Genomic DNA, 70,171 nt, shown 5'->3' with positions numbered 1-70,171 from the left:
GCCTAAGTTGGCTGAGGGCTGGCTGGGGCTGGCATTGTGTTTGGGAAGAGCTGAGAGAAGAATCACTCATTCATTCAACCAACATCCTCCAAGCACCAGCCCCAGTGGGAGCTGGCCTGCAAAAATGGGAAAACCCAACCCCTCTGTGTCTGGACTTTCACCATATCTGACCAGCCTCCTACTCATCTCCCCCAAGGACCCACACAATTATAGCCACCAGTTATTAGGGGTTCAGCAGGTACCAATTGCATTCCAAGCACTTTAGAGAAGTTAATTATTTGTTACTTATTTTATTTATCTATTTGGCTACGCCAGGTCTTTTAGTTGAGGCATGCAAGATCTTTAGTTGCGACGTGTGAACTCTTAGCTAAGGCATGTGGGATCTAGTTCCCCAACCAAGAATCGCACCAGGGCTGCCTGCATTGAGACCACAGAGTCTTAGCAACTGGATCACCAGGTAAGTCTCCAGAAGTTAATACTTAATCCTTACAACAAACCCCATGTCACAGGTGAGAAGGTAGCTGAAGCTCAGAAAAGCTGAGTAGCTTCCTCAGGATTACACAGCTGGGAAATAGAATAATCCACACTCCTCCCCACAGACTGTCTCTCTTGATGCCAGAGTCTTCTCTGAAGACACCGAAGGTGACACCAGCAAAGGGACCGATGTCACACACTCCACAGGATCCTGTATATTCCAAATCCCTCTTGGCGCCTAGGACATCAGCAAGGATTCCTCCCTCTAGCCCTCCTCGGGTATCCCTGGGTCCTCCTTCCTTCTGACAGATTCCTGCGGTGCCCAGCCCCCACCCCACCCCAGCCCTCTGCCATGATGCTCTTCTCCTGGAAAGCAGGGCCTGACCCGCCCCATCCACTATGGCATCCTCCACAGAAAGCCAGGCCCTCCAGAGAGCAGCCCCACCTCCCCGAGCGCAGGCAGAGCTGCTGAGAGCAAATATCGTTTCCCCATTGTCACATAGAGTAATAGACTCTTGAAAAATCACAACTCCGAGGATCAGAGCTGAATCTTATAATCTGAGGCTTTCCATCGAAGAACCTTAGAACCATCCACTAATAGCATCTCGGAGTCAGTGACTGGAGAATCCAGAACACTACGAGCTCTCCATCACTGACCGAGCGGCGGCTGACGTCATGGAGGGGCCCAGGCCAGCATACTGACACAGAGCAGGCCAGGAGGGTGAGGGAGTCTGGAAGGAGAGGGAGCCAGGAGGATGCAGAGGACAGGGGCGGGGGGAGGAGAGAGGCCTGGCCTGTCATGCTAGAGGAAACAGTTGGCGGGTGAGGCCCCACTCTGTTACTGATGGTTTTTAATTATGTAAATCAGCCCAGGGCCTGCGTCTGGCACAGGCTTGGCATCTATCAGCTGGCAGCAGAATTAATCAATAAATAACCAGCTGGATGGGGCCCATGAATAAGCACCCAGCCACAACCCCACCACCTCTCCAGAGCAGTCCTCCCAAGCTGGTGGGGGTAGAGAGATTACATGAGAGCTGGAGTTCACAGGTGTCGGTGCAGCTGCACACACGTACACATGCATGTCTGCACACGCACATGCATCCTCGCGCATGCTCCATACACTCGGCTGTGGCTTTGGACACATTATGTTTATGTACAGGTGGACGCACCTGCACAGACAGAACCTCAGCTGCAGCAGCCCTGTGTGCCTGGCACACACCTCCACATGAAGAACCCAGGACCACAGCAGTAGGAGGCAAGGTCCTCACTCCCACCTCACATTTGTCATCTCTTGGGTGGGACAGGGCTTTACAACTCATGGCCATTGCCTTTTTCCTCCACAACCTCCCTGTGAGGCTGACCAGCTAGGCTGAGGCTCTGGTTTTACAAATGGGGAAACTGAAGCTCAGAGAAGGGACTTGCCTGGGGCTGTATTCTTTGTTCCTCCCCATCCCACCCCCAACTCAAATGTTCAAAGAGGCTACAGACCCAGGAGAACTGGGGAAGAGAAGTGAGAGGGTACTGGGAGCCCCAAAGATAAGTTCTGTCCTCCTGAGAGCAGAGCAGGCCAGGGAGCCCAGTGGGGGTAGACCTGTGAAGGCCCTCCGCTCTCCCCAGGAGCTGTGATGAATTGCTTTCTCCCGCAGCTGGTGCCCTCACTCTCGCTCCCCAGCGCTGGCCCCATAAATCAGCCTCCTCATCTCGGCCTTGACTGTTCCTTGATCACTTTCCAGCTTCTGGGGTTGGGCTTTTTCAGCATCCCTAGTGACAGGAGGGGACTAGCAGGGAGAATCGTAAAATTAACGGACAAGTTTCCTCTTCCCTCTTCCTTCTCTCTGCCCTGGCTTTCTGCTGGCCTCTACTTTGCTCTGATCACTAAACACTGAAATGAGGGAATGAACTGAGACATAAATGAATTTCTGAGACGTGGAGCGGTGGGTCTCTGTCTGTGGTTCTGGATTACTGTGTAGCTGAGGTCAGCTCTCAGCATCTGCTTCCCTCAGCCTTGGCCAAGGGGGCTCCCATCCGCCCCAGGAGGCAGGGAAAGAAGCAGGAAAACGTGTGGTCAGCAAGCCCTGAGGAAGCTGGGAAAGGACCTTGCAAGCCAGGGGCCCCTGAAGCAGTCAGCCTCTTGGAGTCACCACTCCCTGGAGCCACTGACAAAAGCTGTGGGCTTCTGAGAAGGCGAGGATGCACAGCACTGGGAATTCAAAACGGTTTCGAGCAGTGGTTAGTGATTCAGCCTCTGGAGCCAGCCCCCTGGAGTCCAAGTCTGGGCTCAGTCATCTAGTAGCTGTGTGACCCTGAGCAAACGCTTCACCTCTCTGCATCTCAGTTCCTCATGTGTAAAGTAAGGTGAGTAATAGTGCCATAAGTGAGTGGGTGCATACTCTTTAGAAGAGTCACTGGTGAGCACAGTTAAATGCTTTAAAAATTAGCAGTTGTTACCATAATTAAAGGCACTGGTGCTCAGATATTCATATCAGAATCCCCTGGAAGGCTTTTAAAACATAGATTGCTCTCCCCACTCCACCCCCAAGTTTCTGCCTCAGTAGGTCTGGGAAGTGGCCTGAAGGTTGTATTTCTAATACGGGGACCCCTGGTCTGGGGGTCATACTTTGAGGACCCACTAAAGCCTATGTTGGTGCTCAGTATCCAGCTCAGCCCCCCATGCCCTTTATACCTTGGGATCAGAGGTTCAGAGAGATGAGCTGGTGGCCCAGGCTTCAGCCTTCCAGGAGGCAGAGTTCTCAGCAGGAAGGGGAGGGCCCGGGTAGTGGAGATGGCTCCATCAGTACCACCCTGCTGCCTGCACCCCAGTAACACTCTCACCCCTCCCCCTCATGGCTCTAGGAGCAAAGAGGCAGAATTTGCCTTCCCTGTCAGAGGTAATCTTTTAATCTCTTTGGCTTTAATCTTGCAGCCCAGCATAAACCCAAATCCGCACAGGGAAGGAAGGGGGTGGGGGACACAGATCTCGTATTCTAGGGAGGTTTTAACCCTGCTCTTCCCCACAGACCTGCCATCCCATCTCTGCCTTCCTCACCTCTTGTTCCTGGGAGGCACTTCTAATAGAGGATGGGGAGGCAGAGAGAGCAGCCAGGAGGGGTGAGGCCAGATGGAGTCATGTGTTAAAAGACTCCTTGGGGAGGAAAAGCTGAATAGCCAAAGCATTCTAGAGAAAGGAGAATGGAGCTGGAGGAATCAACCCTCCTGACTTCAGATTATACTACAAAGCTATAGTCATCAAGACAGTATGGTTCTGGCACAAAAACAGAAATATAGACCAATGGAACAAGATAGAAAGTCCAGAAATAAACCCTTGCACCTATGAGTACCTTATTTTTGACAAAGGAGGCAAGAATATACAATGGGGCAAAGATGCTTCTTCCATAATGGTGTGGAAAAACTGGACAGCTACATGTAAAAGAATGAAATTAGAACACTTCCTAACACCATACACAAAGATAAACTCAAAATGGATTAAAGACCTAAATGTAAGACCAGAAACTATAAAACTTAGAAGTAAACATAGGCAGAACACTCGATGACGTAAATCAAAGCAAGATCCTCCATGACCCACCTCCTAGAGCAATGGAAATAAAAATAAAAGTAAAAAAGTGGGACCTGATTAAACTCAAAAGCTTTTGCACAGCAAAGGAAACTATAAGCAAGGTGAAAAAACAACCCTCAGAATGGGAGAAAATAATAGCAAATAAAACTACTGACAAAGGATTAATTTCCAAAATATACAAGCAGCTCATACAACTCAATGCCAGGAAAACAAACAACCCAATCAAAGAATGGGAAAAAGACCTAAACAGACATTTCTCCAAAGAAGACATACAGATGGCTAACAAACACATGAAAAAAATGCTCAACATCACTCATTATTAGAGAAACGCAAATCAAAACTACAATGAGCTATCACCTCACACCATTCAGAATGGCCATCATCAAAAAGTCTATAAACAATAAATGCTGGAGAGGGTGTGGAGAAAAGGGAACACTCTTGCACTGTTGGTGAGATTGTAAATTGATACAGCCACTATGGAAGACAGTATGGAGATTCCTTAAAAAAGTAGGAATAAAACCACCATATGACCCAGCAAGCCTACTCCTAGGCATATACCCTGAGGAAACCAAAGTTGAAAAAGACACATGTATCCCACTGTTTATTGCAGCACTATTTACAATAGCTAGAACATGGAAGCAACCTAGATATTCATCAACAGACTAATGGATAAAGAAGTTGTGGTACATATACACAATGGAATATTACTCAACCATAAAAAAGAACACATTCTGATGAGGCGGTTGAGCCTAGAACCTATTACACAGAGTGAAATGTGTCAGAAAGAGAAAGAGAAATATCGTATTCTAACACATATATATGGAATCTAGAAGAATGATACTGAAGAACTTATTTACAGGGCATCACTGGAGAAGCAGACATAGAGAATAGACTTATGGACATGGGGAGAGGGGAGGAGAGGGTGAGATGTATGGAAAGAGTAATATGGAAAGTTACATTACCATATGTAAAAGAGATAACCAATGAGAATTTGCTGTATGGCTCAGGAAACTCAAACAGGGGCTCTGTATCAACCTAGAGGGGTGGGATGGGGAGGGAGATGGGAGGGAGGTTCCAAAGGGAGGGGATATATGTATACCTATGGCTGATTCATGTTTAGGTTCGACAGAAAACAATAAAAATTTTTAAAGCAATTATCCTTCAATTAAAAAAAATAAATTAAGAAGAAAGACTCCTTGGGGAGGAAAAGTGTTTTTAAACATAACACAAAAACATTAACCATAAAGGAAAAATTTGTAAATTGGGCTTTGTAATAATTAAGAACTTATATTCAGCCAAAGACACCATTAAGAGAAAGAAAAGCCAATACGCAGATGCAGAGAAGATAATTCAATGCCTATATCTGACAAAGGACTAGTATCCAGCACATATAAAGAACTTCTACAAATCAATAAGAAAAAAAATCACAATTTTTTAGTAGGCAAAGATGTGAAGAGGCAGTTCACAAAAAGACCAACATGCACAAAAAGATACTCTACATTAGCAGCTATCAGAGATATATGCAAAAGGAAACCACAGTAAACTTCCACTCACACCCAAAGGAATGGCCAAAATGTGAAAGACTGATAGTATCAAGTATTGCACAGAAGGATGAGGATCAACTCTCTCACATAGCCATTGGGACTGTCAGTGGTTCACCCTGTTTGAAAAACTGTTCGGCAACTTCTCACAAGGCTACACTCATTCTGCCATTCCATTCCAAAGGATTTACCCAAGAGAAGTGAAAGCACATATCCACACAGAAACTTGACATAAATTCTCATTGCAGCTTTATTCATTATACTATGAACAGAAAACAGCACAAATGTCCATCAACAAGTGAAAGAATAGGCAAATGGTGGTGTGTTTCCCCACCATAGAACATTACTTAGCAATAAAAAAGAATCGGCTGCTGATATATGTGCCACAACTTGGATGAATCTCACAGGCATTACACTAAGTCCAAGAGGCCAAAAGCAAGAAAACATGCTCTATGACCTTGTTCAAATGAAGGGTAAAAACAGGCAAAACCAGTCTCTAGTGACAGAAGGATAGTGATTGCCTTGGGGGAGAAAGGGTTGGTGACTGGGAGAGAACACACGAGGGAGCCTTCTGGGATGCTGGGCATGTTTGATACACATATCCGTCAAACTATACATTTAGAATCCATGCATTTAATTTCCTTTCCTGTATGTAAATCATACCTCAATTTTCTCTTAAGTTAAAAGAAATGAGGAAATTAGTACTTGGTGCTTTCAAGACACAGTTGAGCCTCCCTTCCCACAATCCTGGATGCCTATCTCCTGATATCCTTTATATAAGAGAGAGATAAGCCTCAATCTGGTATAAGCCACCGTCATTTCCAGTCTCTGTGATTGGCAATACGAAGCAATCCCTAACTAAAACACAAAAGCCTTATGAGGTAGACTTTACGGTGCAACCTCCACCTCTTGCACCCCCATTTTGCAGGGGCACCCCCAGCCTCCTGTCAGATTTTCTAAGACACCAGCACTCAGACCCCAGCTCCCAGACACTGTGAATCAGCCTTGGCTTGAACTGGAGGGGCCTCACCAACCAGTGTCAGTGGCGCTCCATGCTGATCACGGCGGCTGGAGCTGTTGACCCAGGCACAGGTGAGACAGCAAGGTGCTGGGCTGAGCATCATCCCTGTTGCAGAAGTAAAGGAAAAGCTTTGGTATTTGGTATGCAAATATGCAAAAGAATATTTGCATACCACAAAGAGCAAATACACGAAACGAATACTAGCCACATGGGGTAAGTCTCTTTCAGACTTGTCTTCCCCTGTCTTTGCCATGTGAAAACTGAGGTTTGTGGGTCTCCCACAAGAGGAAAGAAAGTGTTAGTAGCTCAGTCTTGTCTGACTCCTTGCGACCCCATGGACTGTAGCCCATCGGGTTCTTCTGTCCACAGAATTCTCCAGGCAAGAATATTGGAGTGGGTTGCCATTTCCTACTCCAGTGGATCTTCCTGACCCAGGGATCAAACCCGGGTCTCCCGCATTGCGTTCAGATTCTTTACCATCTGAGCCACCATGCAAGAAGGAACAGCATTAAACCCACACTGAGCCCACCCTATAGGGCTGTCCTACAACTCATGACCTAGTGGCTGGGTAGTAGGCAAGGGTACCAGCCAGCCTGGGTTCAAATTCCCACTCCATGAACTGTGTGATCTCAAGGCAAATTTTTTACCCTCTTTGTACCTTAGTTTCTTCATCTCTTAAGTGGGCACCCTGGAAGTCCAGTGGTTAAGACTCCATGCTTCCAATGCAGGGAGTGAGGGTTCAATCCCTAGTCGGGGAACTAAGATTCCACATGCCATGCAGCACAACCAAAAAATAAAATAAAATGGGCATCATACGGTGGCTTTGAGGGTTTCAAGAGCTGACCTGGGAAGAGCTTGGTGCCTGATATATAGGAGGAGATATTAAGTATTAGCCACTGCTGACATGTTTCTGCTGAGAACTCTCTTTCTTTATCACGTGTTTGTTATAGGAAACTGAATTTACTCACCAGTTTTGGAACATTTCATCTGTGGACTTCACACTTGCTGCTTCTGATTGTAATTAATCTTGTGTAGAGTCTCTTGGCACCAGGAGGAGCAACCCAAAGCTTTTCCTCTTGCTTAGGCTTACACAGGTAAAACTAACTGGTGATTATACGCAATTCATTTGTCAAACACAAGGTCAAGAATCTCAATTTGTCCCATGTCACCAAGGCAGCACCAGGAAGCGCCCTACATCCCAAGCCATCTCCCCTCTGACACTGACTGAAATGCCACCATTAGCACCAGAGAACCCCTAGGAGGAGAAGCAATTTAGGAGCAGAGCATTTTGTCTTTGTGTAAATGCACATATCCAGGTCAGCCAGGGGGAGCGAATCCTGGCAAGGGAAGGGAGGGAAGGAAACAACATGGGCAAATTTTTGGACCTTTTTGGTGGGTAGTTGAGGATTCTGCAACCCCTAAAGGCTGTGAGCTCAGTCTCACCCACCTATACAAGTACACACAAACACACAGATAATCGCTTTACCCCAGCAGGAGGGGCTTAAGCGGCTATCTGGGCTAGCACCATCCTGCCCCCAGCTGCACCAGCACCTCTGCCCAAGGTGGGGTTCCCAGAGGCTCAGCAAGAAAGCCCTGCGACTGGAAGCCAAGTCCCACAGAGCCAGCTGCTAGCGGGGGTAACATGCAACCCGCTCTCTCTGTCACACACACTCACATGCAGACACACAGTCGGAGACAAAACACCAGACACAGATGCATACTGAGCTGTCCTCCCAAAGGCAAGACAAATCAGGTGAGACCACACGGAGTCGTCCTGTCTCAGAGAAAGCCACAGCTGCACACTCCCAGAAACAAGGGGGACTCGCACACGGAGAAAACACTCACCCACAGACTGCTCCCTGGGGTCTCTCTGCCCTGTGCCCAGCGGGCGTTCCGCCCTCAGTCTTCCTCTCCTTGGGAGACAGACTTAATCGGGGTTCCCTGTCCTCCCGCCTCCCCTTTCCCAGGTACGCGGGCTCCCCAGGAATTGTCACCCTCGCACACACCTCTGCTGCCAGGGGCTGCAGACAGGAGGTGCTCGGCTTCATGCCTCCTCCTCCCCCTTGTCTGGGGTTCACGCCTCAGCTCCCCTCCTCCGTGGAGCTGGCGGCTCTTCTTTTTCCAGTGAGTGCGTGAAAAAACAGATTAAAGCAATTAGAGAAAACTCATTGCAGGGCAAGGAAGAAGCCACCACCGCACCTGATTGCCAGCTCCAGCAAGGCGTGGTGAAGCACTGACTTACTCACACAGATTACAAATCGGAGCAAATTCCAAAGCATGAAGGAGCAGAGAGGAGGGGCTCCAAGTTCCATTTTTGATCTTCCTGTTTCTCTTCAAATCTATTATTTGCTGTTTGCAGCAGTTTTCACAGCCACACTCCCAAGAGAGGCAGGTAGGGCAGAAATTATTTCAGCTCCATTTGATAGAAGGGAAAACTGAGGCCCAGGGGAAGAACAGTTGTAGAAGGCCCCATCCACTTGGACTGGTCTTCCTGGCTGTAGGTGGGGATCAGGGTGGCCCCAGTCCCCAGGAGTGGCCCCCTTGGCCCCCATCAGCCCTCTCCTCGCCCTGGAAAGAATCACAGAGGGTTGAGGTAGAGCACAGGTTCCCGATCAGCTGTAGGTACATGGTCTGGTGCTTATGGTGGCTCAGTATCTGCGCACGGGGTGGCCTTGGCTTTCACCAAATGACAGGATGGTTTCATCGAGGGCTGCTGTCGCCAGCTGCTCCTGTGTAAATAGATGTACTGTGTGCTCTTTTCCCCTGTCAGGGAAGAGGGAAAGTTTCCTAGAATCTGAGTGCCGGGGCCCCATTTCCATGCCTCCTTATCCCATGCTGCTGCTGCTGCTAAGTCACTTCAGTCGTGTCCGACTCTGTGCGACCCCATAGACAGCAGGCCACCAGGCTCCCTCGTCCCTGGGATTCTCTAGGCAAGAACACTGGAGTGGGTTGCCATTTCCTTCTCCAATGCATGAAAGTGAAAGGTGAAAGTGAAGTCGCTCAGCCCCCTGAGGCTCTTCAAAAGCCTAGCCTGGTGCCCCTCAGCAGCATGCCAGCCATCCTCCCCTTCCAGCTAGGCCCACGTTGCCCTGGCCCTGGCCTGGGTGAGAAGCCAGCAGTGAGGCAGGAGTGCCCCCTGGTGGTGACAGTCTACACTAAGGTCAGCAGTCAGGGCCTGACTGATTTGGGTGAGGACGGCTCCATTCTGGTTCCAGCAGCAGGGAGCGTGGGAGGCTCCTGGGTGACTGATGGACACTAGGCATAGTCAAGCAAGAAGGCAGAGGAGGATGCCCAGTATCAAGCATGGCCCATCAGAGGAGCTCAGGAAATATGGGATGGATGGATGAAAGAATGAGTGAACAGATACAGAAGTGAATTGTTTCCTAAAAGGTGGTATGAATATCACAAGTAATATACAACGGACCTTTTAGTCCGTAGTTTACTTCTTAGATAGTAGTGTACCTTTTAGGTAATTCTTATTTATTTTAAGAATTATGTGCCTATGTTGAAGTATGATAGATTTACTAGATCTGGCCAGTCAAATCCATTATATAAACATTCTGTTTAAAACAAATGTCTTGGGACTTCCCTGGCAGGCCAGTGGTCTGGGATTTCCCCTTCCAATGCAGGGGTGAGGGTTCAATCCCTGGTCTGCGAGCTGAGATCTCACATCCCTTGTGACCAAAAAACCAAAACATAAAACGGAAGCAATATTGTAACACATTCAAGAAAGACTTTTAAAATGGTCCACATTAAAAAAATTTTTTTTAATTCACCCCAAAAGGTGCAAAAAAAATTAGGCAAGTAACATATGGGTATCCTCAGGACCTAGCATACAAGGTTCAATAAAAGTTCAAAAAAGATTCAATAAAAATTCGTGTGACAAATGAATGAGGAGATGACCAGCAGGTGACGATGGTCTTTGTAAAGTAGAAACAGATGATCCCAAACTTTGCTGTAAACTGAAATTTCCTGGGAAGGTTTTTTTTTTTTTTTTTAAATCTCTGGGCAGTTATGTGTCTGAATCTCAGGTGGCTGAGGAAGAAGCCAGTGTGTTCTAGACAGCTCCCAGAGGAGGGAAAGGCCCAAAGCACCCAATTTAGGTGACTTCTAAGATGCATCATGGCTTTGCTGCCATTTGAGATAATGCAACTGTCATCATTGGAGGAATCAGCAGTGCTTGGGTGATCCGGGGTTCCTTTGTTGGGTAAGAGGTTGGACTGGATGAACTTGAAGGCATCATGCAAGGAAAGAGAAGTGAGTTATTGTTTATGTAACCTAGTTTCTACATTAACACACAGTACAAAGTGAATTGTGTATTTACTATGGTTTTAACATACTATTTCTCATTTACTCACCCTGCACATCAAGTCTTATTTGACATATATCTTTATTATCAGTTAATATAAATATTACACTAGTTGCCATGAAGAGCATATAGAATTTGTGTCCTGAGTTGATTTATTAATACATGTTAGTTCTTCATTTACAGGCGTTTTCACCTCTGAAAAAAGTCCCCTTCTTCTTGAAAACTGTGTCTAGTTAATTACGAATATATATTAATATATTATTAATATATTAATATATATAATTAATATATGTTAATGTGGCCACAGTCTGTTTATCTGTTTTAATTGGATCCTGGCTTGATCACAACAACTTTCAGTTACTTTCTTAATTAGAAGCCAGAGGAGTGAGGGGTTTGGCATTGGCTATGGAAAGTGTGCTGTTTGCTTCTAAATCCACATGTCACCTAAAAAGTGCAGGTTGAGTTAATATTTGATGTGCGAGTTGTTCCATGATCTTGTTAGATACCACTGATAACAGAAAAGAGTTTCCAGGAATGAATTTTCATGGCTGTACCTCTGGGGGGAAAATGGATAAAAATAAATTGTATCCTATTTGGAAAGATTGGCATACATATTGAGATTGAGTCTGATTTTTTAAATATTATTTTAATAGTATTAAGAAGCAGTTTTTTAACTTTGAATAGATTTTAAAAACATAAAACATGAATAGATTTGTCATAGCACAGGGTCAAAAATCACTGTTGATGGCAAGTTATTTGATATTAATTCCATTTTATGAACAAATGCAATTAAGTTGCAAATCCCTTAACAGAGGGCAGTGTTAGGCAAACATTTTAATCGGTATTAGGAAATGTCAGATTAGCATCCCCAAGGAAGAAGAAATCTTTGGCATAATGCTGAAAACTTAGTGTTAGTTTTAAAGCGGCACCTTGCTCTCTTACATAGCTACAGGGAGTATAAACTGGTGCATACTCTCTCAAGAGCAATTGGACAGCATCCACCAAACTGACACATGCAACTTTTCTTTAATTCACCAATCCTACTGCAAGGATTTCTCTTCCAATATACTCACACCTGAGCATGATAACATGTGTAGGAGAAAATTCTGTATTGCATTGCTTGAACAACATATGACTGGAAACAACCTGAATAGCCATCAATAGAGGACTGGTTAGTAAAAGAACTGTATAACTCTTCTTTGAAATACTACATGACTGCAAAAAAGAATGAGATCTCATCAACAAGAACAACAACAAAAAACAACCCAATTAAAAAGTGGGCAAAGGACTTGAAAAGACATTTCCCCAAAGAAGATATACAAATGGCAATAGGCATATTAAAAGATGCTTAAAATCACTAGCCATTCAGTTCAGTTCAGTTCATTTCAGTCGCTCAGTTGTGTCCGACTCTTTGCAACCCCATGAATCGCAGCACGCCACGCCTCCCTGTCCATCACCATCTCCCGGAGTTCACTCAGACTCACGTCCATTGAGTCCGTGATGCCATCCAGTCATCTCATCCTCGGTCATCCCCTTCTTCTCCTGCCCACAATCCCTCCCAGCATCAGAGTCTTTTCCAATGAGTCAACTCTTCGCATGAGGTGGCCAAAGTACTGGAGCTTCAGCTTTAGCATCATTCCTTCCAAAGAAATCCCAGGGTTGATCTCCTGCAGAATGGACTGGTTGGATCTCCTTGCAGTCCAAGGGACTCTCAAGAGTCTTCTCCAACACCACAGTTCAAAAGCATCAATTCTTCGGCGCTCAGCCTTCTTCACAGTCCAACTCTCACAACCATACATGACCACAGGAAAAACCATAGCCTTGACTAGACAGACCTTAACCACAGGGAGATGGTTCATACCCATTGACGAGACTTCATACTCATTAGGGTGACTGTTACTTAAACACACATACACACACACACACACACACACACAGAGAAAACATGCTGGTGAGGATATGGAGAAATTTGAACCCTGTACTTTGCTGGTGGGAATGTAAAATGGGGTGGCTGCTGTGGAAAACAGTATGTCAGTTCTTCAGAAAAAAAGGTACACAGAATGACCATATGATTCAGGAATTGCCCTCCTGGCTACATTCCCAAAAGAATTCAAAGCAGACATGCAAACAGATATTTGTACACCATCATTCACAGCTGCATTGTTCACAATAGTCAAAAGATGGAAGCAACCCAAGTGTCCATGGATGGATGAAGGGATAAACAAAATGTGACATATATAGGCAATGGAATATTATGCAGCTGTGAAAAGGAATGGAGTTCTGGTACATGCTACAACATGGACGACCGTTACAAAAAAGCTTTGGTGATGTTTGTACAACATTGTAAATGTAATTAATATCACTGAAGTACACTTACATGGTTACAATGGAAATTTCATGTTATATATTTTACACATTTTTTAAAATTAATAATGTAATTTCTTAAAGGCAAGGGTAGGGTCAGCCCTCTCGTTGAATATGAGCTGGCCATGGTTGATGTTGCTAGACTTCCTAAGCCAGATCATAAGAGGCAACCCAGCTTACTCTCTTGGCTGGAAGCCCTGAGCCAGCATGTAAGAAGTCCAGCTACCCTGCAACATCATAACAGAGAGACCTCATAGAGAAAATAACAATAGCAGTTGGAGTCTTTCCCACCCAGGCATCAGATGTCAGAGCCTTCAGATGATCCAGCCCCAGCCGGAGCCATCCCAGTGGACACCAAGCAGAGCAGAGATGAACTTTCCTACCAAACCCGCCCAAATCACAGATGCATGAGCAAAATAAGTGGTGTCACTGATTTAAGCCACTACATTTTGGGGTAGTTTGTTATGCAGCAATTGGTAAATAGCACAGTAAACCTACTAATGCATTAGAATTTATTTTGATTTAATTTAAAAATAATCAGATATAAATAAAACAGATTTGAACTACATAAATATCTCTTGCAAACCAACTGGTAAATTGGATGTTTTCAGTCTCACGGTCTGTATCCTGCTTCTATAAAATCATTAAAGATGCAGATCTACTCACACTCAAATACTGAACAAAGCTGAGGTGGGGGAGGGTCAATGGGCTGGAGAGAGGGGAACACAGATCCATCTGGAGACTTTTCCAAGAAGACCAGGATATGGGTGGGAGAGAGAAAGGTCACTGGAGCTATGTAGCATGAAGGGACAGGTTTCTGACCCAGCAGGGCCAAATTAAAGATAAAAATTAAAGACAAACAAACAGCAGGTCCTTGAAATAAAATCCAGAAGGCAGAGTTAAGAGTGACATAGATTATGCAAGACGGGGTTTCAGAAGGCTTGAGAAGGAGGTTATCCAGACAAAGCTAGAGAATTTTAGACCAGGACCATTGAGAGGCTAAAAGTTTACTTGTTAAGCTTAGAAGAATTTAAAAATAAATCCATAATGTGTCCTCCAAAGATGCCCCACTGACTCCTTCCTGCATGTGGCCCTCATCACTCCATCAGTTTCTAGAACTCCTGTTTATTCATTTACCTGCTTGCTGTATCTCCCTGTATTAGTATTAGTCAGGGTAGGCTGGGGCTTCCTGGATGGCTTCACCTGTAATGCAGGAGATGTGAGAGACGTGGTTTCGATCCCTGGGTCGGGAAGATCCTCTGGAGGAGGATCCAGTATTCTTGCCTGAAAAAAATCCCATGGACAAAGGAGCCTGGCAGGCCATAAAGAGTCAGACATTACCGAGCACAGACAGAGAGTACAGACAGGCTAAGTGTGGTGACAAACACCCCAAGACCCCAACTCAACACCAGTTTGTTTCTGGTTCTTCTAACAATTCAGTGCAGCTGTTTGGTGGACGGACTTCCACAAAGAGATTCTGGGACCTGGGCTCCTCCCATCTCCAGGCTCCTATAACCCAAAGTCCTCTCCATCCAGCCAGCGATGAGGACAGAGAGAGATCATCTCGTAGGGGAGAATTTTATGGGCCAGGCCTGCAAGTGGGACACATCCATCAGCCAGAACTCAGTCATATGGCCAGCCTCTCACTATAAGGGAGGCTGGAAATGTCATCTCACTGGAGGCCAGGAGTATTACCCTCCACCTCAGTTTACACCCCTTGCATGCCATCTCTCAAGCACCTTGACTCTCAATAACCTTCACAGTGATTGTCAGCTCACCTGGCATAAATGTAATGTGAATGAATGGTGCTGGGGCTGTGCCCCTGGAACCGGGCTGATAGAAGGATATAATCACTCCCACTTCTCAGATTAGGAAACTAAGGCTCTGAAAGCTAAACAGCAGGCACAAGGCCACACATCTAGTTAGTGCTAGAACAAGGTCCCAAATCTCAAAAGCCTTTTCTGCCACATGTCTGTTCTCTCCACTCCCCAGGCTGCCTCTCCAGTAAGCACACTCGCTGACTCTGGGTCTGGTTATCTTCAAGGCTGCTATCCTTTCTAACAGTCAATGAACCATATTTGACAAGCTGTGGGTTCCTTGGGGAGGCAGCTGTATCTTGCTCATCCTTAGGTGCCCCCTGGCTACCAGCACAGCCCTTGAACACAGTAGGTGCTCAAACCACCTTTGGGGGATTAATTTGTTCACACTGGCTCAGGCTTCATGCTTTGCTGCTTGCACAGTATGAGGGTCGCTTATAACTTGTAAGAGAAATAGAGGGGATATTCATTATCCTGTCTCTCCCTGTGCAGTCAGAGCTGTCTCCCACAGCAGGACCAGTGCCCACCCCGAAACTCGCTCCTGAAGCACAGAAGAGGGCCGTGTCACATGAGGGCCAAGGCCACAGATGTCTCATGGCCCCCATCAGGGTTACATCATTAACTCCTGTCACATAACATAGAATGTCCTTGCCCCAGCTGGTCCCAGGAAAGAGAGGAGATAGGGGCAGCTGTGTGAGGTTCTGTCCATGGTGCTGAACTCACCTCAACTCCCACCTTGTTTGCTAAGCCAGGAACTACTTGGGAACCAGGTAAAAACACAGATTCCTTGGCCCCTTCTTTGGAGATGTGAGTTCTGAGGATCTAAGATGTGTCCTTGGAATCTGTTTTTACCAAGAACCTGTGATTCTAATTCAACCAGTTTGTTACTAGCCTGAGGTTGACTCACTCAACTAGTCTTTGGTCTGCGTGAAGTGCCTGCTATGTGCCCAGCACTGTGCCAGATAATATGAGGCACAGAGATGCATTGTGCCAGGTCTCTGCCCTGGGAGAATTTACACAGTCACTCAGGAGGAGATATAGGGAGGGAACGAGGGTGAGAACTCCCTGTGTTTCATGTGGACACAGTGCTAGGTACATACATACTTCATTCACCTTTACCCTGCAAGGTGAGATAAGTAGGCACATGAAGACAGTAGTACTCACAACCACAACTAACATTTCCACTTTCCTTCAGGTCTCCCTAGACTTAAATGCAAGGCAGGATGTGACACATTTCATTCAGTCTGACGTCTTCCTGGCTCCAGACGGAGACCTTCCTGATTCCTGCTGCCCCTAGAATTGAGTCCTTCTTCTGCCCTATGGTCACATTTCATCATCAATTACATGATAAGCCATGTTTTTAATACTGCTCCAACTGGGATTTGAGCTCCCTTTTGAGAGTAGGGCTTACACCTGACTCTCCTGTGTAATCTCTAACACAGGCATCCTAGACACCCCCACCAGAGGAGCTGAGCAGTAAACTCTTATTGGATGGATGACTAGGGGGAGTGGTAAGTGATAGCTGTGACTGTCACTGTGACTGCCCAAGGAAAGTGCTGCTGGGTTATGAAGCAGCTGGGACCAGTGCTCAGAACCAAAAGAAATCAGGATGGGCCTCAGAGAAACCAGGAAACATGCAAAATGCAAATCAGGAAGGGACCAGCTTCCAGTCAAGGTCTGCCTCTCCTTTCTCTGGTGTTTGGGGAGAACAGGAAGTAGAGTCAGGACAGCAGTGTCTGATGAGAACAGATGTTCTCTGGGCCTGAATGTGGGGCATGGAAGAAGGGGGAGGGGAGGGAGAAAGTTAAAAAAGGGAACGGGGAGGGCCATAGCCAGCAAAATAGAATATCCACGGCACTCTTATTTATTTAATTTTACTTTTTATGATGGAAAATTTCAAACATACACCCAAGTAAAGGAAATAGCAAGAGTGAACCCCCACGTGCCCACCATCCTACTTCAACAACTATCCCCACTTTAACATCCTTATTTCATTCCTTGCCCCCAAGCATCTCTTTAAAAAAAATTATGGACAATATATCATTTCACCCAAATATATTTCAGAATACATCTCTCACATATTAGAATATGTCTGAAAAAGTGACCTCATTATCACAGCTAATAAAACTAACAATTTCTTAAGACAATCTAATACGAAGTCCATTTTCAAATTTCCTTATTTTTCTCAAAAAATGTCTTTTTAGGATCCATTTATTTGAACCAGGATCTTAACAAGATCCAGGCACTGTATTTTGCTGCTATGACTCCTAAATCTCTTTTAATGTCTAACATTCCTTCCTCCTTCCTTTTTTATGGTATTTTAGTTGTTGAAGAAACCAGGTCTTTGTCTGTAGAATTGTCCCCATTGTTGATTTGCTTGGTTGAACCCTCATGGTGTCATTTAACATGTTCTACTGTGGCCTCCAGCCATTTCCTGGAGACTGATATTTAGATTGAGAGGGTTGATATGCGGGGTCAGTTACTTTGGCAAGCACACTTCCTGGGTGAACTGTGTCCTTCCTAGTGCACCATATCAGGAGCACTTAAGGTCAAATTTTTTCCTTTGTGCATGATACTAAAAAAAATGGTCAATGTTACCAATTTGATCTTTCCATTATAAAGCTTCCCCATCATCTTGTCCCCAAGGGATTTTAGCACCTTTCATAGAATCTTAAAACTGACAAGCTGGAAGAGCTCTGAGAAGCTCACTCACCCATTTTTCAACTCATCCCACAAATATTCGTTGAGTGTGTGCCAGGTAGCAAGTAGCAGTGAGCAAAACCAACACGATCCCTGGGATCGCAGAGATAACAGTCAGACAGGGGTGAGCAACAAATACACGAGCAAGCAGATGCACCAACAAGAGACGTGCCTGCAAGGTTCAGAGCCACCTGGGGAGCTACCCCAGGGCGAAGTGATGGCAGTCAGGCAGCCACTTTGTGGTGGGTGATCAAGGAAAGCCTCCTTAGGAGAGGATGTTGGGGCTTGGCAAGAGCTATCCAGCAATGCAGAGTTGGGGGACCATTCCAGGGAGAGCTGGGGCAGACAGAGAAACTGTGGACCCACGAGGAGTAATGAGGAGCAAGGCGGAGGGGGGCTCTCAGGTGAGGCCAGCGAGGAGGCTGCTCTGGTAACACTCTTCTCACTCCCTTTTACAGCTGAGAACACTGAGTTGGGGAGAGCTGGGAGACAGTGGTTACTGAGGAACCACCTGCCCTAGGAGCTTTTTGTGCAGCATCTCAAAACCACACCTGCAGGCTACGTAGTCACTCTATTTCACAGGTGAGGCCAGTGAATGGCGAAGTCAGGTGCCCAAGGGCTAAGGCAGAAGAAGAAAGGAGGGTCGAGCCCAGCCTGAGGCTCTCCCACCCTCCACAGTTGTCCCGCACTGATGACCACTGTGGAGTCTCAAACCTTGGCCCTGGCTCCTAAAAGCCCCATGACCTGGACCAAGGGCCTTCTCCCTCTCAGTGCCTCAGTTTCCTAACCTGTAAAATGGGAGTAATACTTGCCTGAGGGGTACAGCAAGGCTAAGACAAGGTGGTTCAACCTTGCCTCCCCACCGTACTCCCAGCCCCTGCCTGTGGGGCCCGTGCAGGTCACCCTAGCACAGCCTACAGGCAGCTTCCCCCTTCCCACACAGACTCACAAGGGGTTAATCCCAGGCTCCCTCCTTCCTCCATCCCAGTTCTGATCCTTGCTGACTCTGCTCCCCGCCCTACGTAGCTATTCTGAGACAATGGGGGCAGCAGATGGCCCGAGTCCTGTTCCCTCCACCCGACCCTCAGGATCTGGGAACAACCCGCAAATCTGCTGTTGCTTCTAAAAGCGGGCCAGCCGGCAGCCCTCCATGCACGGGGTGGAGAGGATGGCGGCTGTAGAGTACACCATCCCATCCCTACAGGCTGTGAGCCCAGAGGCCGCCCCACTCGGCTCGCAGCCCACACACCCAGCATTAGGTCAACTCAGAAAGAAAGGAAGCCCCACACCTGACAAGCACAGGGCGGCTCCTCTTGGGGTCAGACTCCTCCTTGGAAAAGAAGGAGTCAAGGCTTCAGTGTTCAGCGGTTCCGTCTGCCCAGAGTTGCGGCAGGGACAAGGTCGTTTGAGGGCTGGAGGACATGCCTCAAAGAAGCCCCCAGCCCTGGCTGCCTGGATCAAAGCCCCTCTGTCCCTCTGGACCTCTGCTCCCTCCTCCCCTCTGCCCTGAGCTCCTCTGTGACCCCCAACCCCCAGCATCTCTGAGCATGATGTGGGCTGCAAGCAGACACATCCTCTTCCTAGCCCTCCCCACAGACACCACCAGGCCTGAAATTTCACCATGATCACTTTCATTCAGTCATGCAAATTCTTTGGGATGTAAAATTTTAAGGGCACTTACCTTTACCTAGCTCCTACCTGGGCTGTCAAAGTGCCCCTTTATCTGATAGCAGAGGCTGAATCCCTCAGCTCCATTCTGCCTTCCCTGATTCTCTAGCCACCTCAACCCAGGCCCTGAAGGCAGACAAAAGGAAGTATTGTCCTCAGTAAACCAGCACCTCATGACACACACATATTCACCCACATGCGTATCACTCACACAGAGGCGTGACAGAGGTACACACACATCTATACATCCCACACACATCGTTAGGCACAGACAAGCATAGAAGGGTACACGGGCACATCCTTACACATCCTAGCGCGCCATGACACAGCACACACTACTAGCCATCACTGCTCACAGGCAGTTCCTTTCTCCATACCAGACTCTGTGCTATGCCCTACAAACCCTGCATCATTTCACCTACAACCCGTGAAGTACTGCTTTTCTCATCTATAAAATGAGCAAACAAGCCAGAGAGGCCAAGCAGATTCCCCCAGGTCACACAGCCAGCAAGAGCAGGGCAGGGCTGTCTAGGTCGGGGACCCAAAATCAACATCTCTGAGACAGACAGATGAAAGATCCTCTCATCCTGCTCAGGAATGACTTTGACTGCATGTAACAGAAAACTGAACCAAGCAAGGCTTAAACAAATAAAGGTTTAATCTTCTTACAGAATCAGATGTTGGAAGAAGCAGCTGTGGAAATGATTGTCTTGGCATTCCCTTCATGGCAGCAAGGTGGCTGCCCTAGACCCAGACATCACACCCACATTTGCAGTAGGAAGATGGGGTATAGGGCTACAAAACTTTACCCAGAAGCCTCTCTATTGGCTTTGCTTAAGTTGCACTAACAGAGATCTGGCTCTGGCCATAGCTGGGCCATGTAGTAGCTCCTAATAGCAAGGGAAGCTGGGAAAGTGAGCAACAGGAACATCATGATGGGCTGGGACCCATTCTGATTCATCATCTGGGTCTGGACATGCTGATGCTCCAAACAACATCAGGTGGGGAGCAGGGGCTGGAGACTGGTCAGCAACAACATTATCTGTCACAGACTCTGTGGATTCTGCCCTTCTTCCACTTGGGTCCCTTCAGTGCTTGAGGATCCAGCTAAGGAAGCCAGGAGTAAGTGGCCCAGTGCTTGATCCCAGGAGAGGAATTGAGAGACCAGAGCTGCTGGCTCTGTACACCCAGGGGCCCAGGTAATTCTCTTGAGGGTTAGGATTCCTGAGCCCAAGTAGCTTAAGGACCTTCCATCCTCATTCAGTTCAGCCACCCAGGGCCCATGGAGGCCCAGCCATTGAGGCCTCTCTGGCCCTTACTTGGTGCCCCCAGTCCTGGGCTGTGCAACACACCTCCCCCCGGGGGCTTGAGATGCATTCAGCACCAGTCATCATCCAATCCTGGTCTTGCTCATCTCTCAGAGGCCCTGCCAGGGACTGCCCCCTTACACACACACAAGACCTGCCACAGGCCCTTAGGCTGCCTGGGAGGCAAAGGACAACCAGAGAGCCTCAGCCCAGTCTTTGCCCAGAGGTTCAGGGTTCATCAGGCCACCAGCTGCGGGCACCAGGGAGTATCCGGGTAGAGGAGACAATGGAGGGAGTGAAACCTGTGGAGAGACCAGAAATGGACAAGACAGTCACCCCCACAGGCTCCTGGGGGAGCATGTCACAGAGATGGTTTAGAGCAAGGTTTTTCCACCTTGGCACGTGATGAATATTAGGAGCCAGATATAATTCTGTTGTGGGGACTGTCCTGGGCCTTCTGGGTGCTTAGCAGTAGCCCTGTACTTTGCTCGCCAGATGCCAGCAGCATCCTCTGAGCTTTTTTTTTTTTTTAATTTATTTATCTAATTTATTTATTTGGCTGTGCTGGGTCTCAGCTGTGGCACTCAGGACCTTCTATCTTCATTGCAACATGCAGGATCTTTAGTAGCAGCATGTGAGATCTAGATCCCTGACCAGGGATCAAACCCGGGCCCCCTGCACTGGGAGCGCAGAGTCTTAGCCACTGGATCCACAGGGAAGTCCCCGCTGAGTCTTAACAATCAAAAATGTCCCCACACACTACCAAGTGTCCCTTGGCAGGGGTGCAAAATGGTCCCTGGTTGAGAATCACTGATGGGTAAAGACTTCAAAAGCCAGAGAAACCATGAACAGCTGAGGCCATAGCCTCTTGAGTGACCTGAATCCCCATCAAGCAGGAACCTGTGGATTCTAGAATCTTTAGGCTTTGAGAGAATTTAACACCAATTTTAAATCTCTTGACATACAGCCATAGCTTGCACACCTCTACTGATGAAAAGCTCACTCCATTAGAAAGCAGCTCTTTTCGTTTTGAAACTTGAATTCCCGCCACACCCCCACCCCTGTATTGAGCCAGATTCTGTCTCCTTGTAACATCCAACTTGTTCAACACAGTCCTGGGCCTGGCAGCCTTGGGATAGTGGTGAGACCTCTGCCTCCAAACAGATGGCTCTGCAGGATTTCAGGGGCAGGAGTGTGTGCTCCCTTATGGGTTATGCACTTCAGGCAGGTCCAGAGTCTGGACAGAGCCTAGAAGGCCCAGGGGATGGGATGCCATCTCCCCAAATGAATCTGATGCCACTTTCCTCTTTTCTCCCATATTCCAGTCACACTGGCTTCTTCTACTGCCTTGAGTAGGTCTTATTCCCCTGCCACAATATGTCACAGGCCAGGCTCTAAACGTCTCCACAGCAATCGGGGCTAGGAGTGGGATGGAGGGGGCCGAGGTGAGCAGCCCTAATTTCCCTGTAGTGTGCTTGGGGGGAAAACTGGAGGTGCCTAGGTGGCTTTTTAGCCCTCATTCCAACCCTTTGTCCATGGAAAAGTATCATCCAAGAAATGAAGAGTCTAAGAAAAAAATTTTTTAATTTCCTTGGGTGTGGAGTTTCTCCAATGGGTGCCTGGAGTTTCTCCATGAGAGCATCTCCTTTGCTCAGTGAACACAGTTAAGTCTTCTAGAGGTTCCTGAAGAATCCCAGAGGATCAGGCCTGGGAGATCCCCTTCAGATCCTTGAGGCCCAGCCTCCTTGTGCTACAAATGGGGCAACTAAGGTACAGAGAGGCAAGGCAGGCACCTGCCTAAGGTCACACAGTAAGCCAATGGCAGAGCAGGGACTGGAATCCACTCCCAGCTCTGCTATCAGCTACTAGCCTCTCTCACTTCCCTCACTCCTGGTTCCCTTCTTTCTATCCCTGGCCTCAGGCCCCAGTCCTCCCATCCTACAGTATCAGCCCACAGACCCACCTGGAGGGGTCCTCCTCAGGCGAGAAGGGGCCATGGAGCTTAATGACGTTGAGTTTCCCCTCAAAGACGCCATAGCTAAGGGTGACCTGCGCAGAGAGAAGCAGAGAAGGCAATGAAGCAGGGTGGGGCAGCGGGGAGGAGTGTCTCACCAGGGACCCCACAAGGGGGCAGCATTTTAGTAGAAACAGAGAAGGTGTCTAAGACATTTTGAGTGGCACAGAAAGCCTGTCTCTGCACCTGAAATTCCACCAATGGGTGTTTCACTGGGGTGCCCATCCCCTCCCATTCTCCCATAATCCCATTGGTGCCCCCAACAGTCTCATTTACTAAAGAAGCTGGAATGATCCCCTCATCTACAGATTGGGAAACTGAGGCTCAAGAGGGGAAGGTGCCTTTCCAGGAAGTTGTGCACCTGGATGGAGGTTTCCTCAGACCTACTCTAGGGCCTTAGCAATTCCTCAGGTCATTCCACAAGCAATGAGGCTGCGGATAATGACTCCAGTCAAAACACAGTCAAGCACAGTGATTAAAGACTGTGGATTTGGGGGCCACCCACCAGGGTTCAAGTCCCTCTCTGTCCTGAACTGGCCACAGTTAGTTCCACTCTCTGGGACTCAGTTTCTCCATCTGTAGAATGGAAATAATGTTAAGATCCATCCCCTATGAATGTTATGAGGAACCAGAGAGTTAAAAAAGATAAGGCCCCCAGTGTGGTATCTGGCACAGCAGGGGCTCAAACCCCAAACTTTAGGGAACACCCTGGTTTTGGCAGTCCAAAATCTGCCCCTCTTTCCTGGCTGTGGTTCTAACGGGACCAACCTGCACCCCAGTTGTAGGTCTGGTCAATCAACACTAGCTCTAGGCTCTGGTAGGAAACAGGTCATGTGACCCAAATGAGCCATGTGACCAGTGAGCACGAGCGGTCTGACAGAAGGAGGAGCTCTCTTCTCACTGGTGGGGTGGGGCTGCCATCTTGCCAGCGCAAGTAGCGAGCTTGTCTAAGAAAGAGGCCAGCATAGGGGAGGACACACGAGAGAGGGGATGGGATCTGAGCACCCAGATCTCACCAGATCTAGCAAGTCATCCACACCCACACCTTCTCAGGTACACGGACCCATAAATGTCCTTTTCTGTTTAATTAGTCTATTGCCTTTCTGTCTCTTGCAGCTAAAAGGGCTCTGACTCACACCATGAGACAGAACCTCCCTGGGAGTCTTCCCAGCCAGGACCCCCTATGGGACTGGACACCCATGAGTTGGAGGGCAGTATCTGGAAGGCAGAGCCAGCTGGACCTCAGCAGAGTCACTACCTGCCAGGTGATGGGAGGGGCACCTACCCCTCCCCCAGCCTGACATTACACATGGGTCATCCCTACTGAAGACCTGGTCTTTCCCAGTAACATCTGTGTGGGAAGGAAAAGCAGTAAGCAGTGGCCAGGTAGGCTCTGATGAAGGAGGAGGCCATTGAAAAGTGCAGGACTGGCCCCTTCAGAGGGTGTGGTAAGGATGGGAGGTTGAAGAGAGGTGAGAAGGAAGAATGCAGCGTTCAGGGACCTGAGTGGTCTGAATCTCAAGATGAGCTTCCTCTCATCTGTGCAGGTCCCTCCAGCTGGCATTTGGGAACCAGATCAAAGAACATTAGCACCACAAATGCCAACCCGTAAGGGTCAGAGGTGGAGAGCACTGAGTCACTGCGTGCCGTTAAGGGGGTCCTTTGCCATGCTGGGACTCAGTTTTCCCATTAAAGGAGAGAGCCCCCCTCGCCCCCCACACACCTCCCCCGTTGCCACCTGCCCCATGGCTGGCTCACCTGCTCTGGGAGCTGGGCAGCCTCCAGCAGCTGCAGGGTCTCCAGGTGGGAGTGGAAGAGGGGGCAGGACTGCAGGTGGCCGCCCAGCTTGCACTCAATGATGTAGCCCACAGTGCAGTCATCAGGCAGCCGGATGAGGGCAGATGTGTCCATGAAGTGGGAGCCACTGAGGAACAGAGCCATGCTGCAGCCGGTGGCCTAAGGCCCTTGATACCTAGAGCCCTTCCTGTCTCCCAGAAGACCCTCCCTCCACCACAGCCAGCTGGAAGAGAAGAGTGCAGCTCTAGCATCTGTCCTCTGCATACTGTGTAGCCTCATGCAAGTTATGAACCTCGGAGAGCCTCAGTTTTCTCTTCTGTAAAATGGGCATGATAATAGCCAGAGCTGTTGTGAGGATTAAGTGGTGAAATGGTGAAATGAAGCCTTTTATAAATGTATCCTTTCCTTTTTTCTCTTTCTATTCATTCATTCATCCACTCATTCATTCATTTTTCAGTTTGAGCATCTACCTGGTGCCAGCCACTGATGACACAGAAGCTGAGGACACAGAGATGGGAAAGAAATGCTTCCTGCCCTCAACAGCAGCCTCTGTGCTAGAGGGAGACAGACAGATGAGCAGGTCATTTCAGAGGACTGGTGCTAAGTCAGAGGAAAGCACGAGGCCTGGGGACACAGGGAGGGCAAAGCAGATTCCCAGAGGAGGTGGGAGCCTTTTGTTTTGCTCTTTATTTAATCATGGCAGTAGCAGATTCTAAACAGAGCCTTACAGGATGATCTGCAGTCAGCCAGGTGCCAAGCAGAGGAGGAGCAGTGTTCCTGGCAAGGGCATCACCTGACTGTGCACCCCACGAACGCCCTAGAGACCAGGCTGGGCAGCTTGCCCCGCTGCACAAGATGCCTGAGAGAGAGATGGGTACAGAATCCCATCCTTTGTCACCTTCCCCAGGCTGTGCCTGGGGGCTGCACTGCCCAGAGGGGGTACTTTTTTCTAATTCACACAAATGTACCATAGAGAGGGACAGAAGCCTAGATGGGGTATCCGGGTCACAAGGAGACCCCTGGTCATGTGTATACACCTGCTATCAACAGACCTTGGGACAGCATTCCTGCTTCCTCCTGAGGGCACCCCCATCCAGGGCAGGGCAGGGCAGGTTGCTGCAGAGGCAAATCACGCAGGCCCTAGAGCCAAACCCAGCAGCTGGGAGACCTTGGGCCTGGGTGACCTTGAACCAATCACTTACTTAACCTCTCAGCAACTTAGTTTTCTCAGCCAAGTAGAAATAAGGCCAACGCCCCTTCCTCCCTGGGGGCTGTGATAATCTTAGCAAAGTACAGGCCTGGCTCAGTCAACCCTCAGCCCAAGGTGGTGACACTGATGTAGCTGTTAACAACAGTAACACCTGCCCAGCAGACCTCAAGAGGCCTTTGTCATGCCCTCTCTAGAACACCAGTACTCCTACCCAGTACTGAGGGCTCCCACTACCCTCACAATCCCCCTCAGTCTGGCACAACTCTTCTAGGACCATTCCAGCTCAAATGCCACCTCTTCCAGGAAGCCTTCCCTCCTCTCCCCAGGTAGAAGGCCCTACTCCCTCCTCTGAGTGTTCCTCCACTTGGCCTTCACCTCCCTTATGACAGTGATTGGTCAGAAGAGGGCTGAAAACAGAACCTAATATTGACTGGGCTCCTACCAGGTGCCAGCCCAGGCACTTTCTCATTTAACCCTTACAGTGACCACTGGCCACTGTATTATCAGGTCCATTTTACAGACGGGGCCCTGAGGCTCCTAGAGGTTACACAGCTTGCCTGTGTGTAGCAGGGTGCACTAGGCAGTGTACCCCCAAGGGCAAGGTAACAGGTGACTTGCTCACCACTAGCTGTGTGACTCTGATGCAGTGGGATTGAGAGGTAGTGTCTCCTGAGCTCACGCTCAAGCCCCTTCAGCTACAAATTCCCCACCCACACACCAGCCGATTCCTCCTCTCTGCACACCTCTACCTCCCCCATCTGCCTGTAGGTCTCTGCTTACCTGGCCCAGGGGGCCATCTTCAAAGCCAGTTTGCGGTTGATGCAGAAGCCAGCACCCCCGGTGGCAAACCAGAACTGTACCAGCCTCTGTGGGGGAAGATGGGGAAAGCCAAAGTGTAGGGTGAGCCTAGGGGTGGGGGCAACAGCCAGGCCTCCCCTTACTCACAACCAACATGGCTCAAAAGCTTTATATTTCACATCTCTAGTAGTCTTGCTATGAGGCTTCTCAGATTGCGCTCGTGGTAAAGAATCCGCCTGCCAATGCAGGACACGTAAGAGACGAAGATTTGATTCCTGGGATGGGAAAATCCCCGAGGAGAACATGGCAAACCACTCCAGTATTCTTGCCTGGAGAACCCCATGAACCAAGGAGACTGGCGGGCTAAAGTCCATAGGGTCACAAAGAGTCGGACATGACTGAAGCGATTTAGTACGCATGCAGAGTCTTGTTATAACCTTAAATTATGCCCATGAAGGAAAAAGAGAAGGGAAGGCAAACATTCAAGGGCTTGGAATGGGATCCGGCACATGGTAAACACTAGTGGGTTTATCAATCAGCTTGTAAAGCCCTTGACATCCGAACCAATACCACCCTTTTAGGGTGTAAACCGTTTTCTGCCCTTGCCTAGTACCACCATGGCCCAAGATCTTTTCTACCTCCTCTATGAGGACCTGTGAATTCACCCAGGAATTTCTTCAAGGCTTTTGAGAAACACTGTACCTTTTCAACTGTACCATCTCTTAGTCAAAGTGCCCTAAGGTTACCTTCTCCCAAGTCCACAGTTGGTGCTTCACTGATGTATGTTGCCTTGGGCTGGGCTATCTCCCATGATTCAGCAGTGAGACGAGCACTGGACAGGAAGTTGGAAAGTCTGACACTGGGCTCCCCGCTCCACTGTACAGCTGTGTAACCTTGAAAGAGTCCCTGCCCCTCTCTGGACCTCAGATACGTCACCTGTGAGCACAACATTGGCTCCAGTTCTGAAATCCAATGGTTCCCCAGGCCCAGAGGTGTCCCCCTCCTCCGAGATCTCTATGAGATTACTTCTGGAAACTCTGCCCTCTGAGAGAGAAGTCAGGCCTCAACTAGGCAGAATGAATGGGTTCTTTGGGACCTAACAGGAAGCACCCAATAAATGCTTGCTTAATGAATTAATGAGAGCGGGGCTTCCACTCCAGAGTAACCGCAGTAACATCAGCAGTGACTATGCGAGCGCCTCGCCCCAAGCACTGATCAGGTGACTGAGGTACACAGAACTAAGGTCACCTGCCGAGGTCCCAGAGCTGGGACTGACCCCAAGCCAAACCTCCTGCCCCCTTTGCCATCCTACTCTGGGGGGACACCCACATTCTGAACTGGCCAGGACACTCTGGAGCAGTCCTGAGATCCTGCTGGTGGGGTGTCTGACAAGGAGGGCATTGGTGCACATTGTGGGCTTGAGGAGTGGGTGTGCCAGCAGGGTCCTGTGCCTAGCACAGGAAAAACACTGCTCAGAGGTGAGGCTGGGCTGAGTCAGGTGCTCGTGCTCAGGCGCCAAGTCATGTCTGACTCTTCAGAATCCCATGGCGCTGAATCGGGTACTGGTGGAAAACACTCACTAGTATCTACCATGTGCCAGATCCCATTCCAAGTCCTTGAATGTTTGTGTGTGTGCTTAGTTGCTCAGTCATGTCTGACTCTTTGCAACCCCATGGACTGTAGCCCACCAAGCTCCTCTGTCCATGGGACTCTCCAGGCAAGAATACTGGAGTGGGCTGCCATTTCCTTCTCCAGGAGATCCTGGCCCTTGAATAGGTGGCCTCATTTAATTCTTTTGCTCACATCCGCTCTATGAGGTAGTGACTGTTTTCACTGATTCTACAGATGAGGAAACTGAGGCACAGAGAGGCGAGGTGACTTCAGTCAGTGTCACAAAGCCAGGAGGGAGCGGGGCTAGGGAATGAGCTCTGGGAGTCAGGTTTCAGAGCAAAGCTCTCAAATCTTTAGGTGAGGGAGAGGTGGTATGGGAACCTAGGGGACCCCTCGGCTCACCTGACATCAGCTTGCTCATGCACACCATCCCTCAGGGCCCAGAAGGATTTAATTAGGGCTCAGAGGCTGATGAGCTGCAGATAATTAAGGTTTTGTGTTTCCTGCTCTTGGTTTCTCTCGAGAAGCAGATGGTGACCCTGAGAGGGAGAAAGCCCCATAGTGGGCCCAGCTCCCACTACAGACCTCTAGAGAGGGGGACCCATGGCTTTCCTGTTCATGGAGGCGAAGGGTGCCCTAGGGGCCTGGGTCACCCTGAAACTGGAATCCAGGTGGGTTCTGGGGACCGGGGGAAAAACATGCGATATACGTATACTAAAAAATTCTTATTTCTCCAAAAGTCAAATTTAATGAATATCCTGGGCTTTTATTTGCTTCCTAAATCTGGCAGCCTAAATCTGTCCATTCAGGTCTGGAGCTGAAGCGGGTGCTGGGGACCCTCTTGTGCCAGGTGCCAATACCTTTGTGGGTGATTAGTGAAATCTGAAGAGAGGAACGCTGTCTAGGGGAAGGGAGGGTTCAGGGGCTCCCGGCAGCTGCAATTTGCCACCTGGCCCAACAGATTCAGCATTTTAACAATCCATCCAACTACATGGTGATACGAGGTGGCTTAGAAGCCTGATTGTGGAGCCTGGAGACCTCAGCTCACCCCACTATGCTCACGGTATGACCAGGAGAAGCCACTGCTCCTCAGTAACTGAGGCCATACTCAGTGCCAGTCTTTGCTTTCCTTGCATTATGTCAATCTCCTCTCTCTCCTCTCTCAGTCTCATAAAGGAGGAGACAGGATTCAGAGGAGAAGCCACCAGCCCAGATACACAGTGATGCAGTCAATTCTGAAACCCAGAAAATCCACCCGCCCCCTGCAAAACCCCGCCCCTTCAGGGCTCCGCCCCCTGACCCCGCCCCGCGAAGGGCCCTGCCCCGCCACCCAGCGGCCAGTTCACAAAGGAGGCAGCGAGGGACCCACTGTGCGGTTGTGAGGTTGCGGCTCCGAAGCATGAATTGGCCTATTCAGGCTAGGGCGGCCTACATAGACGTCGCGGGTCTGGGGGAAGGTTTTCAGCAACTTCAGCAGCGCCCTCGGGTTCAGATAGTTGTCGTCATCCACATGGCAGAACCATCTGTGGGGATGGAATGGGGGACCTTGAACTTGGAAGGGGTTCCCATGAGCTGCCTGTCAGCCAGACTCCCCCTGCACCCTCACAGTCAGTCAACAAACAGATATGGGCTGGAGTGGGCTTAACACTTAAGGCCTAGTTCTGTGCCAGGCAGCATCTCCTGTAAGCTCATGAGGAAGTTGTGCCCATTTCTCAGGTGGGAACCAAGACTCAGGAAGGTTAAGACACTTGCCCTAGGTCACACAGCCAGAACGGCAGGATTTGAACCCAGATGGCCTGACCAGAGGCAGATCCCAGAAGGCCCTATCTACATGTGATTCAGTTCACAGGATCCAGAACTTTACTTTTTTGACAAGACATTCCATTTAGATATGGGATGTTTTGAGTGGCCTGAGGCAAAGGTCGCGCCTGCCCCCTAAGACCAAGGTGAAGACCAAGGTAGACTCACCTCAGCCCACTGGCCAAGAAGGCATCAAATTCAGCGGCCATCTTGCAGGACAGGGCAGGGTGGCTGTGCTCCGCAGAGCAGTTGGTGACCACAAGGTGGGACCCTAGAGAAGTAAGGACAAGTCAGCCCAGCTCCTCCCCACAGCCCTGCACAGTGTGAGAAGCAGAGCAAGAGAGGGCCTCAAAGAGCCTGGAGCAGTCCACCCACTCCCATTTTACACAGGGGAACCTGAAGTCAGGGAGGGCTGGCCTGCCCAGAATCCTGAAACTAATGGACAGCACCCTGAGCTGGGACCCAGATGTTCATGGCCTTCCATTTCCAGGGGAGACTCCTGCTCCCCTCCTGGGCAAAGGGGGAATCCCTGTGTACCAAGGGTAGACAGTCGTGTTTCCTGGGAACCCCCAGGCAGCCACCCCAGCTTTCCCTGACAACAACTGAGGGGTCGCCATCCCACCCAGAGTTACCCAGTCTCTCCTGGAGGCCTTCATCCGGGCTGTCAGTGAAGATGAATGTCTAAGAATGAGAAAAGAGTCAGGGCAGGGGTCAGCCCACAGCCAAGTCCAAGTGGATACACACACAGCAGACCTCTGTCTTCCTTCAGTGATGAAAATACACCCCTGTCACAGTCACACACTCCTTTAGGACAACAGGACTTTCTCAGCTACCCACCCCCCTCCCCCATACAACACACATAACCCAGCTTTTGTAGACACACAACTTCAAGTTGTACATCAGCCCATCAGTCTCACATTCAGCCCCCTTACAGACCAACACCCACCAGACCAGAGTCGCACAGCCTTGGTAGAATCACACCTTCTTCAACCACACGCACATCGCAGTCCCACTTGGCCACTCCACAATCACGTATACACGTGTGTGTCAGTAGACGGATGCACACGCTGGGACACCAAACCACTTAGGGAGACAGTCACAACTTTCATAGTCACCCAACTCTGTGTGCAAGTGTTAGGGCCCTCACATACCTCCCAGACTGAAGAGGTGCCCCACCCACAGCTTTTACATGTCTGGTCCCCCATGACTTCACTGACTCTCCAGACAGGTGTTGTGATTTGCAGATGGCAAAATGAAGGCTAAGTGATGAAACAAGGCTGTGTGGTTGGCAAGAGGTAAGGACCTCTCCCCACTCTCAGCTCCCAGCACAGCCAGACTTCCCCCCAGGAGCCCCACCCAGCAGGCACTCAGACCCAGCCTGAGGACACTGAGTACCTGAGCACCCCCAGACCGAGCTCTTCTCACTCTAGCCTATCTTACTGGGACCCAACATCTGGGGGTCACCATGCCTCCTCTCTTTCTCTCACACCCACATCCAGTCTGTCAGCAAATTCTATCCACCCAACTTTCAAACTAAAGAACTAAAGAGCCTCTTGATGAAAGTGAAAGAGGAGAGTGAAAAAGTTGGCTTAAAACTCAACATTCAGAAAACTAAGATCATGGCATCTGGTCCCATCACTTGATGGAAAATAGATGGGGAAACAGTGTCAGACTTTATTTTTTTGGGCTCCAAAATCACTGCAGATGGTGATTGTAGCCATGAAATTAAAAGACGCTTGCTCCTTGGAAGAAAAGTTATGACCAACCTAGACAGCATATTAAAAAGCAGAGACATTACTTTGTAGTCATGTATGGATGTGAGAGTTGGGCCATAAAGAAAGCCAAATACCGAAGAATTGATACTTTTGAACCATGGTGTTGGAGAAGACTCTTGAGATTCCCTTGAACATCAAGGAGATACAACCAGTCCATCCTAAAGGAAATCAGTCCTGAATATTCATTGGAAAGACTGAAGCTGAAGCTGAAACTCCAATACTTTGGCCACCTGATGCAAAGAACTGACTCATTGGAAAAGACCCTGATGGTGGGAAAGATTGAAGGCAGGAGGAGAAGGGGAAGACAGAGGATGAGATGGTTTTATGGCATCACCGACTCAATGGATATGAGCTTGAGTAAACTCTGGGAGTTGGTGATGGACAGGGAAGCCTGGCATGCTGCAGTCCATGGGGTCACAAATAGTCGGACACAACTGAGTGACTGAACTGAACTGAACTGACTGAACTTTCAAACTGCTTGGGGTACACCCTCTCCCTGGGGTACAGCCTCCACGGTCAGCCCACGGTCCATTCCCTCCTTGTCACCTCCTGCCTGCTTTGCTGCAGTCACCTTTTCCCTGTTCTCTCTGCTCCGTCCTGCTCCTCTCCAGGCTGTTTTCAACACAGCCCCCGGGGGAGCCTGTAAAGTAAGTCAGACTTTTCTTGCCCTGCTCTCAGGCAAACTTGTGCCACCAAACAGTCACCAGATAGTGGAGCTCTCTCCAGTCTGGAGTGTGGGCCAAATGGGCCAGGGAAGGCCTGGGAATGAATTAGTGGGGAGAGGGGGAAGGAGGGGTTCCCGCAGCACGGTCTGGGGGCTGAGCAGGGCTCCTGAGGCTGGTGTTTCAGTCCCCGGGAATTCTGAGGTTGGCACAGAGCAGTGGGCAGAGTTTTCTCTGAGCAGAGGGTTGCATTTGATTGTTTCTAGGAGGGATCCTGACAATGGTTAAAACCTTGCAGGAAAACAAAAGGACAGACAGCCTGCTGGGGTCGGGGGAGGGGGTGCCCGGGGCCATCTGCTGCAGAGGAGGGGAGATGTGGGGCTCTCGTTGCTACCCCCACCCCTGCCCTCGAGGAATGTGAGGAAGAGAAAGGCTCCTCTGCATCTCAAAACATGCTTCCCCCAAGCCCGCCCCCTGTGCCTGGGACAAAGGCCACACATGAGCCCCAGCCCGCTGCCACAAAGGCCCACCTGCCACCCGGCTGCCCTTAACCAGCTGGAGCGGGTGCCCAGCCCTGGAGTTAACCAGCTCAGGCCTGCTCCTGATGGCAGAGCTGAGAGAGGCTCTAATACTTTCCTGCCCTGTGTGGCTGGGGAAACTGAGGGTTGAAAATGGGACGGCCATGGCCGAGGTCACAGGGAGAGATGAGCCAAAGGGTGGAAATGAAGGGGGCCCAGATGTAGTGATGAGGGTGGGTTTCCCTGTCTCCTCTCTTCTTCCTCAGTTTGAGTGTCTTGCCTTTTTTTTTCAGATCTGCCTTAAAGGACAAGATTTCTAGAGTCTCCCCCTTCTGCTCAGGACCGGGGAGGAGGAAGTGGGAATGTCCAGCTGAGTGAATACATCTCCTACCTCTGCTTACAAATGGGAATTTTTAAGTTTCCCCCTCTGAAAAATGGGAATATCAATACCTACCACTCAGGTTATTGTGAGGGTTCAGTAGAGTGATGCACCGACATGCTGTCCCTTAGATGCGGAGCAATTGCCAGGTACTCACTCTGGCGGCCTGGTTAGCATCTGGGATTGAGCTCAGAGCACAGAGAGGGTGTCTGCATGCCTCTCCGCTGTCAGCCTAGTCCTGCCAGGCCTGAATACTCAGGCTAAAAGCCCAAGTGACCAGGCAGCCCTGTGGTCCCCAGTCTCAGCAGAGAAGGAGGGACCTCAGCCTAGAGGTGGGCCCACTGAGCTCTGCCCTCTTGGGCCTTTGGGGTGATGCTGGCAAGCTCTTCCTCCTCTCTGGCCTCGGTATCCTCATCCGGAGCAAGGGCATCATCGTAGCGATCAAGACGAAACAGGAAAGGGACTCCGACCACGTGAGGCCATGCTCCCGGGTACACACAGACACAGCACCATAAACAGGAAGGTCTGCAGGGAGGGCCAGGTTTGGTGGCTTCCGCAAGCGGAACTAGAATCTCCCTAAGATGAGAAGCTGTGCAGCGTCCCAGGGAAGAGTCTGAGGGGTGTTGGGGGTTCCAGCAAGGAAAAGGTTAATCCAGGGTGCCGGGATATCAGGATGAGGAAATCAGGGTAAAGGTGCCCCCTCCCCAGTGGGCCTTGGCCTCTTCCAGCACCACCTCCCCCCTCCTTGGTCTCCAGGAGCCTCCAACCACCGCCCCCCCAAAGGCTCGTCACTTCCTCCCACTGAGCCAGCCGCCAAAGTAGGGACAGTGTATGAGTGTGTGTGTGTGTGTGTGCGTGCGCGCGCCAATCTGCCCCTCTACCCCACTAGAGATGACTCTCAACACCCCAAATCACTGACTTTGCCTGAGGGCACTGGGTGTGGGGCTGGAAGAGCCAGAGGGGACTCAGAGCTGCCTCCCCAGAAAGCCACACTCCATCACACACACGCCTCTTGTCATGGCACGTCTGACACTCACACTGGCTCCACGCGTGTGAGCACACATGCGTGTGAGCACACATACACATCCCCACCATACATGCCAGGCAGGCTGCTCGCTCATCACTGCTTTCACCACAGCACACACCCACTTCGTCCATCCTTCAGAAACTGCCCCACAGGAAGTGGAGCACAGGAGGTGAGATGCCACTGCCCCGGGGCACACCCTTGGCAGCAGAGGACGGGGGCAGGGGCTGTCAGGAATTCTGAAAGGATGCCCCCCACCCCTCTCCCCAAACAGGCCCCACCCAGACCATCCCATCCTCAGAGGCTCAGCCCTTGTGCTCCACCCTCAGCCAGGGCAAAGGACAGCACCCAGGGCCTGGCCTGGGGGCAGCCTGGCCAGGGCTCTTGTCAAAAGTCAGGACCTCGCAGAGGCCTCTGTCCAGCTGCCCAACACCCACCATTGCCCCCAAGGCCAGGGTGGGCAGGCACTAAGCCTGCTCCAGAACAACCAGGGAATGAAGGGACCCCCAGAAAGGACGTAGGAGCCCAGAGTAGCCTGGCCCCCAAAAGACCAAGCAGTGGGCCTGAGGAGTGCCTGGCTCCTGGGCTAGTGAGGGACTCACAGCTGCAGAAGACCCCCATCCTGGGAGGAAGGAGGAGCGGGAACACAGTCCAGGCAGGGCAGGTGGGAGGGCAGCTTCTCCCGTGGGGCTGCCAGAGAACCCCCAGGTCGGTGGTAGAAAGGCCTCTGTGAGCACTCAGACCAGGGGCCACTCCTGGGACCCGCAATCCCCCGCTTGTCACCTGTTCCCTGGTCCTGGAGACCCACGTGTTGAGCAGCAGCTCTAGGCGGGAGTGGTGGAAGGCCTGGGTCGTCTTGACTGCGATGAAGACATCGTGGAGCTGCAGCTCGGAGGGCCGAGGGCTTGGCGGGCTCAGCTCGGGGGTGTCGGCCACACGCTGCGGGGACGGGCTTGAGCGGTACCGTAGGGAGAGGAGCCCCATACACAGAAGGGTGAGGAGGACTCCGGCCAGGCCCCGGAGGAGCCGGCACTGCATTGGCCCTAGGGACCCAGACGGCTCAGCTCCCAAATCCCAACCAGACGGGGAGGGGAGGCTGGTCAGGAGGGAGCCCCGGCAAAGGCAAAGGGCTGGCAGGCATGGCGGGCAGGCCGGGAGGAGAGAAGTGGGAGTCGGAGCTCCGGACCCGCAGGCCGAGCCACCGTAGCCCCGCCGCCGCCAGCCCTCCACCTGCTTGCTCCCCAGCCCTCCCGCCCGCGGCTCTGGGGCGCCTGGCCCCGCCCCTGCTTCCAGCGCAGCCCAGGGGCGGGGCCGGCCCAGGGGAGCCCAGAGGTGGCTGGAAAAGGCACCCGCAGAAGGCACAGCCCCTGGCTCTGCCAGCTGCTGCGGTGGGGGTGGGGGCAACAACAACCCCTCCGTGCCAGATGGAAGGGAGGGGCCCTCCAGCCTTCCCACTCCCCAGAAACCTTGGGCTTAGCTCATTCAACACCCAGTATCTTCGGTGGCCAGCCTCCCAGGTTTGGCTTCACACAGCTCCTCCTCCTGGGTGCACCCCTCCCTCTGCTAGCCCTGGCCATCCTCACCCACGTTTCGTCTACCGGGCTGAATTTTATTTGCCTTTTAAGGGCTTCCCCAATGGCTCAGTGGGTAAAGAATCTGCCTGCAATGCAGGAGACACAGGAGATGCAGGTTTGATTCCTGGGTTAGGAAGATCTCCTGGAGGAGGAAATGACAACCCACTCCAGTATTCTTACCTGGAAAATCCCGTGGACAGAGGAGCCTGGCGGGATACAGTCCATGGGATCACAAAGAGTCGGGCACGGCTGAGCAACTAAGCACATAGCCCATTAACAAGATCTTATAGACTCATGTGGACAGCGAAGGGACTCAGCCATACATATACATGTGTACCCATTCTCCCCCAAACTCCCCTCCCCTGTGGGCTGGCACATAACAGAGTTCCCTGTGCTCTACAGTAGGTCTTTATCCATTTAAGGCTTAGGCTCAAGTGGCCCTCCTCCAGGAAGTCTCCCAGCCTCTGGGGCCCCTACAGTGGTTAGCTCAGTTTCTTCCATCTTCACAACAGTGCTAAACTTATTTCCAGTTCATAGCCGAACATATGAAGCTCAGAATGATCCAAGCTAAGCCAGCAGCTCAGCCACAGAGCCGGTGAACCCAGGTCTGTGGCCCTTGTCTGGCCCACAGAAGGCCCCTGAGGGTCCCTGTCCTGCTGTGACCCACTGCAGTCCATCTTGCTTGGCAGTCATTACTGCTTCCTGCTTCCCTGGTGGCTCAGAGGTTAAAGCGTCTGCCTCCAATGCGGGAGACCCGGGTTCGATCCCTGGGTCGGGAAGATCCCTTGGAGCAGGAAATGGCAACCCACTCCAGTATTCTTGCCTGGAGAATCCCATGGACTGAGGAGCCTGGTGGGCTGCAGTCCACGGGGTCACAAAGAGTCAGACACGACTGAGTGACTTTACTTACTTACTCTCCCAGCCAGCCCAGTGGACAGAGGGCTTTCTGCAGCTACCACCTCTGTCTTGGGTTTTTTTTAAATTAATTTATTATTTTTGACTGTGCTGGGTGTTCATTGTGGTGCTCAGGCTTTCTCTAGTTGCAGTGAGCAGGGGTTTCTCTCCTTTCGGCTAGTAGGCTCTAGAGCGCAGGCTCCGTGGTTGCGGCTCATGGGCTTAGTTGCTCCTTGGCATGTGGGATCTTCCTAGGTCAGGAATCGAGTCCGTGTCCTCTGTGTTACAAGGTGAATTCTTAACCACTGGACCACCAAAGAAATCCCTCCACCTTGTTTGGTACAAGGTCATTCATGTCTTGTCCTCCCTCTGCTAGAACCCTGATGGCTTCACAAACGCCAAGGATCAACACCTGCAGACCCTGTAAGGGTGGCCCCTGTTACCTCCAGTCCCAGCTCCTACTCTTCTTTTGCTTCCTCACTCCAGACCCAGTGGGCTGACCAGTTCAGGGACACGTCCACCTCAGGACCTTTGCCCATGGTTCCTGCCTGGGCCTCTCTCTGTTTAGTCGCTAAGTTGTGTCCAACCCTGCGGCCCCATGGAATGTAGCCTGCCAGGGTTCTCTGTCCATGGATGATTGCCCAGGCAAGAATACTGGGGTGGGTTGCCATTTTCTTCTCCAGAGGGTCTTCCCAACCCAGGGATCAAACCTGTCTCCTGCGTCTCCTGCACCGCAGGCAGATTCTTTACCACTGAGCCACCTGTGATATTGGTCTGGAGAAACAAATCAACTGGTTCTACCAACATGCTACCAAAAAACCTGAAAGCCTTAGCATTCATATCTCAGACTAGATGGAAGAGACAGTTCTCTTTAAGCTACAGTTTCATGATTATATAGAAAATCACTGACCTTGAGACAATAAATTCATACTATACTACTACTAAGTATTTTAAAGTGATTTTTACCTCTTTGTAAAGAAGGGATCAAAATAATTAGGATTTTTAAAAATGAAAAATGAGATTCACTGGAAGTTAATAAAATCAGTGACCCAACTCTGTGGACTCTCAAAATAATTAGTTCTACCCAGGTTGCCAGGTCTAGAGATCCAGAGATCTAACTCTCCCATCACCCTACCTCCCTCAAGTCTACACAAATATCTTCTACATGAAGCCTTCCCAGACTACTTTTATTTAAATTGCAGCTCCTCCCCCCTCCTTCCCAACTTTCCAGGCTCTTTCCCAGGGCCCCTTTTCTGCACTGTTCTCTCCAAAAGTACTTTTCATCCTCCAACATCCTATATATTTATTGTCTGTCTTCCTCATGAGAATATCAGGGCAGGGATTTCTTTTTATTCACTGAATTCCTAGTACCTAGAACAGGACCTGGCACTCAAACATGGTAGGCACTCAAACTTTTCTTGTTAAACACAGGAAATACCAGATTTGTGGAGAATTGTATTAGCACTATAGAGGGAGAGAAAAGGAAAACTAACCCTTCTGAATCATCCTTCTATGGCCCAGCCCTGTGCCAGGCACCCTCACAGTCCATCTTCTCATGATGGCATCTCCAAGGGATAAACCCATGCTTCATGCCATGCAGACCAGGGTTCAAATCCCTAGCTGTGTGACTCTGCACAAGTCACTTCACCTCTCTGAGCTTCACTTTCATTTGAGACTTGGGGTCGGTGGGCTTCTCCAGCCCCATGCAAAGGGCACCTAACGTGGGACCAGCCGCTGGCCTCCTGCAACTTCACCCAGGCTCGTATGTCCACAGACCAAGCGCTGGGCCAAGAAGGGGGCGGTGTGTTTACCCCAGTGAGCATAATCCAGTCTCCATGGCCAGGGAGCCAACAGCCACCCATAGAGACCCACCATCTGGCCATAAAGCAGAGCATGGCATGGCCCAGAATTCCCAAGGCCTGGGAAACTCAGGAGGCTTTGTGGAAATGATATCTGAGCCAGACTTCAAATGTAAGCAGCCCCCAACCCCTGGACTTGGACCTCTTAGCTTCATTTCCTACCACTCCCCAGTGGCCAATCTCAACCCATTTCCTGCCACTGAGCCGTTGCTCTTGAGGTTCCCTCCACCTAGTCTATCCACTCCCCCCAACTCCCAGGAGCCTGCCCAAGTTCATCACTGTGACTGAGGAGAGTCCTAGGAGGACCAGGAACAACATAGGCATGTGAGTCCCTTACGTGCTTCCTGAAGAAAGGAATCCCACACCCCAAGCTCAAGCAGCACCTTCTCCAGTAAGCCTGCCTAGATTTCTCCCATTGGAAGTTCTCATCCTCTCCACAGTGAAGCAGTCTCATGGGCTTGGTAGTACACTGACTGACGGTTTGCTCTTAGTCTTCTGGATTCAGTGGCCGAGCCCCTTAGCCTAAGAACAGACCATGCTGGCTAGGTATCCCCGCTCCAGGAGACATCTCTTTGATGATCAGACACAGGCAGGGCTGGGTGCAGGGGTGGCCCATCTGTGGGGCCCTCCTCTGGTCATTTGGGGGCAGGTAAGGTGATGCCAGCACAGATGGTAGGCAGCTCCAGGATGAGTCAGGAGAGAAATCTGACCCTCCCCATGAGCGAGCAGGAACCTGAAAGGTGGTATCAACCTGAGCTGGGGGTGGCAACAAGTGGGACAAGGGGAAGGGGGCCCAAGCCAGGGAGGCAAGCAAGCAAAAGCCCACCAGCTTCTATGACAAACTGTTTAATGTTCCATAATGTGCAGCTTCTGAGGGGAAAAAAGCCCATTAAAAATCCACAAGCTGTACATTCTGGTAATGGAGCGGCTGGCCCCTTCCCCATCCATCCCTCTGAGAGGCAGGGCAGAGAGGGGCGCAGGTGCTGTGAGAACATGGTCCTCGGGTGTGCTCACCAGGAACACACGCGGGTTAGTGCCTAAGGGTCACGGGGGTAGGGGCATGACATTTACACAGGGGAGAACCACAGACACACATGTGACTGGAAGACACAAGGGTCACAGGTGACGGTGGACTGGGGAGGCCACAACGCCCCCGTGGAGGTAAACACAAGAAATGTCAGCTGGATGAGTGGGTGTCACACACGACAGGCTCGGGGGCTCCTGTGAACAGAAGAGGATGTGGAGGACTTCCCTAGTGGTCCAGCGACGAAGACTCTGTGCTTCCACTGCACAGAGCACAGGTTCAGTCCCTGGTCAGGGAACAAAGATCCTGCATGCCACACAGTGAGGCCAAAAAAAAAAAGAAGAGGCTGTGGAGCCAGGAGACCTTGTGAGCCGAGGGGAGGGGCAGACTCGAGTCCACCCTGTGGGATCTTGGGTGTGCAAACCAACGCACAGGACTGAGAATGCAGATGCTCTGAGGAGCGCCAGGAGGGACAGGACACAGATGTGTGTTTGAGACCCACGAGAAGGGTCCGTGGAGACACAAGGCCAGGGGAAGGCCCAGAGCAGCAAGTCCAGGGGTGGGAGGGAGCTCTGGCCAGGGGCTCCTGTGGGTGACAGAGCCCAGAGCCGAGGGCCCCGCGTCAACAGTCCCAGGGTTGAGGAAGGCTCAGGATGGGAGGACACTGCTCCACTGCAGATACCAGGGTCCCTGCTGGTGGCTTCTGGAGTGAGTGAGGAAGGTGCAGGCATTCCAAGGGGGCCCTCAGGCCTCGCTGCTGCTGCTGCTGCCACCACCTCTGGTGCTGCCACGCTCCACCCACACGAGGCGGGCCTGCTCCTGCAGGATGCGTCCCCGCACCACCTTGGCCAGCTCCTCTGAGTGGCCCCACTCGTGGGCGGGCACCTGCACCCAGGAGCAGGGCAGCCCCCAGAGCACATGCTCCGAGCTCCGGCACTGCCGCAGCAGCTCGGAGTCCCGCCAGCCCGGCCGGCCCAGCAGACTCCTGCCGAGAGAGGACAGCAGGCCATGGTCAGAGCGGGGGATGAAGACGGACAGTGAGACAGAGAGAAAGGAATGGACTAAGACATGGAGAGTCAGAGAGAGAGGACGGACAGAGGCAGTCAGAGTGACAGACAGAAGGCAAACGAAGAGATGGAGAGAGAGAGAGAGCAAGGCATCCAAACAGGAGGAAGCGCAGGGTCCCTACCCCTCCTCCCGGCCCAACTCACCTGACCTCCCGGACATTCTTCTCGGTCACCTCCACGTGGATGACGATGGGGTAGATCTCGTTCTGGACCAGCTCCCGCACGCCCCGAGCACCCAGCTCCAACAGGCAGTGCTTCTTCTCGGGGTAGGAGTGGTCAAGGCTACATTTTACTCCCAAGCCAGAGACCCTAGCCTCCCTGCCCCCTGACTGGGCCCCCATAACACAGCCCCCTACAGGGTCCAGCTTCCCCATCCACCTTGGCAATAAGGAAAGAACTGGAAAGGAAAGCCCAAGACCCAGGGAAATAAGTCACTTTCCCTAGACCTTGATCTGCAGAGGGCGCTGACCCCACCCTTGGCAGCCCCAGGTGGCTCCCAGGGGAGCAGCAAGTCTGAGACAAGGAGGAACAGATCAGATGTATCAGCCAAACTCTCCAGGGTGGGCCACTTGAGGCAGAGTGCCCCAGGCTACCCATTTCACAGGTGCGAAGACACCCATGGAAGGGAAGGGGCTTGCCCAGGGTCACCCTCTGCTCCTGGGCCCAGAGGGCACCACCCCCATGCTCCACCCTAAGCACCTACCTTCCCGACAGACTCCTGGATGGCACGGATCCTGCTGCCCAGACCAGGGGCAGCAGGCTGGGCCTTGGGGGCTCCGGGTGCTGACAGTGTGCACTGTTCCTCTCCAGAGAGGCTTTCTGCAAAGCACAGAAAGGCACAAATGAAGGGCCAGTGGGCTTGACTGCCCCACGGTACCACCTTGCCCTCCCATCTTCAAGTGTGCAGGCTCACCTGCTGGGCACACTTGGAAGTCCAGCCGGGAGCTGGGCAGGTCTAGGAGGTTGCGGATGAGCCGGGGCGCCAGGCACTCAGGCAAGAGCACCACGGGCCGCAGGGCAGACACCAGCAGGGGCCGCACCAGGCTGTAGGGTTTGAGGCTCCGCTCTGGCTCTGGGCATGGGAGGGGACAGGATGTAGACGAGATGAGGGTGCAGGCAGGGCCCCAGCTCCTCGCTGCTGGGATGGCCAGCCCCCTCAATACTCAGAACCCCAGTGCCTCCTCTCAAGGTCCCTATCTTCTTTCCCTTCCTAACACCCGCTGCTGGACTTCACTGGGACTGTCCTCCTCCCCATCCCAGGCCTCACCCGTGCCCCCTATAGGCCATTCTCCTCTAGGCAGCTGAGGCAGGCTTCAATGCTGAAGTCAGATCCTGTAACTCCCCTGTGTTCAATGCACCAGTGACTTCCCACAACTCTCAGGAAGAAGGCCACATCCTCCACGTGGGTGACCCAGCCCTGCCGGAGCTGGGGAGGCAGCAGGCCACAGATCCCCTCACTACAAGCTCTATTCCGACCTCACAGATCAGCAGCTGTAATCACAGGACCTCTGCATACCCTGGTGGCCCAGTTAACTCTCCTGTCAGAGCCCAGGTCATGCCTTCCCACGCTCCCAGGTGGGCAGGGACCCCTCCTACCTCCCCCCTCCCCTCTGGCACAATGCATGACAAGAGTTATGTGCCTGCTGTACTCCGTGTCCTCCAAGCATATGACACATAGCCATGCCTCTGAGTCTTTGCCTTCTGCCTAGCATGGAGTCTTCATCCTTGAAAGCCCCAGTTCAAACAATCTCCCTTCTAGGAAACCTTTGCTAACCAGCCTTACCCTCAGAATTGCTATTCGTTCCTCTGGGCTCCCCTAACCCCCCATCCTCCTTCCTCCAGGAACTCTCTCTGGGGTCATCATGGCACCTGCCACCATACACAGGCAAAAGGCACAGCTGTGCATGCTGTGCCAGACAAAAACAGGCCCATGCTTGCCCGTGCCTCACCCCTGGTCACACCTGGACACACACCAGCTCCCTCCATCCTCGTGGCCCATCTCCCACCAGGTCCCTGGCCTGCACCCTGCCCCCAACTGGAACCCTCCCACAAGCCCTTCAAGGCCAAAGGGAACACCAAGGCCAAAGGACACCGAGATGGGCACATTCCTGGAGCCCGTAGGCAATGGCTGCACCTTTGCACCTAGGCACGCACCTGAGCAGGGCTCCAGCAGCAGCTGCTCTGGGGAGTCCCCAGGAGGACTCCCCACATGCTTGGGCTTCACCAGTCGCAGCTGGTCCAGGGCGCGCTTCTTTAGCTGGTGAGGGAGTAGAAAAAGAGGGGCACCTGAGAGCTCAGCTCTGTCCCATCCTCAGGGAGAAAGGGCAGGTCAGCACAAGAACCCCCTCTCTATCTGGCTGTCCCCTGCCCCCACCTGACCCAGTACAGCCCCCGAGACAGAGGCGGGTGACCATTACTAGGAATCCAGGGAAGTAAGGCTGCTAGAGCTAGTTAGAGTTAGAGGAGCCTTAGGTCTGCCCCCACATTACAGATCAGAAATCGAGGCCAAGAAGGACCTAATAAGATGTAAGAGACAAACTCTGTGGTCTCTTCCAATTAGTCAGCAGTGTAGGACGAATATAGAAAAACCAAAATCGACACTGCTAATTATAACAATTGTGGTTGTTGTTGTTCAGCTGCTCAGTCATATCTGACTCTTTGCGACCCCATGGATATCAAGAGTTGACAGGTGTCAAATAATGTGACAACGGGACAAACGCTAACTAGATCCCACATGCATGAACCCACAAGACAGGCACGGGTTCCCCATTTTACAGATGATGAAACAGAGCCTCAAGAGAGGGTCAGGTGGTCAGCCAAGGTCATACAGCAAAGAAGCAGCAGAGCTGGGATGCAAACTCCGGAGGCCTGGCTCTAAAGCCCAGGTTCTCCACCTTCTCTTTAGTACCATGGTCTCTTGAAATATTTAACCTCTCTGAGCCTTGCTCTGCCTAGGCGCATGGTACAGGGATCAGAGAAGGGAGTGTGACTATTGTTCTGTTAAGTGCTCACCACATGCCACCCATACTCCTGAGCACCGGGCACAATGCCTCACTTCCCCGTCAACTACCTGGACTGGAGCCCTATTGCTATTCTCTTTGATGGACACGCTGGGAATAGGATCAACCAAGTCTGGGTGAAGACACAACCAAAATGCTCACCGAGAAGATGAGCAACCAAGTGGCTGGGGTCTCCTCCCCCAGCTTCCAGAGAATGGAGCCTGACCTCTCCCTTTTGGCTCCCCCTCCCAAAGCCCTCACCCTGTCCTCCGCAGCCCAGCTTACATTACTGCGGGGGCCCCGGTGTCGGCTGGATAGCAGGCATTTCTCCTGAACTTCCAGGAGCTGCTGGGCTCTGGCGGGAGGGGGTGGGGGAAAAGGGAGGTCATGTCATGAGTTTGCAGGGAGGTGGGGAGTTCCTCACTTTCTCTCCTCCAGCCCCCTCCCCCAATCCTGTCCCAGAGGATGGCGAGGGACTGCAGGAGGGGGCCGAGAGTCCCCCATCCCAGTCCCGGCTCCCAGGGCCACGGGCTGTGTCACCTCTGATAGTTGGGCACGGTGCCCCGGTCCAGGTCTCGCAGGGTGAGGGGGTCAACCCGCGCGCAGAACCACTCCTGCCGTCGCTTATATGCCGGGTCCACCAGCCGCAGTATCTCCTGAGCTCTCACACACAGGGCGTGGGGGTCAGCCCGCTCAGGCAGGGTGAGGTTGGCTCGAATGTAGAAGGGCTCAGCTCCTGGCTCCTTCACCCAGGTGTCCAGGGCCTCGTGGAAGGACTGGCAGGCTGAGTGTGGACAAGGCAGGGGTCAGCAATAAGGACAAGGGAAAGAGAAAGTCAAGCATTAACCTCAGAGAGGCCATACCTTCCCCTTCTTAAAATGAGAGTCTAAGGCCCAGGGAGGGAAGGGATTGGCCCCAAGCCACCAAGCCCACTGGGGACAGAACCAGGACCCAAACCCAGGTTCCTGGACTCCTATCCAGAGCTCCTTTCACTGTAAGTTGCTTACTGAGGACAAGACAGAGGAAGAGCATAAGAAGAGACAACTAGCAAGGGGACAGCAGTGTAGAAGGAAAGAGCAGTAAAGGAGTCAGGAGGCGAGGCATCCCCCTTCCAGGCCGCAGCTGTCCCACCCACACTATGGACTGGAGGAGCCTTCTCGTGAGCCCTCAGTTCTGACCTTCCAGGACTCCTAAGCCCTCAGTGCCTGCCCGCCCCAGGCCAGGTTTACCCTTGAAGTCCATCAGTGGGAGCGTGGACGTCTGTTTCCGGGGCAAGGTTCTCTGCTGGGCCTCGCCTTCCAGCCCTGCCCCCTCCAAACCAGCAGCCTCTGCCCTTGGCTGGGAGAAAACCCAGACAGGGAGGGAACTGAGCTAGCTTCCCAGGGCTTCCCAGGACAGCCCTGGGGCCGAAGAACACCGCGTGTGGGGGTGACCATGTCTCAAAATTCTGATGCTCCCGCCTTACAGGGTGCGTGCCCAGCCAGACCCTGCTCCCTGCAACTGGCCTCCCCACCCAGCGTGGCTCAGTCTGGTCTTTTCCACGTGTAAGGGTGGCGATCTGTCCAGGTGCTATCACTCTACCCCACCTCCCAGCCCCTGCCCAATCAGATTTCACTTAATGCTGGCTGAGGCGGGGCTAACCGATGAGCCCACCTCTGCTTCGACCAATCTCCAGAAACTCCGCCCAATGACCTAGATCCACCAATCAGAGGGCACCAGCTCCAGCTAATGTACCGATTCCGCCCCCAGCTCAGAGGGGCGGGGCCTCACCTCTCTTGGTTCTACCCTGGCCGACCCTGGCCCAGAGAGAACCCTCCGCACAACAGCCCCAGACCAGCTATCCCCGAGGAATGACAGGCTATCTGGACCCTTGTCCTGGGGCTCAGGTCCCCCCGGGGGACTCCAGCCAGACACTCGGATAGCCAGAGACCTGAGCAGAGAGAAAGGAGATGGAATTAGCGTTTAGTCAGTATGTTGATTCAGTTCAATATCCTTGGAGAACTATAGTGATGTCCCAAAGATGCCAAGACTGCCACCCCAGGCCACTGCACCTGCTGGAATGCTCTTTCCCTTCTATTTTGCCTGGCAAATTCTGCTTATCCTTCATTGTTCAGGTCAAAAGCAACCTCTCCTTCCCAAAACCCTCAAACCCCTGCACACAGTGAGGTGAAGCTTCTTGCTGGAGCACCCCGTTTATCTATTTTCCCCTTGGTTTCCTCCCTCAATAAAATGCCTTGAGAATCAGCCCTCTATCATGTTTGGCTCTGGATCCCTACCACCAATCACAAGTATCTGGCACATCTGGCAGATGACTAATAAAAGCTTGTTATGCTCATAGTCTAGGGCAGGAGGTCACCCTTAAATCATAACAGATCAAGGATGGTTACTGCTGGCAGTAGAAGCATAAAGGGAGGGGCTTCCCAGAGGAAGCAGCAGCTAGGCTATATGAGGGTGAAGAACAGAAGTACTTCTGGAACAGACAGAACCGTATGGTTCCAGACCAAAGAGCTGGTATAGGCAGACGTGTGGAGAATAGGATACAATGCAGAAGAATTTAACAACAACAATAATAACAGTAGCATCAAACACTTACTGGGTGCTTCCCATGTACTAGACACCATGCTAAACTCCTTGCCCTAATTAACTAATTTAACATTCTGGGAAACAGCTCCCAGGAAAGGCAAGCTGGAGCCAGCCTATGGAGGGCAAGGAATGAAGGTATCTGACCTTCTTCTGGTGGTCAGTGGGTACCACTGACAGTCAGGACAGAGTCACCAAATCCCATTCATAGGAGGACTCTGCCTATCCCTGGATGAGAAGTGGTGAAGCCCTGTGGCCAGACTCAGAGAGAACTGACCACAAGTCTCCCCATGACCCCTCCTCCATAGTTCTAGGGAAGGGGAGAGGTCAGGCTCTGTGGGTGTGCCCCAAATAGAGAGAGAGCCCAGGAAAAGCCTGGGCATTCACTCACCTCCCCATCCACCCTGGCAGCTTCAGCCACACAGCCATACTGCCCCCTGCTGCCTGCCCAGGGTGGGCAAGGCTGCAAAGACCTTAACCCAATCAGTACCCATGCAGGGGAAGACCCTGGCCCTTGGGAGTCTAGCCTGGCTCCTGCCCCCTCAGTCAAAATAGAGGACCAAGACCCAGGGGCTGGGGATAGACATGGGTGCTGGGGACATCTGGGCTGCCTTTACAGGCTCCTTCAGCCTCGGGACTGTCCTGGCCACATCGATTGGGCACAGAAAGGCCTGGACAGAGATGGGAGGCCTGAGGATGGGCCTGGCTATGCTGCCCAATGGCTAAAGCCATAGCTATCAGCTGCAACCCCAGTACTAACTGTGCTCTAGCCTTTGTAAGCGAGCTGGCCACTTGATTTTATCTCCACATCCATAAAGCAAGGACAATGATGACACTCATTTCCCACCGTGGGTGTGAGGCTTAGACAAATATAGAGATAATGCAGGTAGAGGTGGAAACCAGAGGGCTTCAGGGCTTTCCAACTAAATGAGTTATGAAATTCACTGGGTCATGACCAGCACTGTTTTTGAATGGAATGGAATAGAAAATACAAGCCTGCCTCCCTTCAAGTAAATCCAACTATCTTCCTGTGACCCTTTTGTTCCAGGCACTTGTACTGGGTTTCTCCTGCAGCGGGATACCATAAGAAGAGTTTGAGAAAAGTGGTGTGGAGGGCACCAGCAGGAACTCTGGGGCCAGGAGGCCTCTGGTTCTCAGCAGTCCCACCTGTGTCTATCTACCTCGTTGTACAACTCAGTAAGTTTAAACACTGGATGTTGCTGAATAGTGCCTGATAACAACTAGACATTCACTATCACCAGTTGTGATTCAGGACAAGTCAGCTCTTTGTGGTCCAGCTTCCCCCCACCCAATTTCAAACCCACAGACAGATGACCACTGTTGGCTTCTCCAGTTGAGGGCCCAGCGAGAAGACTGCATTCAGGCCCTCCAGGTCCATCTGCTCAATCCCTACCCCTGCCTGCATGCCACGCCCCCTCCCTGCAATTCCAGCATCAGGGCAATTCCTCAGCCGTTCCACCTTTTCAGGCTCAGAGACCCAGCTTGGGCATCCTCTCCTTCAGAATGCCCTTGCCCACCTTCCTGAGGGACCAAGTGACTTCTCTGAGCCTCCACAGCCCCAGGCTACTACCTGGGGGCTCAGGGCAGGATCCAGATCAGGTCTCTCAGACTCAGACCTCAGCAGACAAGCGGGTGGGGAAGAAAAAGGAACATGGTGGAGGGCAGGGGCTGCCTGCTCCAACCTCTCAGGAGCTCTTAGGTTTCTGGCAACAAGATCTGATTGATCCCAGTCCTGCCTGTGGGAAGGATGGGGGTCCCCATCCACCAGGAGAGGGCTCCCAATCCTATCCCCCAGCGTCAGCTCAGGAGTCAAGTCACAGGGGAACAACAGGAACTGGGCCAAGTCCTTCACTCTGCCAACCCTGAACATCATGAGTTAGGTGGCTTGGATGAGTGTTGCCCTACACCCTGGGGCACTGTGGGAAGATCCCTAGGTTCATGGGTCAGGGACCTATGAAGCTGAGATGTAAGCATGTCACACAGATTACCTCACTGAATCCTCCCAACCACCCTACGGAAGCCATCTGTTATTCCCCCAACATAAGAGAAGAGGCAAACTGAAGCCAGGGGAAGTTACAATTGCCAAGGGTTACACAGCTGGTGGGTGGTGGAGTTAGACAATGACCTACCCAAACCTTCCCTGTGTGAGGTCGGCCAATGCCGGAGATCCTGTCTTTGTGACAAGAGCAGGCAGGTATGGCCCTTCCCAGGAGATAGCACCCCAATACTCTCCCAGTGTCCTCCCCACCCAACATCTCACTTTCACTCTTTTCCACCTGCCTGACCATCCTCCGCCCTGGCCCAAGGCTCTGGGAGCCAAGAGGAGCAGGGGAGAGCGAAGAGCTACAACGCCCAACACACAGGGAGCACTCAACACAGGTGGAGGTTAAAGCAGCTTCAGTGGGGACTTCCCTGGTAGTACAGTGGTTAAGAATCTGCCTGATAAGGCAGGGGACACGGATTTGATCCCTGTTCTGGGAAGAATCCACACGCCATGAGGCAACGAAGCCTGTGCGCAACTACTGAGCCTGAGCTCCAAGAGGGGGGCACCACAATGAGAAGCCTGCACACCAAAAGCAGAGAATAGCTCCCTCTTGCTGCAACTAGAGAAAGCCTGTGTGCAGCAATGAATATCCAGCACAGTCAAAAACAAATAAAAGTTTAAAAAAAAACTCAAGTAGCTGTGACGAGAGGAAGGGACTCTGGAATCCCCAGCTCCACCACCAAGTGGCCATGGGACACATTCCTGACTCTGAGCCTCATTATCATCTGTATATGGGGCTTGCAGGGCTACTGTGAGGATTAAGCCACAACAGCACCAATAATAGCTAAGAGCTAACTTCCCACTCACTGCGAGCCAGGCACTGCATTTAGCACTCTAGTAAGAATATTAGAACCTCCACAATGACCCCAAGGGACAGGTACTACTGCAATCCCATTTTACAGAGCAGAAAACTGAGGTAATGAGAAATTAAACGAGTTGCTCAAGGTCCCACAGTAGCAAGTGACAGAGCCAGGATTTCAGCTGGCTCACAAGTCTGTTTGGATCCCGCCTGTGCTCTGACCTGTAACCCCGCCTCCAGCCCAGGACGTGTGCCAACAGTGCTTCCCAGTCCACTAGGGCTCTCACATCCTTGAACTCCCATCAGCCCACCCCCTTCTCTCTTAGTCCACCAACCCTGCCCCAACCCCTCAATATGTGTTCCTCTCCCATCTCCCTCCTCCCCAGGAACTGTGTGGGCATCAGAGGTGGTCCCATGATCACATGGGCCAGAACCTCCAGCTCCTTCTATGGTGGAGGCCCTTGGATAGCAGCCAGGACCCCTGCTGCAGGCCTGAGAGGAGGAAGGGCCGAGGCAGGCAGGAAGGGAGGCGCCTCCGCCCCTTCCCCCAGAAGCACGTCCTGCACAGTGAGAAACAATGTCACACTGGGCCCTGTGCCGAACCGTGAGAGTGGGGGCAGGGGCCTGGCCAAGCTGCTTCCAGGAGGCAGGAGGCTCCCGGTGCTGCTCTGCCCTGATTTCTCGAGCGACCTGTCCTCTGTAACCAGCATCCCCACATTCCAGCTCTGACATTCAGTGCTTCCTATGCCCTCCCCAAAACCCAAATCTGGTCAGGCCACTCTGGAGCTTGGCCCTGGCACGTCCCAGCTGTGTGACCTCGGGCAAGTCGCTTAACCTCTCTGAGCCTCGGTTTCTTCCTCTATAAAAAAGGGGTAATCATAATAGAGCCTGCCTCCCAGGACAGAGGGAATGTTGTGAAGCAGCCAGGAGCCGGCCTTGCGTTTAGTAATAGCTAAGCACCATCTCCCCCTCCCCGTGCCGCCCAGGTTTCCCAGGGTGCACAGCACCATACTTCTCCAGCCTGACTCACAAAGCCTGCCCTAGCCTCGACCTTCATCTTTCCCCCTTCCCCCTTCCCTGCCCTCACGCTCCAGTCACCACCGGACGCCAGGCCTGTCCCTGGACAGCCTCTGTTCTCTCCTTTCCATATCACCCAGCTGCCCTCCTGGCCTGCTCTCTCCTGGCTGCGTTCAAAGGCCACATACTCAGATCAGCCTCTTCCATCGCCTGTCCTCCTGAGATCACGGACCAGGAAAGCCATGCAACCACCAAAACACACAGAGCACATGGCCTGCAGCATGCTGGGAGCCGCCAAGGCTCGTGTCTCCAGTCATGGGCATGGGGCCAGCTCAGCTGCAGGGAGCCACAAATGACAAACTACCACCACCCCACCCCACCCTCAGCACAAAGTCTGCTGGGAGGCTCAGTCCTGCTGGGAGATCTGAGCAGGGACAGGCAAGCAGTACAAGTAACAGTTGCCACCTACCAAGCACCCACCACACGCCTGGCAAAGCGGGGTGCTTGGCTGCCACAAGTCCTAAGCCTCCAAGCACCACCTGCAGAAGACACTGCTGTGCCCTTTACCCCGATGAGGAAACTGAGGCCCAGAAAGGTGAAATAACCAGCCCAAGCCTCCCAGACAATGGTGACAGCATATGAATTCAACGTCTGCCTCTGTGCAAAAACCCAACAGTCTGACAGAGGCATGAGCAAGGGCTTCTCTGCTGCTCCCTCCCACCTTACCCCTGCTCACCCTTCTCTGGGGATCTGGACCAGCCCCCCAGCTCCAGCCCGCCCCAGGTGACTGCGGTACCTGTTGAAGAGATCCAGGCCACAGCCTCTGGCCAGAAGGCTGTCCGGCTTTCCCAAAGGCCACACGCTGTCGGAGGACGAGGATGAGGAGAGGCCCGGGGACCAGGGCTTGAGCGTCACACTCCCTGGAGAGGAGGGGTGAGGTTCAGGGGCGCCAGCAGACCAGTGAGGGAGGGCTGGGTCCATGAGAAGGGGTTGAGCCCCTTGAGCCCAGAGATGGCTCAGGGCCCAGAGACCTTGGCAGGTTGGAGGCCCTGGGAACACACTGGACTCACAGGGCTCAGGGCTGGGCCTGGGTCGAGCAGGGTGACCCTTCAGTTTCCTGGAAGAAGGTGGAGGGCGGGCTGGAACTGAGTAGCTCCACAGAGCACAGCTGAGACCAGGAGAGAGGACCAGGATGGGCTCAGGATGAGAGGTGGGAATCAACTCCCACAGGGCCTCCTGAGCAGAGCCTCCCTGCTTAGGGGACAGCAGAACCTCAGGGAGGGGGTGCAGGCCAAGGGCAGCATAGGTAGCACCGGCCTCAGGTGGGTTCCCAGACGAGCCCTCCCCCGGGAGCCCCGGGGCCTTTACCTGTGATGTCTGACATGCTGCTGAAGGACCTGGGCAGAGAGAGGGTGGGAGGGGCCAGCACTGAGCATGGTGGGCATTCAGCCCCACCCCCTGCTCCTGTCCCCGTGCTGCCCCAGTGTCTGGCAACCCCCAAGCACATGCACGCTAGACTCCTAAAGTCACAGGGCAAGAAGCTAATATTCTGACCGTGCACCTGTGCCCATATCCCTCCACCTAGAAGGCCACCCCTTCTGGTCTGCAATGCCTCTCTCTCTAGGAAGCCTGCCCTGACCTCTCATGCCTCATCCCAACTCTACTTTCTACTGTCATCTGTAGCTCCAGTGTCTGCCTCCCACACCATGACCTTCCCATCGCACACTCATCATGGCGGGTTCACTCATTACATTAAGCCAATGACGGGGGACACATGCCAGGTGGCAGGCTATCTCCCGGCCTCAGTCCTGGCACCAATCATATGGCTCAGTTTATCTGGCCCCCATTTTCTGCTGCTGCCTTAACCTGCAGCCTTTCTTGCCTGAGATCCTTGACTCCTGAGAACCTCCTCGGTGTCTCCTAGTCCTGAACATTCAGGCTTCTCCCTGGATTAAGGCTATTTGAGGCTTAACCTCCAGTGACTCTTATGTCAGGGTACTCATCAGGGACTGAGCCCACTCTGCCCTCTGACCTTGTCTTAACCCCTTGGTTACACATGTGACTCCTGGGACCTGGGTTTCCATAGCTCCAGTCATTTAAGGGCAGCAAAGGGAGGTGACAGCCTAGACCTGACCCTGGCATCAGGGATTCTGGGAGGCAAGAGTAGTAACCCCCCACTCCGAGCCTCTCCCTTTACCTCTTAGGGGGCGCAGGGTCCTCCTCTCGCTGCCGGCGGAGGATGGAGCCAGCACTGGGTGGAAAGGGCAGGATGGAGAGGCGATTGATCTCCTTCTCGTTGTCCATGGCCTCCTCCTGCAAAGTCACAGCAGGGCCTGGTCACCCCCACAGCACCCGCCCACAGCTCACTGTGCCAAGTTTGTGCTCATTTCACAGACAGGAACTTGAGCCCAGAGTGGACAGGTGGGCTCTGCAAAGTTTTGGTATGTGAATGGCTCCCCAGGTCTCCTGGCGCCTGAGCCTAGGCCCAGCACTGAGCCAGCTTCTTTGGGAGTTTCAACAAGGCACTTAGCTTTTGTGGGCCTCAATTTCCTTTCACGGGAAATGGAATGGTCAGCAAACTGGAGAGCCCCCTGTGTGTCAGTAATAATATGATGGCCATTGTACCCCCCACATCTGGGCTAGGGCAGGCGTCTTACCGAGGTGTGGGGCTCGGGCCCTCCCACGACAGCCACCTCCCCTGCTGCTTCTGGGCCTCCCAGCGGGGATGGGAACTCGCTGAGGCTCCAGGTGCTGCTGAGGTTGGAGCACAGGGAATGGGAAGAGGCGCAGGCCTGGAGAGGAAAAGGAGAGGGAGCGGTCAGCAGCGTTGGGCCGGGGCCAGCCACCACCATTTGCTCAACACCCAAGTGCTGGAAACAGGGATGAGGTCGGGAAGGAGGAAGCTGCATTCCTGCCCTCATGGAGCTCACAGCCTAGTGGAGGAGACAAACTAGAAACAAGCAGGCAGATGAAGGAATTAAGGCTCAGCTTCCAAAAGAGCTGGGAAGGAAGGTACCCGGGGTGGGAAAGGCACTCAAAGGTCCCACCCGGCCAGGGGGCCATCAGAGTGTTTTCCAGGGAAAGTGTGGTTGGAACTGAGAACTCAAGGATAAGTAGGTGTTAAAGTCGGGGAGGCAGATGGAACAGTCAGAGCAAAGGGCCTGAGGCAGGACTGACACATTCTAGGAATTAAAAAGCTGAGATTGGGGGAAGGGATAGTGTGGGATCAACAATGTACACACTGCTATATTTTAAATAGATAACCAATAAGGTCCTACTGTACAGTATATGGAATTCTGCTCAATGTCCTGTAGCATCTTGGAGAGGAGGGAAGGATGGGGGAGAACGGATACACATATATGTATGGCTGAGTCCCTTTGCTGTCCACCTGAAAACATCACAATATTATTAACTGGCTATATGCCAATACAAAACAAAAAGTTTAATAAAAAAAAAAAAAGTTGAGACTGAGAGAACCAGGCTCGAGGTAGACAACTAAGGGAACCACCCTGTAGGACTTCTAGGGCAAAGTAAGCCACTGAGGATATTTAAAAGTCAAAAATCACAGATTTATGCTTCTTTTGTTCTGTTTCTTTAGGTAGTACACTCCTGGTGGACTGATCCTCTTTAAGCGAACCCAAGATAGGAAAGAGGCTTCCCCGATGGCTCAGTGGGTAAAGAATTTGCCTGCGATGCAGAAGACACAGGAGATGTGGGTTCAATCGCTGGGTCAGGAAGATCCCCTGGAGGAGGAAAATGGCAACCAACTCCAGCATTCTTGCTTGAAAAATTCCATGAAAAGAGGAGCCTGGTGGGCTACAGTCCAAAGGGTCACCAAGAGTCAGATATAACTGAGCAACTAAGCACACACACAAAATAGGAAAAGCCTTTCTTTTCCTACCTTGACAGAGATCTGAGAGCCAATGTCTGATTTCTAAGGGATCTGGGGGCTCAGCTCCACTGTTGGATGGCTATGTGATCCTGGGCAAGCCTCTGACCCTCTCTGGGCCCTGTGCAATGAGGCAACTGTACTAGTCAGTCTCTGAGGAACTTCTAGGGCACACATTTTGCATTCTAAGATGCTCACCAGCCCTCAGGGAGCTGGGGTTCTCCAAGTGTATGATAAGATAAGCTTCAAACTGTTTTTCGCGCCCCAGGTATAACCTCAGAAACCCAGAGGCCCCTACATTCCTGTCCTGTTCCCTGATATACCAACCCCCACCCATCCGAGCTGCATTTTGTCCACCTTGGCCAACAGCCCCCTCCAAGACTGGCATGTTCTTGACCTCGAATGATGACTCCAGCCAGGACCCACATGTTTCCTCCCAGAGCCTGCATCTTCCCAGGCCCAGGTGAGGACCCCCAGTGAGTCCCCCATGTCCCCACCCCCGGTTGAGGTCTCTCACCAGGTCTCACTCTGGCCGAGAGTTCCAGCTTGGACTCCTGACCCTGCTCACCTTGAGATGGGGCCCCCCCTGGACCCGCTGTAGCTGCACCTCCAGCAGGGCCTTGGCACCCTCCAGGCTGGTGAGCGCCGTCAGCAGCTCATCCCGCTCCACCTCCAGGCCTCGGACCTGCTTCCGGTACTGGTCCTTCTCAATGAGGCTCTGCGAGTACTGCAGCTGAATACGGTCTCGGCTCTGGATGGCCTGGCAAGAGTGGGCAAGGAGGGAACTGGGGCCAGGAGCCGAAAGTGACATGCTGGCTTAGTTGTCCTGGCCTCTGACCTCTCAGATCAGGCCAGGGGTGGGGGGGCGGAGTGGGTAGCATAAGGACCGGCAACTAATGTTTATTAAGAACTTCCTGGACGCTTGTGCCCTGTGCTACATATTGGCTCATTTAATCTTCACAATAACTCTTCAAGTTAGAGAGCCTCCTTATTTTCATTTTACAGGCAGGGACACCAAGCCAGCAGGGACACAGCTGCAGAGTCCAGGCTCGTACCATTTCCCAGAAACAACTCAAAACTCTTCTATGGGACACACTGTGTATGGGGGACTTTATTCCCAGCCTCCAGGGCTCAAAACCCAGCCCAGTGCACCCAAAGAACTTTTCCACACAATGTAGACCAGGGTGCCCAAGAGCTGGGTCCATGCCCACGGGGACCTACCACCCATTGTCTCAGAGGGAGCAGGGGTGAGAGTCTCAGGGGCTAGGAGCAATCAGGTGAAGTGCAGATTCCTGGGCCCACCCCAGACCGGGGTTGAAACCCGAAATCTACGTTTTCACCAGGCCCCCCAAGGCCTACAGTCACATGTAGATGCCAACTGCTTCAGGGATTCCAGGGATTCGAACAAGGACAAAACCTGCTGCCCTCCCCGCTGCATGGGGAGCTCAGACAAGGAGGGCTGGGGGCCTTGGCCCACCCCTCAGGAGCTGAAGGAATGGTACCCAGGGCCTGGGAGCCAGACCTTTTGAGAATCTCTTCACCAACAAACATTTGAAAGCCTCACTCTTGATGCGGGGAGAACAAGGATTCAGATGCAAAGGCCACCCACACCAGCTTCATACCTGTCCCAGGAGCCCAGCGAGGCAGATGTGTTGAGAGGGCAGGGCTGGCATACCTCAGCGCTCAGGTCCCCTGTCTGTTTCTCGTGGCCTACTTGCCCCATCCTAAACTGACGAGTATACTGTTTGTCTGCGGTTCCAGTCCCACCTGCCTCTCCCCATCTTGCCCTGGATGGGAACGAGGACTGGGCACACAGCAGGCGGGGCTCACCTGGTCCCGCTCCTTCTCGATCTCCTCCAGCTGGGCCAGGACGGTGGCCATGCGGTGCTTGTACAGGTCACAGTCCTTCTGCAGCGTACGGTGCTTCAGCCGCAGGTCCTCCATCTCCTGCAGATACTGTGGGTGCAGCAGGGTGGAGAGGGATGGGACACACCCGGGTCAGACTCCAGGGCTGGGGACCATGGGCAGGAGCCCAGCAGGTCCAGGGAAAGGCCTGAGCCCCAGTAATGAATGCCCACCTCCTCAGCTGGGTGGCCTGGGCTGCTAACTGACATCTCCTCACGGGGCCTCAGCTGCCTGATCTGTAAAATGGGGACAACAACCCATCCCAACCCACCTGGGCCTCCTCATTTCAACTGCAGTCTGCTCCCTTAACCCACTCTGCTTCCTCCACAGCCCTCATCACCCTCCATGACGTGAAGTGAGGGACTGTGGATTATGCATAAAGTGTCTTGTTTGTCTCCCCTGCTAGAATCTGTCCCCCCAGGAGAAGGGACCTTTGTTTTGTTCACAGATGGATCTCAACACGTATTTGAGAACAAAGGAATGCACAGCTCTTGGCACGGGACCTGGCACACAGCAGATGCTCGGGGAAAGCTGGCTGAAGTAAACGGGTGATGCCCACCCCCCCTCCCCCACTCCCCAGGAGCTTCCCCAGGCTGTGAGCAAAAAGGCAAGTGGGGGCAAGGAAGGGGGTGTATGGGGAACGTGGACATCACCTTGTCCCGCAGCTCCTCGGCCCACTGCAGCTCCCCCTGCACAGCATGCAGCTTCTGGCACAGCTCCTGCCGGCTGTCCTGCGCCTCACGCCAGTCATGCTCCAGGATGTCTAGGAGGATGCGCTCGGAGCCTGGGGCCCCTGGCCGGCTTGCCTCCTGCGGGGGCGGGTGTCAGAGCTCAGTGCTGCCTCAGCCCTGGCTCTGGGCTCATCCTGAGTGTAGGGTGAGGGGGGACACATAGCCCTCAGCCCCAGCCCACTAGCTCTGCCTCCTTGGCTGAGAGCCTTGGCCTCTCTGAACCCCGGCTTCCTCTTCTGCTGAGTGGGTGTGGCCCCAGCAGCTCTGCCCACCCTCCAGGGAGCATCTGGGGTACAAATGAGGTAAGGGGATGAGGGCGTGCTTGGACAAGTTGGACCAGGATCTTATTCCTCAACAAGAACCAGGCCTGTTCTCTCTTGCTCTGGCCCCCACCCAATAGCCAGGACAGGAGATGGGTAATATTTCCAAGACCTATTTCTACCCCCCTCCTCTGGCCTGACAAGACAGGGTCTGAGCCTGGCCCAGGCAGGTAGATCATGGGCCGAAGATCCAGTCCCCAGACCCATACCCTAGCTAGGCACCCCCAACCCTATAAAATACACCAGAGCCCTAGCTTCCTCCCCCACTTCCTGTGAGGAGTGATGGCCAGGTGGCAGGCCCATGCTGTCCCTGACCTGCCACAGGACACTGAGCAAGCCCTGGGGCCACCCAGACCTCAGAGGTCTCAACCTTTCCACAGTCAGACTCCTTTACAAATCCAAGGAAAACTGGGGGCCCACTGCCCAGAAAAATGCTCACACACAAAATCAGATGCACAGTTTCGAGTTCAGAGGCTTCCTGAGTCCCCCCTCCCCCAGCCCCAGACCCCAGACTCAACACCCAGGAAGAGCCGAGGGCCTCCACTCAGATCTTAGGAGGCCAGCCAGATCTCAGATCCCCGGATCTAGAATGCTCATTTTCCAGGCCTCAGGGGGACAAGTGAGCAGGAGGGTCTCCCCTCCCCCCGTACCTGCTGCAGGCCTTCCTGCAGCTCCTGCAGTGAGGCCACCAGCCGCTGGTTCTCAGCGCGGAGCTCCAAGACCAGGTCCGCACCGTCAGGCTCTTTCTCTTTCTCCTCAGCTCCAGGGACTGGCCCCCTGGCCCTTCGCAGCTGCGTGCACTCTTCCTCCAGCCGGCTCACCTTGAGCTTGAGCTGATCCACCTGGGGCCCAGGACACGGGTCAGCTCAGGGAGGGAGCACCAGCCAGGCCAGAGGGGAGACAGAGGTCCCGCTCCTGCAGTCCAGGGTGCCTCCCCCATTCCCAGAGGGGCCCAAGCAGGCATCCTCCCTGGACATGTCTACAAAGAAGCAACAGGCTAGACCAATAAGACAAGGCCAAACCACCCTCCCAGGGGAATCTGCCTCAGGGACTTGTGGGTGGATGGGCCAGATCACAACACACTTGTCTGTCCTGCAGTTCTGACATTGAGCACAGGCAACTGAGCCCAGCACCAGCATAATGGACAGGAAGGAGGGCTGCACCAAGAACAGGAGGACCCAGGGGCTGGGCCCAGCTCGGCCTCTAACTCTGTGTGGCCTTGGGCAAGTCATGGCCTCTCTCTGTGCCTCAGTCTCCTCATCTCCCAGGGGAATAAGGAGGAAGACAGTTTTGAGGGTCTCACCCAGCCCGAGAGCCAGGATGTCCCCCCTCAGAAAGCTTCCTTGCACAACATACATGCACAGAACAGCCATGAGTCCAATCCTCCCTTAGAGATATTCCTCCCAGAGCCTCCATGAGGGATGGTTATGCTATTGGTTCACTCCCAACACAAATTCCAAATCTGGGGTCCAGGTTTCAATTGTACCATTTTACCCTCCATCATCCTGAGCAACTCACTTACCTCCTCTGGGCCTCAGTTTCCCCATCAGTAAAATGGGCCTATTCAATCCCCCTGCTCCTGCTCCACCATCTGCCTCCCAAAGTCATTGCAGGCATCAAACAAGATAGCAGGTGGACAGACGCCTTTAAACTACAGAACTGCTGGGGGTGTAACAGTGGCTATTTTTACAGCTTTGAATAAAATCCCTCCCCTCACTGTTACCAGTTCAGTGTGGGCAGCCAGAAACTGATCAAGGGGGCTGTGTGGGTGGCTGAGTGGTGGCCACGGCAGAGATGTATGAGCAGCTGGCTGGATTATGAGTGTACTCAGCCCAAGTGATTTTCCAAATTCATGTGGGGTCTGAGGTGGCTAGGCAGCGACGCGAGGAGCAGCAGGTGGCAGGCCACAAAATGAAGTCATTGTTGGAAAAAGACACAGTGACCTCTGGGGCTACACTCAGGCATGCTGACGTCTGGTGCCCTAGGAGCACCCTGGCCTTCCTTGGAAAGGACTCCCAGCCTCCCAGCCTCTAGAGCCTGGCATAGCATTCTCCAACCACCCCCCCCCGCCGAACCCCACACACGCAAGGATCTGGAGACTGGGTCAGGCAGTTCCATGAATTAACAGCCCACTCCTCCTCCGCAGAGGACTCAGAAAGAAATTCATGACTCTTACATTCCTTTCCCCTCACAAAACCCGCTTTGTGAGCCGCTGGAGAAAGACAGCTAGTTACAAGGGCAAATGTGGTCACACCCTCTCCAGCAAACTACAGCCACACACCCCGACCTCCTGCCTGACCCGAGGCCGGCAGGCTTCCCAGATGAGCTCAGGAGACAGGGCACCTGGGAGTCTCCGCCAAACACCAGGAAATAACAGATGCATTTAATCCTGGTGTACAAACTCACTTAGCACAAAATTATAGCGTTCATTCCTTTAAGTTTATGTTGCTTAGAAATAACAGCTCATTAAATTTGCACCTTATAAAATACAGTATTAAATAACAGCCACCACACACCTGTCCGGGGGGAGGGAACCCAAGCTGCCAGGAAAAAGCATGATCAGCTGCTCTGTTCATTTCCACCTGCAAAGCCTTTGTTAATTGCAGAAAAGCTCCAGTAAATTAAGGCAAGTGTACAGTAGCTACATTTAAAGAAAAGCTTATCTATTTAATTGAATTTCATCCCTTACCCTCCACCAGCTAAACCGGAAAAAAGCAGCTGTTCTCTGCCCACTGGCAGATTTCTTTACCCCTAGGGCCATCCTGGACCTTCCCCAGTGGCTCAGCGGTAAAGAATCCGCCTGCAGTGCAGGGGACGCAGGAGACGTGGGTTTGGTCCCTGGGTCAGGAAGATCCCCTTGAGAAGGGAAATGGCAACCCACTCCAGTATTCTTGCTTGGAAAATTCCATGGACAGAGGAGCCTAGCAGGCTACAGTCCATGGGGTAGCAAAAGAGTTGGACACAAGTGAGTGACTAAGCACACACATCCTGTGCACATTTCAGCACCTAGAGCTGAAATGCTGACACACAGGGAACCTCCACACCTCATCCCTCTACCCAACCCCAGGAGGCTCCAGACAGGTGCACACACACACAAGGCACCCCCCACCCAGTCACATGCACATGTCCACCACTTCAGCAGACCCAACTTACAATCACATGCAACCCAAAGGCGAGACAAACTGTGCTGGCCACAGCCCCTCCCAGCACCCAGGGACCAGTGGCCATCACACTGTCCTCTCTGAGCAGGCTCTCCCCACCAGGCTCCTTCCCCACCTTGCCCCACTCCCAGCAGTGCCCAGAGTAGAGTCAGAAATTCTCCATCTTGGAACCCTGGGGAAGTACTTCAACCAACCTGTCTGTGCCTCAGTTTCTTCATTCATACATGGGGATAATAACAGGCTCTACCTGACCCCCATTCCAGTGGAGTTCCCAGGAAATTACAGGAGTTGATGGACATCAAGCCCGGAGGACCATGCCTACTACACTGGCGATGCTATATTGCTATGATGTCACTGCACCGTGACCTCCCACTTCAAGGATGAGGAACCTGAGGCTCAAGTGGGCCTGGCAGCCTGGGTCCATGAACCTGTGGCCTCAACAACCCCCAGTCAGGACTCCTTTCCCCAGATGTCTCCCCCAACCCGCAATGGCACCCACAGTCACAGGCTCCAGAACACCAGTGCTCTCACACTTACAGGCTCATTGTGGACATGCGACCCACTGTCCACGGCCACCTCTCACCCCCTGGGGTGCCCCAGCCACAGTTGAGGCTCATGGGGTCAGGGGGCTTCAGATCCCACCATCAAAATCCCCCAATGGAACCTTGTGAAGTACTGCCAAGGACAGCCTACTGTGTGCCACCTGTGTGCTCAGTCACTTTACTCGTAGCCCACCAGGTTCCTCTGTCCATGGGGTTCTCCAGGCAAGAATACTGGAGTGGGTTGTCATTTTCTCCTTCAGGGGATCTTCCCCACCCAGGGAGCAAACCCTGCATCTCTTGCCTTGGCCGCAGGCACTGTCAAATCCTTGAGACAACTCTCTGCAGCAGTAAAATCCCAGCTTTATCCCCATGTGAAGACCCAATAAGACACCAAGAAAGAGAGGCTCAGTTTCTCAGCTTGTAAGAGGCATGGCCTCATTCACTTATAGGGAGAACTGGGTGAGATTTCATCTGGATGGGAGCAAGAGGAACAGCATCATGAAGCAGAAGCTAGCAGGGGCACCAGGCAGACCTGGTTCACATCCAGGCTGTGCCACTTGCTGCTCTGTGACCTTAAGCAAGTCCCTTTACAATCTACACCTGTGTCTGTACTTCAAAACGAGAACGTGGTACATGGTATGTTTGAGATTACATGATGTGATGCGTGTAACCTACATAGCATAGAGTCATACTTAATAATATCAATAACAATGGCTGACCATAATCCAGGTTTTGAGCACTAACCCTGCACCAGGACCTGTACATGTCTTAAGTTCTGTATCTTAAATCTGAGAAATACTTCTACCTCAAGGTCTCTCTGCCTCAGCACTTGCAGACCTTTTGGACTGGACAGTTCTTGATTGTGGAGCTCTCCTGGGCTCCAAGGACGTTTAGCAGTATCCCCGGCCTCTACTCACTAGACACCAGTAACACACTCCTGGTTGTGATGACCAAAAGTGTTCCCAGACATGGCTAAAAGTTGCTAGGGGCAGGGGGAGCAAATTCAACCCCAGTTGAGAACCACAGTCATAACTCAATGAAATAAGCACTATCAATATCCCCATGTTACAGATGAGAAAACTGAGGCACAGGGTGGAAAAGGGACTTGCCCATGGTCCAGTAGCCAGCAGATGGTGGCTCTGGGACACCAGCCGGCTACCATATTACCATCATTTTTTGCAAAGCTGCCCCTTTCCCATGGCACACCCCACCCCAACCTCCCCAGGGCCTACCGCCAGCTGCAAGTCCCTGCTGCGCAGCACGGCTGAGTTCTTCTCCTCGCTGAGCTGTGCCAGGCGCATGGCGATCATGTAATTCTCATCCTTAAGCCGTAGAAGCTCCAGGCTCCCGGCCTCCCAGTCCTCCCGCAGCCGTTGGCAGCGCTCCTGAGCCTGCTGTTGCTCCCGAAGCCGCTGCTCCAGCCCTGCTCGCTCCTCCTCCAGCACCCGGCCCCGGGCCTGCAGCTGCTGCTCCCGCTGCAGCTGACTCTTTCGAGCCTCCCTCAGCCGCCGCACCTCTGTCATCAGGAACTGGGTCAGGCCCTCAGGCCCTTCCTCATCTGCCAAGGACAGGGCAGAGAAAAGTCGGGTCAGGCAAATAAAATCCAGCAAGATGGCAGACCACACAGAAAAACCCAAACTGGAAAAACACTAGAAGGAAATACTGGAACCCATTTTTACAATATGAGGACAGGGAAAGGCTTCCTACAAGGCAAAAATAAAAAAAACTGTAAGAGATTTCTGAATGATGACAGATGTAAGAAGCAAAGTTAAAAGACAAGTAACAGAGTGGGAGAAAATCCAACACATGACACAGAGTCACACTATATAAAGAGCTCCTACAAATCAACAGCAAACAACAAAATAAAAATATGGCCAGAAACTATCAAATTGCAAATTCCCAAGCAAAAAACGACTGGTAAACATAGGAAAGGGCTTCCCTGATAGGTCAGCTGATAAAGAATCCACCTGCAATGCAGGAGAGCCCAATTCAATTCCTGGGTAGAGAAGATCCCCTGGAAAAGGGATAGGCTACCCATTCCAGTATTCATGGGCTTCCCTGGTGGCTCAGACAGTAAAGAATCCACCTGCAATGCAGGAGACCTGGGTTTGATTCCTGGGTTGGGAAGATCCCCTGGAGAAGGGAATGGCAACCCACTCTAGTACTCTTTTTTTTTTTTTTAAGTCTTTATTGAATTTATTACAATACTGTTTCTGTTTTATGTTTTGGTTTTTTGACCGTGAGGCATGCAGGATCTCAGTTCCCTGAAGGGGGATCGAACCCACAGCCCCAGCATTGGAAGGCAAAGTCCTAACCAGTAGACCACCAGGGAAGTCCTCCACTCTAGTATTCTTGCCTGGAGAATCCCCATGGACAGAGGAGACTGGTGGGCTACAGCCCATGGGGTCACAAAGAGTTGGACACAACTGAGCATGTATGTATGCAGATATGCAATGAGAAACATATTTTCCTATGTTTGTGCTGAGCTGTACTTACTCACTCAGTTGTGTCCCACTCTGGTCTGTCCCACTCCATGGTCTGCTGCTGCTGCTGCTGCTGCTGCTGCTGCTAAGTTGATTCAGTCGTGTCCGACTCTGTGTGACCCCATAGACGGCAGCCCACCAGGCTCCGCCATCCCTGGGATTCTCCAGCCAAGAACACTGGAGTGGGTTGCCATTTCCTTCTCCAGTGCATGAAAGTGAAAAGTGAATGTGAAGTCGCTCAGTCGTGTCTTACTCTTAGCGACCCTATGGACCGCAGCCTACCAGGCTCCTCCATCCATGGGATTTTCCAGGCAAGAGTGCTACATATGTATATTAATTTATGTTATCTTCACAACACTTAAGGTAGGTACTATTTATTGCACCCATTTTAAAGACAGACAAATCCAGGCACAGAAATGTCAAGCCATTTGCCCAAGGCTAACTAACCTGTTGAGTAAGCTGAGTACATCTCTCAACAAAGTGCAAACTTAAAACAACAACATATTATTTTTCACATATCTAACCACACAAAAAATATTTTAAAATGATCCCCAGGATGAATGAGGGTACAAGAAAAAGGGTGCTCATACACTGCTGGAGGGACCCATGTTGTGTGTGTGTTAGTCGCTCAGTCATGTCCGACTCTAGGCGAGCCCATGGGCTGTAGCCCACCAGGTTCCTCTGTCCATGGGATTCTCCAGGCAAGAATGCTGAAGGTGGGTTGCCATTCCCATCTCCAGGGGATCTTCCCAACACAGGGATGGAACCCAGGTCTCCTGCACTGCAGGCAGATTCTTTACAGACTGAGTCACCAGGGAAGCTACACATTCTCTAAGAAATATGACTTCTCAGAACTTCTGAGACACACATGTGCACAAAGATGCATCTAGAAGGATGTTCCCAGCACTGTAATATTTGCAAATAACACATCAGTAGAGGATATGTTAAAATGACTATGGCACATCACTAACAAACACGATGCAGTCATTAAGAACAAGCATAACAGAATCACACTGGTGGTGGTGGGGGAATGAATCACAAAAATCAGTTGTTCCAAGAAAAAATGAAATACAGAACAAGACATGTAAGATGATCCCGTGTATGTGTGTGCGTGTGTGCATAATTGCCAAAGTGTTACCAGCAGAGACGAGCTGACAGAAGAAGTAAAGATCTTTGCTGTTTATTCTCGTCTCATGGCATGTTTGAATTTTTTACAGAAGAAACTGCCAACTGGTACATGTTGGCCACATACATGTCTGAGAACAATTTCAGGGGGAAAGAGCTATGTTAAGTGTAAGGGCTCTGAATTTAGACTCTAACTGCATTACAAACCCAGCCCCACACTCAGCCGGCTGGGGAGGCCTTGGGCAGACAGTTTCAGCTCTCTCTATGCCTCAGTTTCCCTGCCTGTTCAATGGCCACAATGGGAGTGCCCCCTCACAGGGAGGGGGTAAGGAATTTGCGCTGGCACCCATGGCGCTAGCACCCACTGCAGACCCACTCACCGAGGATCATGGAGCAGCGCTGGGCAGGCTCTCGGCCAGTGAGCAGTGTGAAGTGCTCGGGGTAGTAGAACTCCAGGGCTTCCAGGAAGGCCTCATAGCCCCTCTTCCCCCGGCAGCGCAAGATGTCCATCAGGCGCCCTGGAGAATGGGGGGTGGGTGTCCAAGGGTCAAGGTGAGGGTGGCCCCCAGCGCCTAGCTGCTTTCTCCCATCTGCTCCCCGCCCCCCATCCCGACTACTCCAGGGCCCACATTCCCCAGATCTCTGAACCAGTGACACACACTGGGGCCTGACTCAACACATCAGAGGAGATAGCCTGTCTGCTGCAGCCAGAAGAATCAGGACCCACTTGCCCACCATCACCAGTGGCAACTGTGTTTCAACAGCACCCCAAGCCCCTGCCTGCCCTCCACACAGATACAGGGCCAGCAAACAGAGCCTGCCTTTACAACGGCACAGAAAAGCCCCCTCCATCCTCAAAGGCAAACCAAAATATCAAATCGTTGACCAGTGCCTGAAATCCCACCATCAGACCCTCACTGCTTTGCCAGCTCCATTCAGGCACAACCTACGGGAGAAGGCACCCTCAAAAAACTGGGATGGAAAAATAAAGAATAACTCTCCGAGAAGTATGTGACACACAGAAAGCGGGGGACAGGGAGAACCTATGAAAGCAAAGGTCACAGGAACGAGGCCAAGTCCACCAGCTGGGACAGGGAGGTCCCAAGCCCGGCCTGAACCGCAACTACAGCCAACCCCTTACTCTAAGGTGGGCCGAGGAGGCGGGCGAGAAATCCAGGCGCGGTGTGGACACGCGGACACGCTAAAGGAGGCAGGATGGCGGACACAGCAACCATCCCGCCCTACCGGTGTGGACACCGAGGTCCCGGGGATCAGAGCCCTTGGCTGGTCGGCCCCAAGAAGGCCCCAGGGAAGGCCGGCCCCGCCCGCTCAGGCCCGACCCCGCGCCCCCCACGGCTCACCGGTGCGGTTGACACGGCACGGGAAGCGGTAGGTGCTCAGCACCTCCTCCTCGTCCTGCTCGTCGATGACCCGGCATTGGCGCAGATACGGCGTGAGCTTGGCTGGGTTGAGGGTGCGCGTCAGCCGGTGCCGGACGCCCTCGATCCGCTCCCACAGCGCGTCCTCCTCCGCCTCGGACCCGGAGCCGGCCCCAGCCTCCTCCTCGGCCTCTCCAGCCTCGGCTCCGCCCGGCATGGCCGCGTCCTCGGGGTCTGCGGGCCAGAGGCGCGCGAGGGTCAGCGCGGACGCCGGGGGCGGGGTGCGCCGACCGATCCCAGCTCCGGGCGTCGTCCGCAGGACCCCTCGTATCCCCTCGACTTTCTCCCGGCTTCCCGCTCCCCGTCCGCCCAGAGGATGCCCGGCCCCCGAAACCCCGGGACTCACCCCGCACGCCAGAGCCGCCTCGCACTCCCGGGTCGGCGCTCGGGCGGCGGCTCCTCCGGCGCAGGGGGGCGGGGTCGGCGGCGCCCCCGGCCCCGCCCCCGGCCCCGCCACCGCCCGGGCTGCCCGGACCTCCCCACATCGCCGCCCGGGTCCGGGCCAAGCGTCCGGACGGCCAGCGACCCGCACGTCCGCCCGCAAGCCCGGTTCCCTGCCGTCCGGCCGCCGCGCGCCTCCCCCCGCTTCCTGTTTCCCGCCGGCTCTCCCGGCCCTGGCTCGGCAGGGTCCGGGCGGCCCGCCCACACCTGCCCGGCCTCGGGGCGGGGCGGCGCCGGCGGGACACGCAAACGCACACCCTCCAGCGCGCTGCCACACACCTTTTCCCGCGCGCACGGGGCACTGGGCACACGGCGTCGGCTCCTCAGCGCCCAGTCCGCCGCTCGCACCTGGCACCTGGCGCTCGCTGACTTTGGCTCGCAGCGTACGCGGCGGCCACAGGGCAGAGCAGTCACTCCGGCATATGGCACATTAGCAAACCGTGTGCTCGGAGTTAAAATGTCCCACACAGCCTGCACATCAGCCCAGCCCCGTGCAGATGCCACACACCCAGTGCAATTCTATCTGCTCGTCTCAGGAAATGACCGTGCAGTGTGGAGCCAGGCCACCCCCGTCCCCAGGGTCTCTCCCAGGCCCTGAGGACTTCTGTGGCTGGGCTCAGCTGGGAGAGCACTGCTCCGGGAGCAGGAGATCCGGATCCCAGTCCAGCTTCCAACCTACCCTTGTCTCTGTGTCCCCAAATAGATTGTCAGTTCTGGCACCTCCTCTTAAGCTAAAGGGCTGCCCCTGGGTGGGCAGCAAAAGACAGGAGTTATGGCTGCCTTCTCAGAGATCAGAGTCGGAACTCTCTGGGCACCAGCCAGGTCCCTCCTACATAGTTTCACTGGCGAACATGAAGATCCAGAGACCCACTTCCCAAAGGGTGTTCCTCTAGACGCTAGACCCAGAAACACTTGGGAGTGTTGCTGTAGTCCAAGCAAGGAATCTACACTCCCCAACCCCCTTGTGGTAGTCACTTACCACAATAAAGTGAACACCCACATCAGCTGCCATGGCGATACCATCTCTCCATGGGTCAGATACTGCCAGTGGGGCCTGCTGAAAGTGAGGAGCAGAGGGGCAGGAAAGAGCTGTGAGCTCCCCAAACTCCTTCCATGCTCTCTGAATTTAATGCCACGTGCATTTGTGCTGTGTCTCCAAAGAAATAAAAGTTTTCAACAAATGAAGGCCAAAAAACGTGGTCAAGAAACTGGCTTACCTTTACATACCCTAGTGTTGTTTCCCAAACTTAACCAATTTTTGTTTTTTTGTTTGGAGATCACCGGTTTTCATCGGGGGCGGGAGGGGAGGTCGGAAATGAGTTGGAAGTACTGGATTCTAGTGCAAATTCTTCAGTTCACAGAGGAGGAAGCAAAGGCCCAGTTGGGCAAGGAACTTGACCAAATTTACACAGTGAGGAAGCAGTGGGACCAGGCCAGGACCCAGCCCCAGGCTCTGAGCCCAGGCACACACCAGGCCTTCCTCCCAGTGGCCCCAGGGGCCCTTGGCTTCCTGTCATCCTCCCACTAGCAACCCTGTTCATTGTGAATACTTTTTAACTTGACCAGGAGAATGGGATGAAAGTCTTAGAAAATGCTTCCGTGGTTAATTATTTCCTCATTAAGAAGCCTAAGCAGAGCCTGGAGATAAGACATAGAAACCAAGAGGCCTGCAAGTAAGTGTACAAAGAAGTAACCAGCAGGAGGTTGCTGGATGCCCAGCAGTCCCAGAGAGGCTGTTGTTGCTGTGGGCACCACAGTCATACTCACATACAGTTACACACACTCATCGACACACACGCACGTGCCCACAGTGGGCCTCCAGCTGAGTGGGAGACAAGAAGGCACACAGCTGCCCTCCCCACAAGGCAAAGCCCCCTCATTCATCTGTCCCTGGGCATCCCCAGCACTGGGAGTGGAAGTGTGCAATTCAACATCACCTCCTGATAGGTCCTTGGTGGTTTTGCTACATTCATTTCACTACAGTCACACCAGGAAGGCAGGAACTGCAGTAGGGAGACAGAGGGTCTAGACCTCACATTAGGGGCCCTGGGTCTTAACCCAGGCTTACTGTCATGAGTGCTGTTCTTCTGAGCCTCAATTTCCTTGTCTGCAGAAGGCAGGTGGTGAGTAATTCCAGCCACACCTAGAGAGCAAGACTGTTTAGGAGCAGAGAAATTGCCCAAGGGCCTACATTTGACTTTAATTATGTCTCTTTGAGCAAATTCCTTTCCCTCTCAATTTCTACATGTGTACAGTGGACACAATGGTTCCCCCTATGCAAAGACTGCCTCTAAGCTACAGATCCTTCATTTGTGAAATGGGCACTGGGCAATCAGTGCTCTTCCTGCTTCCTAGCAAAGTCTCCATATTGCAAACCAATTCAATGTCCCACCACCTCTGATGCTGCTGATGGTCCAAGCCGCTAACCTGCCCACCCATGGGGTGCTAGACTATAGTCTACTCTGTAGCCAGAGGGATCACTTTAAAAACAGTCGATACTCTCCAGAGGTTTTCCTACCAAACTGGAATATAATGTAAATTGCTCCTAGACACTGCCAGCTGCCCCACCCCATCTCTTCCATCTGCCTCCCTCCCTTACTAGCCTCATTCTGTTCCTGGAACTGGTAAGCTCTTCTCACCTCAGGGCTTCTGTTCAGCCTGTTTCCTCTGCCTGAAATGCTTGTCCCTCAGCTCCTCATGCAGAGGGCTCCTTTTCATTATTCAAGTCTTGGATCAAAGGTCACCTCCCTTGGCACAGGAGCACACAGGCACACAGGGAGCTCACCCTGCATGGCTCCTATGTACCCCCTCAAGCCACTCTGCTTGTTTTTTCCATCAGACATCTCCCCATTCCTGGGTGACTTTACCTGTTTGTTGCCTGCTTCTGCTCCAAGAACAGAAATGTCTTGGTCAGCAGGAGTACACTGGAAAGTTCTAAGAACAGTGAGAATGAGAAGTGGAGAAGGACAGGAGAGGAGATCAGAGAAGGCAGGGAGTGGGGGAAAGATATATGGCAGAAGGCCGTTCAGGAGACTGTCAAGACGTTCCCTTTTATCTGTAGTAATTCAGTGGGCCTTTGAACAACATGGGTTTGAACTGGCACAGGTCCACGTATATGCAGATTTTCTTCAGTAAGTATTTACTACAGTAGTATATCATCCTTTGTTGGTTGAATCCAAGAATGCAGAACCTAGGATATGGAGGGCTGGCTATCAAGTTCTAAGAGGATTTTCAACTGCAAAGGGGTGAGTGCCCCTAACCCCAATGTTGTTCAAAGATCAGCTGTACTAGATTATTATCGTCTCCCTCAAATCAGCCTCAAAGCCCACAGAAGTGAGCATGCACTTTTTCATTCACTCCTTCAGGAAGGGCCCCAGCCCCACACCTTCTCCATTCCTCTTAGGCAGCCTCTGATTGCACTCCAGGAATTGGAGCCTTGATTTCTCTTGCCTGCTAGACAGGAAATGTGCACGTGCGGTGGACCCGGGCTCCCCGCCCCCCCCCCCCAGACTGATCTTACCTTGTCTGGCCATCTCTTCACCAAGCGCAGGCCTAGGTCGCATCAATGCATACGTGGCAGCACTCAGCAGGGGACCTGGCACACTGCAAGTACTCAGTAGGAGACTGATGAATGGACCTGGCAAAGGGAGAATTCCTTCTGATGGGCTTCAAGACACAAGAGCCAGACTGCCTGGGCTTCAATTCCAGTATAACACATGCTAGTGATTCTAGGCAAGTCACAATCTAACTTTTCTGTACGCTTCATCTGAGGGACCTTAATGTACATGCTCAGTTGAATTCATCTAACAATGTCTCTTCCTCTCCCAGTGCCCAGGATCCCCCTAGGGTCGCTCTGTGCAGAAGGCCAGAGGGGCCCTGCTTCCCTGAGATGGG

At 52.5% G+C, this 70,171-nt stretch overlaps 2 protein-coding genes across 3 annotated transcripts; both read right to left on the bottom strand.

Annotated features, from left to right (window-relative positions):
* Positions 1-20,103: 20,103 nt before the first annotated feature.
* On the bottom strand, positions 20,104-35,621 carry LOC120858553 (beta-1,3-N-acetylglucosaminyltransferase manic fringe). Its single transcript, XM_040234685.1, has 8 exons — positions 35,147-35,621; positions 30,638-30,686; positions 30,174-30,276; positions 29,575-29,728; positions 26,577-26,662; positions 24,548-24,713; positions 22,739-22,824; positions 20,104-21,077 (listed from the first exon to the last, which is right to left on the bottom strand). Exons 1-8 carry the CDS (start codon positions 35,399-35,401, stop codon positions 21,014-21,016), a joined length of 963 nt encoding a protein of 320 aa, XP_040090619.1. The 5' UTR covers positions 35,402-35,621; the 3' UTR covers positions 20,104-21,013.
* Positions 35,622-39,520: 3,899 nt separating this feature from the next.
* Positions 39,521-66,239, bottom strand: LOC120858552 (caspase recruitment domain-containing protein 10). Of its 2 annotated transcripts, XM_040234684.1 has the most exons (21): positions 66,183-66,239; positions 65,759-66,010; positions 64,778-64,915; positions 62,022-62,347; positions 57,737-57,928; positions 56,689-56,844; positions 55,961-56,086; positions 54,699-54,890; positions 52,899-53,033; positions 52,439-52,554; positions 51,610-51,638; positions 51,038-51,161; positions 45,551-45,710; positions 45,010-45,118; positions 44,321-44,564; positions 44,066-44,135; positions 42,936-43,038; positions 41,695-41,853; positions 41,485-41,600; positions 40,926-41,038; positions 40,459-40,699 (listed from the first exon to the last, which is right to left on the bottom strand). In XM_040234684.1, the coding sequence occupies exons 2-21, from the start codon at positions 65,991-65,993 to the stop codon at positions 40,459-40,461; spliced, it is 3,084 nt and encodes a 1,027-aa protein (XP_040090618.1). In that variant the 5' UTR covers positions 65,994-66,010; positions 66,183-66,239. The 2 variants fall into 2 exon arrangements, with proteins under 2 accessions (XP_040090617.1, XP_040090618.1); XM_040234683.1 differs by lacking the exon at positions 66,183-66,239 and having other exon boundaries at positions 39,521-40,699; positions 65,759-65,993.
* Between the last annotated feature and the right edge of the window lie 3,932 nt (positions 66,240-70,171).

The sequence above is a fragment of the Oryx dammah genome, unplaced genomic scaffold (assembly GCF_014754425.2).
Source record: "Oryx dammah isolate SB20612 unplaced genomic scaffold, SCBI_Odam_1.1 HiC_scaffold_29, whole genome shotgun sequence".
Classification (NCBI taxonomy): Eukaryota; Metazoa; Chordata; class Mammalia; order Artiodactyla; family Bovidae; genus Oryx; species Oryx dammah.
This window is presented reverse-complemented; position numbering and strand designations above follow the sequence as displayed.

Excerpts from the sequence above, each read along its gene's own strand:
- LOC120858552 (XM_040234684.1), bottom strand. The coding sequence starts at position 65,993 with ATGCCGGGCGGAGCCGAGGCTGGAGAGGCCGAGGAGGAGGCTGGGGCC. Across the intron at positions 45,711-51,037 it reads GGCCTGGATCTCTTCAACAG|GTCTCTGGCTATCCGAGTGT; the intron begins GTACCGCAGTCA and ends CTCTCTGCTCAG. Across the intron at positions 41,854-42,935 it reads GCTGCTGGAGCCCTGCTCAG|AGCCAGAGCGGAGCCTCAAA; the intron begins GTGCGTGCCTAG and ends TCCCATGCCCAG.
- LOC120858553 (XM_040234685.1), bottom strand. The coding sequence starts at position 35,401 with ATGCAGTGCCGGCTCCTCCGGGGCCTGGCCGGAGTCCTCCTCACCCTT. Across the intron at positions 30,277-30,637 it reads AGGCCTCCAGGAGAGACTGG|GGTCCCACCTTGTGGTCACC; the intron begins GTAACTCTGGGT and ends TTACTTCTCTAG. Across the intron at positions 21,078-22,738 it reads CCTGAGGAGGACCCCTCCAG|GTTTCACTCCCTCCATTGTC; the intron begins GTGGGTCTGTGG and ends GTCTCTCCACAG.